We start from the raw sequence: 72,089 nt of genomic DNA, 5'->3' as shown, positions 1-72,089 counted from the left end.
TGTCCTCTTGCCTACTCTAACTGTTCTTATTCCATTCAAATTCCCATTTCCTGAAACTAAGGCCATTTTTCTAGTCATGTCAGTTCTCTCCAATTTTAATATCCTATATGATAAAAGGAACTTACAGGAAGAAAATTAAATAGAACTGTATTTTCAGAGAAAATTTTTCAGTTCCATCCAAAGAGGAAATTCTGAAACCCTTCTAATCATCCATTGCATTCAATTTTTCTCTTGAACTTGGGAATTTTCAGGAGCTCCCAATCCATTTATTTTCAAACCAATTCTAAAAGGCAGAAACTCAGACTCAGTGGAGCATTTTACTTTGTTTACTCATTTATTTTAATATGTATTTGTTTATTTGAAAGGCACAGTTAAAAAGAAAAGGGGGGAGAGAGAGAATGAGAGAGAGAGAGAGAGAGAATGAGAGAGAGAGAGAGAGAGAGAGAAAGAAAGAAAGTGTCTTCCATCTGCTGATTTACTACCCAAATGACGGCAATGGCCAGGGCTGGACAAAGCTGAAGCCAGGAGCCAGGAACTCCAACTGGGTCTCCCTTGTGTGTGTCAGGGGCCAAAGCACTTTTGCCTTCTTCTGCTGCTTTCCCAGGCCCATTAGCAGGGAGATGGATTGAAAGTGGAGCAACAGGCACCCTTATGAGAAGATAGCATCATAGGTAGTGGCTTAATCTATTGCGCCACAATGCCAGCCCCTCAGTGGAATATTTAAGTTAAATTGATGCATTAGACAAAAAATTGATATTGGAAGTTTCTCTTAACTTTTTCTATCTATTTAATAAATCTATCTTCTTAACCTCATATTCATAAATATATGAACCTAAATCAAGTAGGACCATTATATCTGCAGGTTCCACACCCATGGATTTAACCAACTGTAGATTAAAAAAATTGAAAGTAAATTACATTCATACTGAATAGGTACAAGTTTTTTTGTTGCCCTTATTTCTTAAATAATACAGTATAGCAATCATTTCTGTAATATATATAATATGTAATATATATTATACATAATATATCTTCAGTGGCCTGAACTACAAGTCTATAGTCACAGGCATGTTCTGTAGTAGTTTTTCTAAGGTAGACAATGCCCATGAGGAAAATTATATTCTCACTTTAAAACTTTCTTTCCCTTTCGTCTGAAAGGGAGGTTTTTTCTACTTACTGTATACTTCGCTGATGGACCAGTGAATCTAGCTATGAGATTATAATTTAAGCTCTTATTTTGGCTATGCTACAATTTTAATAATAGCTTTTAAAATCTTTAACTCTTTTTGTAGATTGCCAATTGATTTGAATTGCTTTTTGTTTTTAGTAACCTCAGTTAACCATACTTTCTCTCAGTTGGTACTGTTAATACATTATTGGCTTCATCTGTTTACAGAGCCATCCCAAAGTACTGAATACAATAGAAGTGGCTGGAAAAAGTCCATAGGAACCTATAGGAGGACAGCTAAACACAGAACCAACAACGCATTAGTTTTATGAGCAGCAAATCATATATAACTGTGGATGACAAAAGACTTTAAGTTGCCATGTTTAAAATTATAAACTCATCGGCCGGCACCGCGGCTCACTAGGCTAATCCTCCGCCTTGCGGCGCCGGCACACCGGGTTCTAGTCCCGGTCGGGGCACCGATCCTGTCCCGGTTGCCCCTCTTCCAGGCCAGCTCTCTGCTGTGGCCAGGGAGTGCAGTGGAGGATGGCCCAAGTGCTTGGGTCCTGCACCCCATGGGAGACCAGGAGAAGCACCTGGCTCCTGCCATTGATCAGCGTGGTGCGCTGGCCGCAGCGCGCATACCGCGGCGGCCATTGGAGGGTGAACCAACGGCAAAAGGAAGACCTTTCTCTCTGTCTCTCTCTCTCACTGTCCACTCTGCCTGTCAAAAAAAAAAAATTATAAACTCATCAACCAACAAGAGGCACTTGCTTACTTCACAGTATTTTTGAAAGCACCTGTAGGATTTTACAATTATTTAACCCTTTAGGCCTCTGGGGCTTTCTCATTATGATAACTATCATGTCTAGTAACACAAGATCATTAGAATTTTAATTCTCAAACATTTGTATTAATAGCATTTTCCATTATAGAAACTTAAAGTTTGGTACCACATCACATCTTGACAGTACTTCTAATATAATCCAAATAGCCTGATTGGTTGGTGTCTCTATAAGATGAGAGACATAGGTCCTTCGATTTTTTTTCAGCTGGGCCCAAACTGGAAAAACCAAAGCCCAAGATTTACTGGAAATTTTAGAGACCAGATTGTTTGAAACTTTGATTTTTTGAATGCCTGTCAAGAATGCCAAGAAGGCTCAAAATCCAAAATATCTGGTTGAAATAAGATTCCTTAAAATCATGACATAACATAGACCAAATATGATCATTGTTACAAGGTGATTATTCAAATCTTTGAAAATAAGCACATATTTAAATAACCCATAGCTCTTAATAAAAATTCAGCTGTTTTTGAACAATTAGAATTTAACAGACATCAAGAGAACATAATAGATTACTTTAACACATTGCTTTAACAGAGCATCAGAGTTTAATTCTATGTCAAAGAGAAATTGAGCTTCCTGTGATCTTTTGCTGTGAGGTTTCCTTCCTTTACCTTCTTTCATATTGGTGACCATGTTTCTGTGTTTCTGTGTGTAAGACATCTTGAAGCATCTTTTGCAGGGCAGGATGAGTGGCAACAAATTCTTTCAATTTCTGTTTGCTATGAAAGGTCTTAATTTCACCTTCATTCACAAATGAGAGCTTTGCAGGATATAATATTCTGGGCTGGCAGTTTTTCTCTCTTAGTACCTGGGCTATGTCTCGCCATTCCCTTCTAGCTTGTAGGGTTTCTGATGAGAAGTCTGCTGTGAGTCTAATTGGAGATCCTCTAAGAGTGATCTGACGTTTCTCTCTTGCACATTTTAGGATATTTTGTTTATGTTTCACTGTGGTGAGTTTGATTACGATGTGTCGTGGTGAGGATCTCTTTTGGTCATGTTTATTAGGGGTTCTATAAGTTTCCTGTACTAAGATGCCTCTGTCCTTCTCCAAACCTGGGAAATTTTCTGCTAGTATCTCACTGAAAATGCCTTCTAATCCTTTCTCCCTCTCCATGCCTTCAGGAACTCCTAGAACCCGAATGTTGGTTTTTTTAATAGTATCCTGTAGATTCCCGACAATATTTTTTAGATTTCTAATTTCTTCTTCTTTTCTTTGGTTTGCCTGTTTCCTTTCCTGTTCTCTGTCTTCTAAGTCTGATATTCTCTCTTCTGCTTCATCCATTCTGTTTTTAAGGCTCTCTAATGTGTTTGTCATTTGATCTATTGAATTCTTCATTTCATTATGATTTCTCATCACTATCACAGTTTCTTGTTCTACTAGTTGTTTCATTTCATTTTGATTCCTCCTTAATATTTCATTTTCACGAGAGAGATTTTCTATCTTGTCCATGAAGGATTTCTGTAGTTCAAGAATTTGTTTTTGAGAACTTCTTAATGTTCTTATCAATTTTTTGAGATCTGCTTCTTGCATTTCTTCTATCTCATCATCTTCGTAATCTTGAATTGGGGTGTCTTTTTCATTTGGGGGCGTCATAGTTTCTTCCTTGTTCTTGTTAGCTTGGTTTTTGCGTTTGTTGTTTGGCATGTTGGAGATATTTGGTCTCTTCACTGTGGTGTTTTTTCTTGTTATACTATGGCTCTATATTAAGTGGACTATCTGCTTTCAGTGGAGCCTTAGAGGCTTGAGATGAGTGTGGACTGAGAGCTGTGTTTGGTTCCTCAGGGTTGAGGGTGTGTCAAAGATGACACTCCCAGGTTAGGTGTGGTAAATCTCTCTTTCTTTCTTTTTTTGATTCAAAAGGGAAGTAATTCCGCACAGCTGAATGTAATTGGAGGTAGTTAGCAGGCAAATGATATACCCACAGGAGCCAGAGATCGGAAGCTCTTTCCCAAGGACCACACAGGGAATCTGTGCTGCCCTCAGTGTGGGCTCCAATTCTCCTGCAGTCTCCCACTGGGTTGCCAAGTTAGATGCTAATCTCTTGTTATTTCACTCCTCCCCCAAGAGTCAGGTTTTTCTGCTAGGCTCAGGGCCGGTGCAGACCTGAAGTCGCCCTGCTTATGACGTATGTCCAAAATGGCGCCTGCTCTTTGTCTTGCTCGCCTTTGAGAGGTGAGCGGAGAGAGAGAAACTCGTGTCCGTATCGGTCACTTTTTTTTTCTCTCTCTCTCTCTTCTAGTTAGCCTGGTGAACTTTTCCCCACGGAGTTTCAAGCCTCGTTCCTTCTAGTCTCCTCTTTCCGCTTGCCCGCTGGTGTCTTGGGCTATTGAGGTTCGGCTCACCTCGCGTTCCAGCGCTGGTGTGTTGAGTCTGCCGCTGGTGTCCCGAACTTGGGCTCCCACGCTCTCCACGCAGGTCCACTGTGAATCACTAGTTTCAGAAGAGTTTCCTCTGCTGTTTCTTCCCCTACTCTTCCTTGACCCTGCAGTATCTCCACTTTTATTAACCTATCTCTCCCCTGGTATAGTGTGGTCCCTTCCTATTCCGCCATCTTGCCGCTCTCCTCCCTATCCCATTTATATAAGGAAATTGAGTATCCATGGCTGTTCTGGGGGCTAGAGAGTCTTCTGTACCTAATCCGCCACAGACACTGTTGGACAACTAGATACCTATAGATGATTTTTTTTATATTTAGTGCCAATTTATTATTACATAAGATGATACATATTTTTTTAAATGCAAACATTATGAGATCACATAGGGGATAAATTCCTGCTCAGCCACTCACCAGCTCAGCAATATTTAGGATATTTAATTTCTGTGATCATCAGCTTGTTCATATCTAAAATGGTTATGAAAATCATCTCATAGTGTTATTGTTAAGAAATAAATGAGTGAGCCATAAGAAATCCTGGCATAAATTCCTGGATATTGTCATAAAATATGAGTTTGCTTTTTCATTATCTTCCCCTTGAAAACACAATAATCATAAACACTTGATCTATAGACTCCCCCTTCAGTATTCTTCATTCTTTTAAAAATCATATGCTTTAAATCATCTTGTATGTCTATAAGCAACAATTCAGGTGGTGAAAATTTACTTCTGAACGAAATCTATACCTACAATTATGATCTAGTTGAATTCCAAAGAAAATTACCCCTTAGTAATGAATAAAATCATTACCTTACTCAATAAATATTTAATGAACACCCATTAGCTGTTAGGATATAATAGTGAATAAAACATAAATGTTTTTTTTTTATCTTCATGGATCCTAATGGAAATACAGGAGAAAAAGAAAGTCTGTATTCCAAATTATGGAAATTATTCGGAAAGGAATGAACAGACTCTTACTGGGGAGAATAATGGAGGTGAAAGCAGAATGAAGCATCTCTGAAGAAGTCTGTTTAAGCTAAGACATAGATGGTAACCAGGCCAAGTGGGAGGAAGAATTTTCCAAGTAAATACAGGTTGAGTATCCCTTATCTGAAATGCCTCGAGTCTGAAATATTTTGGATTTCAAGGTGTTTTTTAAAACAGTATCTATACATATGAGTGCATACTGAGATATCTTGAGGATGAGACCTAAGTCTAAATAAGGAATTCATTTATGTATCACATATTCCTTATATACATAGCCAGAAGGTAATTTTATATGATATGTTTAGTGTACTTGTGTATTGACTGTGACTCATCACATTAGGTCAAGCATATGGGGTAATACAAGTTCTCAAAAAGTTTTAGATTTTGGAAGAGTTTGGATTTCAGAATTTTGGATTAGGGATTCTCAATGTGTAGTGAATGAAACAATTCTGAGGGATAAAGGTCAATTTACTAATGCAAATGAATAGATAGTGCGTGCTAAAATGAATTAGCAGGGTGGATGGAGGAATTAAGTAGGAAGCCATGGATGTAAGCTGACAGAGGGGGAAAGGAAAGACAGGGAGCAGGAAGGAGGATGTGGAGGGAGAATGAATGGTAAAGAAACAGTACACTGACCATTCAACTCAATGGACATACAGCTAGCAAGGAAGGAGAACAAGATGTGACACAAGACCCTATTATTCCTGGGGTTGGTATGATTCCCCTGTGCCCCTCTTGAATAGGTGTTTATCTTGTTGATCTCTGTGATTTTAACATTTGAAGATTAAGGTATGTTTTAAAAGACATAGCTCCTAAAAATGAATCAATAGTTCATCCATTGTTCAAGTCAAGAAAAGATATTCTTTTCAACGCTTGAGGTCAATTGATCTCTTTGGTACTTTCTGAGACACAGCACATATATTCAGTTGTGGAGGACTTAGGGGAATTCACTTGTCATTGGGGTCACGCATAGTTGTGTTTTTTAAATGTATTGTTTAGAATGCCCATGCATGATGCCACTGAAATTTGGGCTTTAAGGAGCACTCTGGGTTGGAGACAACCTTTTAAGTTATTTAAGTCTGAATGAAATATCTTAGGATGAGAATATAAAGTAAGATGACAAAATGGCCCAGGACCAAGCCCTCAGAAAAGCAATATTTGAAGTGTAAATGAAAGAAGAGTTACCAGGGAAATTGAGGAAGAATACTCAAAATGTGAGGAAATAGATTGATAAAAAGACGTCATACGAGGACTGTCAAGAAAAGAGAGAAGTTTAAGGAATATTAACCATGGGCCGGTGCTATGGTGCAGTGGGTTAAAGCCCTGGCCTGAACTGCTGGCATCCCATATGGGCACCAGTTCGAAACTCGGCTGCTCCACTTCCCATCCAGCTCTCTGCTATGACCTGGGAAAGCAGTAGAGGATGGCCCAGTTCTTTGGGCCCCTGCACCCACATGGGAGACCCTGAAGAAGCTCCTGGCTCCTGGCTTCGGATCGGCCTAGCTCCAGCCGTTGCGGCCATCTGGGGAGTGAACCAGTGGATGGAAGACCTCTCTCTGTCCCTGCCTCTCTTTGTAATTCTGTCTTTCAAATAAATAAATAAATGAATATTAATCCATAAAGCTAAAATTTATGAAGAATCAGTTAAGATGAGGACAACGAACTTTGAATTTGTCATTTCCATTGCTAGTGACCTTCATACATTGTGGTGATGTGATGGAGCAGAATAGTGAATGGAAAAAGATGGAAGTAAAGAGAAGTGATTTTGAGGGTTTGAGGATGATGGAGAAGACAGGAAGCAATAGCTGGGAGAGAACACAGGTAGACATGTTGCAGAACATAGTAAAGTTACCGTGCACTGAGGAGGGCCTATTGAAGGCAGCCGATTCTGAAGAAACACAGAAGAAATGGTCTTGCTGCCTTGGCTGTGCATTTTGACCTTCTGATTGTACTTGTATCCCATTGGCACCATTACCACAGCCCCTGCCTGCAGGCAGCCTGTGTCCCTCTCTGGCCTCAGAGGTTTCGAATGTCTCTTATTGGAGACTACTGTGCCTCTCCTTGTAGGAAACCGCAGGGTAACTGGGATTTACACACCCCAAACTTCTCTTCCAGCACCTTCTGCCCCTTTAAGCCCCATCATATTGTTTTTGTGTTGTAATCAATCACCACAAATTTAATGGTTTAAAATAATGCACAAGCCAGTCCCAAAGAGACAAATATCATTTGTTTTCCCTGATCGGTGACAACTGAGCACCAAAGAGGAAACCTGTGGAAGTGAAATGGACACTATAAGAAACAATGACCTGATCAGCTCTTGTCCTGACTCTAGATGTACAATGTAATACTTTATCCTTTTTATTATTTGTTGTTGTTGTTGTTCTAGTACTATTGGTTGAACTCTGTAATTAACACACAATTATTCTTAGGTGTTTAAATTTTAACTGAAAAGTGATCCCTGTTAAATTTAAGAGTGGGAATAAGAGAGGGAGGAGATGTACAATTTGGGACATGCTCAATCGGACTTGCCCCAAATGGGGGAGTTAGGAATGTGCCAGGGGATTCCAATACAATCCCATCAAGGTGGCATGTACCAATGCCATCTCACTAGTCCAAGTGATCAATTTCATTTCACAATTGATGGCTCTGATAGGTCTAAGAGTCAAAGGGATCACACAAACAAGACAAGTGTCTGCTAATACTAACTGATAGAATCAAAAAGGGAGAGAAGGATCCAACATGGGAAGCGGGCTACACAGCAGACTCATAGAATGGCAGATGCCCTAAACAGCACTCTGGCCTCAGAATCAGCCCTTAAGGCATTTGGATCTGGCTGAAGAGCCCATGAGAGTATTGTAGGCATGGAAAGCCAAGATACCACGGAAAAGAAAAAAAAAGAAGAAGACCTAAATGAAAGATCTCTGTGAGTGAGATCCCAGTGGAAAGAACGGGGCCATCAAAGAAGGAGGTACCTTTCTCTGAAGGGAGGAGAGAACTTCCACTTTGACTATGACCCTATCGGAATAAGACCAAAGCCAGCGAACTCTAAAGGCTTCCATAGCCCTGGCAACTCATGACTAGAGTCTAGGGAGATTACTGACGCCATGAACAGGAGTGTCAAATTGTTAAGTCAACAACAGGAGTCACTGTGTACTTACATCCCATGTGGGATCTGTCCTTAATGTGTTGTCTAATGTGCAGTGATGCTATAACTAGTACCGAAACAGTATTTTTACACTTTGTGTTTCTGTGTGGGTACAAACTGATGAGATCTTTACTAATTATATACAGAATCGATCTTCTGTATATAAAGAGAATTGGAAATGAAAAAAAAAAACCTGGTGTTAAATTGGAAATGGCATAGAAAATTAATTAATTTTTTAAAAAAATATTATGTAGGATCTCTGTCTTTAATGTGCTGTACACTGTTATTTAATGCTATAACTAGTACTCCAATAGCATTTTTTTCATTTTGTGTTGCTATATGGGGGCAAACTGTTGAAATCTTTACCTAATATATACTAAACTGATCTTCTGTATATAAAGAGAATTGAAAATGAATCTTGATGTGAATGGAAGGGGAGAGGGAGCGGGAAAGGGGAGGGTTGTGGGTGGGAGGGAAGTTATGGGAGGGGGGAAGCCATTGTAACCCATAAGCTGTACTTTGGAAATTTGTATTCATTAAATAAAAGTTTAATAAATGAAAAAAAATAATGCACAACTATGATCTTGTAATTTTGGAGGTAAAGTCCAGAGTGACTCTTGCTCAGGGAGCCAGGGTTACATTCCTTTCAGAGGCACACGTGGAGTCCATTATCTTACTTTTCCAGCGTGTGGAGACTGCCTGTGTTCCTTAACTCATGACTCCTTTTCATCTTTAAAGTCAGCAATGACCCATGGGATTTTTTTCTTTATTTTTACCAATTAAATGCTGACTCCTCTATTTCCTCTCTCCTTTTAGGGAAGCACCCAGAATCCACCTAGATAATCAAGGTTACTTTTTGCCTTAAAATCCACTCATTAGGAGTCTTAATTCCATTTGCAATCTTAACTGCCTTTGGTTACATAAGATAATTCATCTTCTCCATTCATGCATTCCAGGGATATCAGTACGGACATCTTTGGAGAGGGGAGAGTGGACATTTTCCTTTCATGTTTGTGTACATTCCATGAACAGAGTTGCAGGTACCTTTCCTCAGAACCTGGATTCCTAGAGCAAGCTGCGTTATCAGTGGATTTGGTCTAGATAGGAGGGCTGCCTATGTCAGATATTGTGTGGCTGGGGGTTGGTGGGAAGGAGATTCAAGTATACAGGTTGACACATCTACATGCATGCACTGCAGGCCCAACATGTCTCATACACTGGGATCCCAAGGTAAAGGAAATATTGACTGCTATCACTAAAGAAGTACCCCCCTCCTTTACTCCATCTTACCCAATAGATATTGGGAAAACCCATTTCAAGTTACCTCTCCAAATGAAACCAGTTTTGAGGGTTCCTCTCTGTAACTTACAACTGGAAAATTTTGGAACATTTTAGGAAATTTTGTTTTTAGGACCAAGAAATATAGTCACTATAAGCTCTGATAAGGGAGAGATAACAACATGTAATGGGATTCTTGTATTCTATTTGGATTGCAGTGATTATTATTTAAAAAAAAAAGAGGAAGAAGAGGATAAACATCAAATTGGAATGACTGTATTCTAGATCAGGATGAACAAGAAGAGAGATGGAGTGGTGTGAAAAGAGGAAGAGAAAATATAAAACCATAAAGTTGAGGAATTTTAATCCAGAAGTCCATATAGCCAAATTCTAGTTTTTTTCCAAGTAATTGTGACAACTTTACTATTTAGAGACAGCAATGAGTGCCTTAGTGGTCAAAGCAACAGTCACTGATCTAAAGGACTCACTACTGTTAAATATAATTGATCTGAATTGCTCCTCCCCGTCTCCCCTCCCCACACCCCACCAGCCAAAACATTACTATTCTGTAAATGCAAGTTGATCAAAGGATGATCAGATTGGTCTGAACATGGCTGAATATGTCCCATAAAATTAGCAGCTTGATCCCCAGTATGGTGGTATTGAAGTGGTAGAATTTTTAAGAAGTGGTCTAGTGCAAAATAATCAAGTCATAGTGACATCACCACTGGAAGGGATTAACATGCATTTTGCAGGTTGAGTGAGTTTCTCAGGAGAACAAATTGTTAAAAAGCTATAGATCTAAGACACCCCATCCTCTTGGGCCCTTCTGCATGTGCCCAATTCCCTGTTTTTGCTTCCTCATTGTATGTGTGTGTATGTGTGTGTGTGTTTTAAGATTTATTTTATTTATTTGAAAGGCAGAGTTATAGAAAGGCAGAGGAGGAGAGAGGGAGAGAGGGAGAGAGACAGAGAGGGAGAGAGGGAGAGAGGGAGAGAGAGAGGTCTTCTATCCACTGGTTCACATCCCAAATGGCCACAACGACCAGGATGGGCCGATTCGAAGTCGGTAGCCAGGAGCTTCTTCTGGCAGGGGCCCAAGCATTTGGGCCATCCTCCACTGCTTTCCCAGCTGCATTAGCAGGGAGCTGGATTGGAAATGGAGCACCTGGGACACAAACCATTTCCCATATGAGATGCAGGCGCTTCAGGCTGGGGCTTTAACCCACTGTGCCACAGGGCCATCCCGCACCTCTGCCCCACCCCTCCTCATCATGTTTTGACACAGCCAAAGGAAATTCTCATTAGAGGCCAAATGGATGATACTGTTTCATCTTGGACTTTCAGCCTCCAAAACTGTGAATAAATCAACTTGATTTATAAGGTACCCAGCCTCAGGCTTTTTGTTACAGCAACACAAAATAAGCTTAAGACAATGATCTAGTTGAAATCTTCTTCTTCCATGTATGTACGTGTCTACATACATAAAAGAACACATGTGAATCATGTGTAATGTATGAATGGCTTTTAAATATACATGAATATATATTATTATATACCTCTATGGGATGATGCAAAAAGAACTGAATTAAGAATCAAGAGACATGGGATTTTTGCTTTAGTTCTGCCACCAATTCCCTAGGAGACATGGATCACACATGTGTTTGCTTATTTATGAAACAAAATGTTTCAAACTAGATGATCCTTTTAATTCTCTTCCATACTAAAACCCTTAATAGCATAGGGCAGATGGTCTGGTGCAGCAGGTGAAGCTACCTTTTGAAACACTGGCAAGCCATACTGGAGAAAATGGGTTGCTCCACTTTTGATTCAGCTCCTGTTACTGTGCCTGGGAGGGCAGTGGAATATGGCCTAAGCTCCCTGCCATCTTTAAGGGAGACATAGCTGGAATTCTTGGTTCCAGTCTTGCTTCTGGCTTCAGCCTGGTCCAGCCTTGGTGGTTGTGGCCATTTGAGAAGTAAATCAGTGCCTGGAAGATTTCTCTCTCTCTCTCTCTCTCTCTCTCTCTCTCTCTCTCTCTCTCTCTCTCTCCTGCTTTTCAAATAAATTAATAAGTAAATTCTTAAAAAATAAAACTCTACCATATATCTGAGGGAAGACAGGTATGCATACTCTCCTACCAGATCTCTGCAATAGCTCTCCTTAACAGCAGTTATCCTGGTTTATTAATGAGCCAACCAAGGCTGAGATCTGTGACAAGCTACTTTCTGTATCTGTATATTCTTCTAGATTTTAATTCTTGGCAGAATTTATATCTTTACTGCCACATTTCCTTTTATATACACACAATATTGCTATAAAGGAATACATTTTAAAAAGGATATTGCCTTGCAGGAGGATTTTGCTGAATACCCCCAGGCTTTGCTGTCCATGCCTTTTAGTAATCAAGAACTACATCTTTGTCATACAATAAATATTTTTGCAACATGGTAGAGGCAATATGAGTCAGATGGAAGGTACAACAGTTGGGGGAACAGGCATGTTGAATCTACTCCCGGCTTTTTTTCTCATTCAAGAAATATTTACTGAACATCTTCCAAATGTTAGATATAGGGTAAATGAGATATGGGTTACCACTGCAACAATCAAATACAGGGGACAGATATTGAACACATATTTTGTAATTGAACAAAAATTATTAGCTACAGACACATTTAGACGTTGCAAGAAAATATTGGAAGTATGCAGTGTTTTCAATAGAGGATGTGCTGGAGAAAGGCTATTGTCACAAGTTAACTTTGTGGCCTAATTCAGTCACTTTATGCTCTAGGGATCAGAATTTCTCACACCACCAGGACCTCGTCCTTTTAATTTATAATACAAATAGTGGGGGCTGGTACTGTGGAGTAGCAGGTAAAGCCACTGCCTGCAATGCCGGCATCCCTTATGGGCGCCGGTTCAAGTCCTGGTTGCTCCACTTCTGATCCAGCTCTCTACTGTGGCCTGGGAAAGCAGTGGAGGATGGCCCAAGTGCTTGGGCCCCTGCACTCATGTGGGAGACTTAGAGGAAGCTCCTTGCTCCTGGTTTCAGATCAGCGCAGCTCTGACGCTCTGACGGTAGTGGCCAACTGGGGAGTGAACAAGCAGATGGAAGATCGATCTCTCTCTCTCTCTCTCTCTGCCTCTCCTTCTCTCTCTGTGTAAGTCTGACTTTCAAGTAAATAAATAAATCTTAAAAACAAAATAGAAATCCTGGAACAGAGATTGTTAGTGTGATAACAGCAGTGTCCACAGAACTGCTGGGAACAAGTGCATTGAAGTGAGCTTCATCAGAAGTTTTAGGAATGATTCCTTGAAGAACGAGAAAGAAGTTAGCAAGTGAACAGTGACCGTGGTGCAGGTGCCTTGCACATCTGTAAACATCCACAGCAACAGGAAACCACGGCTCCTTCCTAGAATGGGAGACCATTCAGATGGCCATATAAACACTGGTAGTAGACAGTGACATGGGCAGAGTCAAGATTTGAAGGTTAAAGAATTTGGACTACAGGGAGTTATTGTGACTTTCTTAAAACAGAGACAAAACATCATTATTCTATTGAATTTGCAGTGCAGTGCCTGAGTCAATAAACAACAGGAGTGTAATTATGAAGAATGTATCAGATGAGGGTTCAACTTGGAGCTTGAAATCATTGAGGAGCCTTTTGCAGGACTGCCGATGACAGATGCTTCATGAACTACAGATTATAGCAAAGGAGGAATGGTGATGAGGGGAGAACCAGTAGAAATGTAAAAGGGATCTACTGAACTCCAAGAGCAAATGTGAGGACTTCAAGGACTTCAAGCAGAATAAAGATGAGTCAGAGAATTCCTACGTGTCCAACTGTGCAGCTGGTAGATGGGAGTGTATCTGAGGTGGGGATTAAGAGGAAGAGCTGGGGGCCTGCACTGTGGCATAAAAGGTAAAGCCGCTGCCTGTGGGCCCACATCCCATAAGGGAGCTGGTTCAGGTCCTGGCTGCTCCACTTCCGACCCAGCTCTCTATGACGGCCTGGGAAAACAAGAGAAGATGGCTTAAGTCCTCGGCCCCCTGCATCTACGTGGGAGACCTGGAAGAAGATTCTGGCTCCTGACTTCACATCGGCCCATATCTGAGATGGAAGATTCTCTCTCTCTCTCTCTGTCTCTCTGTCTCTTTCTCCCTGCTTATGTAACTCCACATTCAAATAAATAAATAAATCTTAAAAAAAAAAAAAAGAAGAGCTGTTTCAAGTTGTGGGAGGATTAGTGTTAGTGTGACTTCAGTCCCTAGTGAACACCTTTCTGGGGTCAGCTAGAAGAAGCTGAATAGGTGAGCCTAAATCATAGGAAAGTAGTCTGACCCTAGGATGCCAATTTGAGGAAAAGGCAGTAATAAATATTTAAATGAGGCTAGCGCTGTGGTATAAAGGTAAAGCTACCACCTGTGGCACTGGCATCACCTATGGGTGCCAGTTTGAGTCCAAGCTATTCCACTTCTGATCCAGCTCCTTACTAATGTACCTGGAAAAGCAATGGAGGATGCTCCACATCCTTGGGCCTCTGCATCCACATGGGAAACTCAGAAAAAGCTCCTGGTTCCTGGCTTGGGATCAACCCAGCTTCAGTCATTGCATCCAACTGGGGAGTGAACCAGCAGATGGAAGCTCTCTCTCTCTCTCTTGCTCTCGCTCCCTCTCTCCTCCCCCCCCCCCACTCTGCCTTTCATATAAAATTAAATTAAAAAACACAGCCTCCTTACAAAAATATTTAGTTATTTTTATGTTTCTTACTTACAGGAACACTCACAAGAAAGGGCACAATTTAAAGTTCAAGCTGTGTAAATTCCTAATAAACATTTTGTAAATATGTGATAGATAAAAATGAGTAAGTCGATAGAAACTGTTATGGTTTATGTTGGTTGTTACAGCAAAAAATTCCTATGCAACTATTATATTTTGTTTGAATATAGGTGTGAATGTATGTACATGTTTTTGTGTATATGGTTATATAAATATTGACAATACACTAGAAATGTACATGTCTGATAGGGTTAAAAGTCCAAGAAATTCTAGGTCCATAGTCTTTCCTCTGTAATATGATGTCTTTCTCTACTCTTATAGGGATACGGGTCTTATTGGACTAGGATCTCAAATTTAAGCCCTCATTTGAACTTAATTATCTCTTTTAAAGGCCCCATCTCCAAATACAGTTATTCAGTCCTTAGAGCTTCAGCATATGAGATGGGATGAGGGGCACAATGTAGTCCATGGCATCAGTACATTTGACCTCCAAACTGCCTTTTCCTCTGAAAACGAAAGATTGTCTTGAGTCATTAAAGACGGTGCTTCTATATGAGCAGAGATAGGTGTGTTTCAAGAGCTAGAGTTTTCTCATTTGTAAGAGAGTCCTTTTCTACTGGCTAAACGGGAATAGAATTATATTCCTACACACATTCCCCTTTTCCACTTGGGAGAAGGTTATAAGCCATTTGAAAAATTAAGCAACTTCTCTTTATATAGTAGCTGAATGGACTGGATCAAGTATTTTCTTTTGCTCTATGGAAACGAAGCGACACAAGCCAGAAGCGGTGGACTTCCCACACGAATGCCATGCCGTGAAGGTGTAAATTTCCAGGAGCGATTGCCTGTAGGAAACCGTGCTGCATTCTTGGCATGTGCACACTTGCAATCACGTTCGCTTTCACTTAGGGTTATTTTTAACGTAGGAGCTAACCTTAGTTTATTTTATGCCTGCTCTGTTCAACCTCTTGGTAGGAGTACATTCGGCCTTCGTTTGGCCCCAGTCTCTCAGCTGGTGCTCCCTGCGAAAAGCTCCTGGGAATTGGGGAGCCCTGGGCCTGGCGGCCAGGTGACGGAGACACCGGGTGGGAACCCGTCGAGCCTCCTGCATACCATTCCCCTCCCAGGCCGGGAGGCGGAGAGGGCAGCAAACTTCGCTCCAATCCGCATCCAGCCCTCGCCGGGGTCCCCCTGCTGGGCGACCCGCGGGCCGCCGACCGACTTGGAAGAACTTTGCGAAGCGGAGCCTGGGGAGCCCGCGCTCCCCCCTTTCTCCCTGGCTCACCCCCTCTACCCCGCCCCGCCTCACCCTGCCCCCGCCTTCCCGGCCCTCGCCCAGCCCGCAGCGCGGGTGATAGGACGAGCCCCGGGCGTGCATTGTGTACATGCAAACCAGCGGCCCGGCTCCCCAGAGCTGCCCGACGCTGGCCGGGGCTGCGGCTGGCGTTGCTGTCCTCGCCGGAGCCGGGCGCTGTCATGCTCCTGCCGCGCGGCGGCCGGCTGCGCCCCGGGGCTGCTAGATAGGCGCGGGCAAGAGGGCACCCGGAGGGGCTGAAGATGAAGGTGCCCGCGCATGGGCCCCCGCTGATTGCCAACCCCTCCCGAGCCCGCGGCCGGCGCGGAGCCGAAGGCCTCCGAGGACCCGCCTTCGCCGCAGTAGCAGCTGGAGCAGCGACAGAGGCGGCAGCTGCGGCGGTGGCGGCGGCGCCCCTCGCGCCAGCGCGTAAAGCGGCGGCGGCAGCTCGGGGGCCGCCGCTGCCCCGGCTGCCATGAGTTGTGCGGAGGTGATGTATCACCCCCAGCCTTATGGAGCGCCCCAGTATCTGCCCAACCCTGTGGCAGCTGCAACCTGCCCAACAGCCTACTATCATCCGGCGCCCCAACCTGGCCAGCAGGTGAGTCAGCGGCCGGGCAGCCTGCCGGGGGCGGGGGCGAGGGGCACCCGGAGTATCGGTGTGGGGCTCCGGCGACCGCCCCGCTGGGAAGGGTGGCGCACAGGATGCTCCAGCGCTGGGACTTGCGGGAGTGCCGGCGAGCGGACAAGCCGGGCTCCGGGGGTAAGGGTCGAAGGGCCAGGTGGCCCGTGGCGATTCGGTGATGTGAGCCCATGCCTGGCTGGGGGGGCTTCACTGAGCTGCGGTCACACGGAGCTCAGAGGCTGCTCCCCACAGCCACCCTAGCTCCTGGGACGCAGTTCACTGAAGTTCTCCGAGGGCGTCTGTCTTAGGACCTATGTGAGTCAACTTCCCTCTGAAGCGACGGTTTTGTTTCTTCCTAAAGGTAGAGTGTTTTAGGATGTTCTCCGTGGCTCAGGGAGCTCACGGAGCTCCTGAAATAATCCTCCTTTCTGGGCGTTTATGGTGGCGCATTAGCGTAGCGTTTCTCGATGCTACTAAAACTTCCCCCGTAGTCACTCGCTCTATGATGTGACTGTGACTTGGAAAGCCAGGATCCAGTCCAAGGTTCTTCATTCATTTTGTAACCCCCTTAAAGCCCAGAGCTTGTTGTACAGTAAGCGCGTGGTCTGTTGACAGCATGTACTCGGTCAACAGATAACCTTGGATCTCTGGATACCGGGTCTGCACCCCGCCAACAGCCACTGAAAATTCAGGGGCCGGGAAGTGGGAACATGATCTGGTTACTTTTGAAGGGAGATTGGGCCGTGGGGTGGGAAGGGAGTGGATTTGGCTCTAGGTGCCCGTGAACATTGCTGTCTGAACACAACAGTGAGTGGGTCAAGGTTTCAAAACATGTTGATATGTGGCAAGGGGCTCTAGCAAGGTAAGGTCCTCATCAGGCTCTAGGGGGTAGGGTTGGTTGATTTGGTGACACTTTAAAAATTTGCAAATAGAAAATGATCATCCTCTGACTTAATTAATTAGCCTGTCTCTTGACACTCATAGGTTCTATTGTGGCTGTAAGGGTTTGGCTCTTTAATGCATCTGGCCTTTTGCTCTCTACATTTCTTCTACTTTTGGCCCTTTGCTAGATTTACAGCGCTACTCTTTGGGAAGAAATGACAACTTTCTGTTTAGAATTTAGGGACTGTACAAGGCAGCCTGTTCTGGAAGAGTGCATGCCACAGAATCATCTTCTAAAAAGCACTAGCATGCCCAGGAGCAATGAGGGCAAAAGAGTAGAAGCATTACTTACTTGCTATCATTCCTTTTTTAAAAAAGAAAAAAAAATCCAGCTTTTCAAGGAAAAAACTTACTTTGGCGGAAGGGATGAGAAAGTCTTTTGAAAGTTATGGTCAAAGGTGACAGTTTATGCTGTTTGTTTTTCCTTGACTTCGCATCTAACAAAATATACAGGATGGAAAGAATACACAGGCTCCAGTCAGGCGAGGGAGGCAAAGAGCCCTGGGTATTGGGAATCCTTGGTCATGGAGGAAGCCCCCTTCCCTCCACCTTCAGTTGTCATCTGGAATCGCACAAGCTCCAGACTCAAACTGTACTGACTATTTAGGAAGAAAGTTTTCCCCATGGGTAAAAATAAAAATAAAACCAAAAGCCAGCAAACTAGTAGAAATTGTGATAAAAGCTTTTTTTTTCAGAATTGTGAAATTAATTCCATTAAAATATGAACTTATTGGTGGAAGTCAAGAATGCGGTGTTTTTGTTTTGAGCTAGAAAACAAAACTTAATATCATAAAAATCAACAATTTCCAATCATGCTAGTGTTCAATAAGATTTTGTCTCCAAAAACTTTAACATTTATAATAGCCCTGAGACGCAATTTCCCAGATCCTTTTGCTTAAACTATCAGCAAAGAATGAACTTTCTTACAAAAAGTTAAATTGTTTCCACTGGTGAGTTAGTTGCACAATGATCAACTTCTACTGTATCTTGGACTTCTCTAGACATTGCTTAAATGAATGTCTGGCTGTGTCTACCATAAGAATTTAATTGAGAGGTATTCTGGGAAATTTTCATGTTGTTTTTACAAAAGTAGCAACCAGTTTAAGATTTCTCCTTTTGATAAGCAAAGGGACCAGTTAACTGTAACAGGCTAGCAAAATAAAAAGTGACTTGAGAGTGTGACTACTGTTCTTTTCCTGTCAGGAGTTTATTTTGATGACCTATATTTTCTATTAGAAAAAGAAGTAAATCAGGAAATTCTTATCAGGCTGACAGCATTTTTAGGCTATGTAGTGCGTGGGTGAAGTGGGACTAATATTGACTTGGCTGTAATGCAGTCATCCGAGAATACATATTTTGGTTGTTTTTGCATTCCATAAGGTTTTATCATTATTATCCATGAAGATTGTTTTCTCCGTACATGGGAAGTGACCCCTAATAGCATCTTGCCTGGGAGACATAAGGAAGGGCTACAATTTCTGATGCAATTGAAAAATTGATTTGTTCAGGACAAAAAAGGAAAAAGAGCAGAAAAAGTGACAGAGTGATCAGGAAAGTTTCGTGGTCATTTATAAAATGCTAGAAAAGAGGGCTTTGAAGCTTTGTTTTACTTCTGTGTTCACTTGCAGTAGTGTACCTTTGAGCTGATTTTTTTCTTTTCTAACCTGTATTGCTCTGGAATCCTAGTAAATTAGGATCTTATAATGGTTAATGGTACATTAGGATGGATTTTAAAGACAGCCGTACCCTCCATCTTCAACTGTGATCGTATAATTTTGCAATTCTTTAGGAAGTAACAGAAGTTCATTCTCCAGGCATGTGTGCTCTGAGCTTTTCTTCTAAAAGCACGATTGTCACACTTCAAATTTTAAGTTAGGTTTTTATTGAACATACATGCTTTAGGTAGGTGTTAGTAGATGTTGTAAAATCATAGTCATAGGATTAGCACTTTGGCATAGTGGGTAAAGCCACTGCCTGTGACACTGGCATCCTATATGGGTGCTGCTTCAAGTCCCAGCTGTTCCACTTCCAATTCAGCTCCCTGCTGATGTGCCTGGGAAAGCAGTGGAAGATGACCTAAGTGCTTGGGCCCCTAAACCTATGTGGTAGACTCAGAAGAAGGTCTTGGTTCCTGGATTTGATATGGCCAAGCCTTGGCCATAGCAGCCTCTTGGGGGTTGAACCAGAAGATGGGAGGTTTCTTTCTCTGTGTGTCCTTCCCTTTCTCTCTGTTACTCTTTCAAATAAAAATAAATAAATCTTACACACACACACACACACACTGTAAGACATAGTTACCTGAATGTAGATCAGTCTGCGCTTCAGTCTGCTGTGTGGGCATATGGTAGGCTAAATGAGTCAGAGAAGTCTGTGGATATGTCTAAAGAGTGCATTTTATAGTCCCTGACTTTAATCATTAGAAATTGCTTGGCAGTGCATAAATTTTAGAGCATGCATTTCTGAGGGCTGCTAAGTAGCCCATTCACTTTCTCTTCTTAGCCCTGATACATTAGTGTCTAAAATCTCAGGAGAACCTTGGACACAGTCTCTCAGCACATGCTCTGAAGGCTGATGGCACTGCCGGACGTGTACCGAAAGGAATGTACTTGTCTGCCTGTAGTGACAGTAAGAACCAACAGAAAATTTCAAAATATGTGTCAGGCACAATTGACGGCAATAATATGAAATCATAGATTCTCCTCATACTCAGTGGATTTCTCATCTTCTGTGCAGACAGTCTGCTGTCTCAGTCGTCCTCCCTATTTATAAAGTTAATGTTAGGAAGATACTCAGAACACAGCTTGCAGAGTTGTGTAGTTACAATAAGGCAGTGAAAGAGGAGAAGAGTGATTCACTTCTCAGTAGTGCACAGGGGTCTGTAACAATCAGACGTTGTGCTTCCTATAAGATAGAGCATATGTTCTGCGTCCTTTTCCAGGGTAACAGCTGGGTGAATCTCCCAGTTGAAAGAATTAAGAGGCATAATTAGTTATAAGTTTCACAGAGTTGTTACGAACTCTTTCTCTGGATCCTGCCACCTTGGTTAAGTCATGAAACTGCTCAGAGATTCTTTTTGTAATGGAAAAACTCTGGAAAAAACATACTTCAGCTCCTCCTTTTATAAACAGGAAAATGGATATTCATAGGACTGAAATGCCTGGCTGAAGATTTCAAAGCTAATTGGTGACAAAATAGGACCACCAAATCTCCCTCTGCCCAATGTAGCATCTTTCCACATGCCTTGTAGTCTAACAAGCTATTTCTTTCTCTTTTTTTTCCCTACTATTGCACAATAGACTTATTTTTGTCTTTAGTGCCTTAATCAACTTTTTTTTGATAAAGAAGATTAATATGCAGTAGATTCTTTGGCCTTAGAATTTGAAATTCTTTCCAAGTCCTTCATAGTACACTTTTTAAGTTTAGGCATTCCAGAGGCCTTTTGCAGGCATTTGTATTATGCTAATGACTTTTGCTATCTATGTTGCATCCTTTGTTGATGAGGCAGGATATCCACTTAGCAAATGAACACTTATTTATTTAAAATAAAATAAAGGAAGTGATAGTAACAGTCTGTTTTAAGTGCTCTATCATTGGTATTCCAATGTAAGTTTAGATTCATTAAGAGGAAAGGATACAATTATAACCTAAATAGTTTCAATATACAGCCAACTTATGGAGGGCAGCGGATCTAATTTTCTTGCATCTGTAAGCAAGGATTTAAGTGGATTTATGAAAGAATTCATGCAGGACTTCTTTGAAAAAGGACAGCCTCAATTATTCCACACTACATAAAATTAATGTGACTACAGAAATGAAGAAGCTTCAACTGCCCCACAGCTTCATGCACCCAATACCTTTGGTGCTGCAACATACAAGGTTAGAGGAAACATTAAACTTTTAATTGAACTGTTGTCTCCTGCAGTCAGCCAGAAGAGAGGGTGCAGCACTGATGGTGAGGGCAAGATGGAATTGCTTAAAATCATGCAATGTGAGCGTGTGTTTTCCAAGAAAATCCCCAAAATGACACTTGGGCAATGTAAATGAAGTATATTTATGTTAAATGCAAGGGAGTCCTATTTCACTTAGCACCTATATAGCAAAATCTTACATCTCACAAAGTTTGAGAACCAGGAACACAACCAGAACCTAGGGAAATGGATGCTGAGACGTGAGAGCCTTGTTCTTTTGTGTATCTCTTTGGGCTGCTGCAGAAGACATGTTGAGTTGACCTCCTAGAGCAGTAGGTATACTTCTGGTTTTTATCTACCTGCAAAGGGAATTTTCAATGATAATAAAGTTACTTATATTCCTGATGCCTAGAGAAAATTTGTCATTTGCTTATTTTTTATTTATTTTTTATTTATTTTTTTGACAGGCAGAGTTAGACAGTGAGAGAGAGAGAGAGACAGAGAGAAAGGTCTTCCTTTCCGTTGGTTCACCCCCCAAATGGCCGCTACGGCTGGTGTGCTGCGCTGATCAGAAGCCAGGAGCCAGGTGCTTCTCCTGGTCTCCCATGCGGGTGCAGGGTCCAAGCACTTGGGCCATCCTCCACTGCACTCCCAGGCCACAGCAGAGAGCTGGACTGGAAGAGGAGCGACCAGGACAGAATCTGGTGCCCCTACTGGGACTAGAACCCGGAGTGCCGGTGCCACAGGCGGAGGATTAGCCTAGTGAGCCTCGGCGCCAGCCTGTCATTTGGTTTTCATTCTAAAACTTGGGTGCTTAACTTGCATCTCATTCCCTAAGCCTTGTTTTTAAGCTAACTGAAAATAAAAAAAATCTGAAAACTAGCACCCTCATTGATAGATAATAATATAAGGTACTGTCTCCAGAAAAAAACATTTTTGTTCAAGAAACAAAGGCTGTCTAATAAGCAAATTTCAGATCCTGGGCAATGATTTTGAACAGAGCTCTGCCCTGTCTTTTAAAGTGCACCTATCTAAGCAACTTTTTTTTTTTTGTTTGTTTGTTTGTTTGTTTTTTGTTTTTTGTTTTTAGCTTTGATTATGCATTTAGGAAGACCCTAAGAATGCCTTGAACCATTAGACCAAACAGCTATTGTTAGAAAAAGTCCTAAATGCCATATTTATAGATATTTCAGTGAATACAAGATTTATGCCAGTAATTTATAAGTATAGTCTGAACTTGAGTAACAACTATTTTCAACTTGTTTCTTGTGTTTGTAAAGGGGAAAAAAGACCTAAACTAAACAAGTGTCTTTTCCTCTTAAAACCATGTCTTTTTTAGTGCGTGCAAACACTTGTCCTTTAGTGGATGGAGTAGGGAGACTCTCAGGATGTATTCTTGCTTGCTATTACAAAAATACAACAGTTTTTTTTAAAGATTTGTTTATTTATTTCAGAGGCAGAATTACAGACAGAGAGTGGGGTCTTCCATCAGCCATTTCGGTACCCAAATGGCCATAATGGCCAGAGCTGGGCTGACCCAAAGCCAGGACTCAGGAGCTTCTTCCAGGTCACCCACATGGGTGCAGGGGCCCAAGCACTTGGGCTATCTTTCATTGCTTTCCCAGGTCATTAGCAGGGAACTAGGATGGGAAATGCAGCAGCTGGGACTTGAACCAGGATGACAGCACCGCAGGCAGCTGCTTAGCCCACTTCCCCACAGCATGGAGCCCCAGTACAATGGTATTTTAAAAGGAATACAAGGATGCTTTAAAATGTTGGTGGAAAAATGGTCAAGTTTATTTTTGTGCAAAAAATGAGACACATGTAGTGTTTTATAATATGCATTTTCTGGGAATATTTTCTTTACATTTTTATGTATTTATTTGAAAGGTAGACAGACTCAGATCAAGGAAGGTAGACAGTGGGAACTCCCATCTGGTAGTTTGCTGTCTAAATGCCTACAGTGGTCAGGGAAGTTGGTGGGAGGCCAAAGCCGGGAGCAAGGAACTCCATTCACATCTCCCATAGGAGTGGCAGGAAGCAAATTATTTGAGCCACTGCTGTCTCTCAGTCTGCATTAACTGGAAGCTGGAGTCAGGAGCCAAGTATCAAACTGAAGTATACTCCCATGTGGGACACAGGCATCTTAACCACTAGGCCAAACTCCCACCCCTCTGTGAACTTTCTGAAGTATCTTTATAGATAAAGGAAGGACCATAGCTAATTCCTTAAAATTCAGCTAGATGACCCATGTCTGCAAATGAATTAGTCTTCAATGGTTTTTGAGGGTTTGTTTTGGCCTAGTGTCCTGAAAAACCAGAATAAGTGGTCAAAGTAAGAAACAAAATTAAGTGTGAATTTGTCTAGAGCTCCAGGATGTTGCTTATTAGGATATAGAGTTGGATAAGACCTCCTAAATAATCAAGTCAAAATTCCTCATATTCAGAAGAGTAAACTAAGAGCCAGGAGGTTCAGTGACTTGATCAGACTCAGGGAATTAGTTCTGCTTAAAATCTTCTTTCTCATTTCAGTTCTCTTCATATTGAATTCTTTGCCCTTCTGGGCTCCCAAAATAATTCATTATTTATCTAATGTTATCTTCTTACTTATATTTTCATTTGGGGATATTAGCTACTTGGAAAAATAACGTAGTTCACCAAATGGATAAACCATGAAGCTCTCTTTCTTTGCTGTTGACCTTAAATTGCTCTTCCAAGTAACTAGGAGCAGTTTGAGTTTAGGGACAGGCTATGGTTTTCATCTTTGTATCTCCAAGTCTCTGAACAAGTACTAATACAAGAAAGGAATGAATTGACAAGTAGATGAGTGAATAAATAATAGACAATTTGAGAAATGAAATCATAACCTAAATCTAGTAATAGGATTATGCAAACATACAAGAAATTTATACATCGGAAACTGTTGTTTCATTGAAAGTAGTTGGTTTGAGAGAGAACACATACTCTAATGATGTGATCATTGCTCAAAACATCTTGGGAATGCAAATTCTGAAATTGCCTCTAAGCCTGTGGCACATTTTTTTTGAACATGCTCAAAACTGGAAAGTGTTCATCTTTGGAGGGGGTAGGTTTAATTTTTGATAATGACTAGAATCATTTAGTGGCAATGTGCTCAAAATTAGCTCATCATGTTAAGTCATATTATTTTTGCTTTCCTCTTCTCTACTGTTAAGAAAAATAAAAAAAAAAAAAACAAAGACAGACAGATTCTTGAGGTGTGACTGTGTTTCACAAGTTAACTCTGCTCCATTTCTAAAATAGCATTTCCAGAAAAATTGCTGGCAATTGTGTTATGTATCTGATTTGCCAAGGAGACGATACATTTTTTGATAGAGAAGTTCATTTTCATCTAGGTACATTATTTTTTTTACTGTATTACTTAATAGCCATAACTCAAATATATGTTTGCAGCTCTATTTTTTTAATGGCAATAAAGATCTTTAGACTATGTTAGACTGCAGTGCCATGGGCTTTGTTTGTTTACTCAGTTAAAATAAATACCATGGAGAGATACTCATTTACTTTAGTCTACTTTCTTGGCACAGGGTTTATGGTCAGACAGAAGTAGGTTCTGACTACATCTCTGCCACTTCCTAGGTAGATGACCCCGGTCAAGTAAGTCAGTTTTTATACAATCAAACTGAGAATTTTTATTTTGACAAAAAGTTTGTGTGAGAAAGTCAAGATAAACAAAATATGTAAAAGCCAGTAGCATATCTTCCTTAACATGGCCTAACATTGTACAGATTAGTCCATGCTTCTCTAAATAGGCTAAGAATGACAACTTCAAGTCTTTCCATGAGATGTTTAAGGAAATCTATTATATAAGTTAAGTGAGAAAAACATGATGAAAATGGAATGTGCTGGCTTTTATGGACTTAACGATTTTGAAAGTTTAACTGTGGGCCAGTTTTTCCTTAAGGCCCCAACCATGCTTCTGAACATAAAAGAATCATTGTATTTAAAGAAGATAACCAGTGAAATTTTAAAAACCAAACAAACAAACAAAAAAGACGATAAAGAAAGAAACAACAAAAAACGTGCTATTTCTAAATATCCAATGATTCATTAAAATACTTTTGTTTCCTTAGGAAAAAAGTTTCCACATATGCACAGTAATCACTTGGCATTTTGCAGGCTTAAGCCTTGGGGAGTTAGTGGTATTTGGCTCCTGACATGGAAGTCTTTCTCTTGTCAGACAAATCCTTTCCCTTGCACATTCCTGCTGAAGTTTGTTTCTGTTGTGCCTAATGGCAGGCTTTGAGGTGGTTGGGTATGGTTCACACTGCCTAGGCCAGCGCTCTCCACTCTCCTGTTCCAGTTCCCTCCATGTGTGCTTTAACTTTGTGCTGTTAACTTGTTCATTGTTTCACCTAACTCAACAGTCCTTTATCTGGGGAAAGACTGCCATTGCTGTGCAGTGTCCATGAGGACTAAATGTGCATTAAATAAATTCCCTTGTAATTTTTTAAGTCCCTTTTGATGGCTTCTTTATTTTCTTCAAGGTCTTTTAAGAGAAGCATGACTATTTCTGTGAGACTTGGATATTTTTAAGAAGTGATTGTGTATTTTGAGAAAAATGCAAACTAGTTTACATTTTGGCCTTGACTGAAGAAATCTAGATTATGATGATATGAGATTTAATCTCAATGTTTAGAATTTCATATACTATTTCTAAGAAGGAATGTCACTTTAGGGAAGTTCCATTCCAAGCAATAAGCATCAGTTGTGTGCAGAATATGGCAAAAGTGCACATGAATCACATGCTCAGTTTAAGAAAAGGCAGATATTGAATGTACAATCACCAGAGCACAGATATCAGAAAGTAGTTAAGTCTGGGCCAGCATTGTGGCGCAGTAGGTTAAGCCACTACCTGCTTAACCAGATGGGTGCTTTTTCGATTCCTGGCTGCTCCACTTCCAATTCAGCTCCTTGCTAATGCACCTGGGAAAACAGAGAAAGATGGCCCAAGTCTCTGGGCCCTTGCCACCCATATGGGAGACCTGGAAGAAGCTCCTAGCCACTGACTTCGTCCTGACCTAACCCTGGTTATTGTGGCCATTTGGGAAGTGAACCAGCTGACAGGAGATTTCTCTCTCTCTCTCTCTACTTCCCTCCCTGTATCTTGACTTTTAAATACAAAATAACTATTAAAAAATAAAGGAAAGTAGTTAAGGCTCAAGAGTCTATGAAGAAGAAAATTAGGACTGTGGAAGTGTCAGCCCATGAATCAATTCCTATCTAAAATTTCTATTTCCTTTTTCTTCATACATATACTTAGTGTTTAAAAAAGCATATGCAAATTCAGGTTTAGTATTGTGGGTAGGTATCAGGTCATTCAGATGCTTGGAATATTTACTTTAACCAGTGAAGTTGATGGTGAGGCTCTAAATGCATTTGTGCTATATGTGTAAAATTTATGTTGGTTCACTATAATCTGTGAAAATTAGCCCAGCTTCATGTGAAAATGGTGCAAATAGGGTAACAGATATTCTGATGTATTGCCAATAGGTAGATGTGTCAGAGACATCTTTTTTTGTAAAGTCACAGGTGTCTGCAAAATTCAAAATAAATATTTCAGTGTACACAATTAATTTAAATTGAGAAATACTACAAATAGATGAAATATAAGAAATATAAAGAAAGCATAAATTGACAGAAAGTTTATTTTTAAAGAATAGACTAATGACATACATTTTGAGGCATTTGCTTTTCTTTTTCCCATTGCATATTGAAAATTGTGTAATTTTATAGCTTATTTGTGTTCAATCATTCCACAATTGGTAGCAAAGAGTTTACAAATTGCAAAGCACCTAGAAAAATGCATAGTCGTAAGTAGTTTAAAAATCTATAGCTTAAATTGGACTACCTTCAATTAAAAAATTAAGGTATTCTGTGATTGTTACTATCATCCATAATGCTATTTCACATATTTGTAAGTATTTAGCTTTCAAATTTTTACATATATATAAAAATATATATTTTTTTAATTTTATTTAATTTGAGAATTAATTGCCATTAATTGTGAGTAAAATAAAACCTTGTCTTTATTTGGGTAACTAATACAGCCAAGGTTCTTTCATTTCAAGAACAAATGTTAAAATTAAGCAAATGAAGCAATTACATGCAAAGCCCGACTCTCACAAGTTGACACTGAGCTGGACAGTAACAGGAAAATGAAATCACAGATAATAAAAGAAAACTTCTGGACAGTGAGGCCTCTCTGTTTTATTTCCCTTCCATATAAATTAGTGCTTCTTTATAATATACAAGAATATTTTGCATATTTGTGCATGTGTATGCTTAAAACAGTGAATATACATGCTCAGAGACAAGACAGAACTGTGACTTGACTAGCAAATGTTAATGTCTATTGAAGTTTATGACGGCATTTGAAGCTAGGTGTAATTTTTGAGGCTATTTAGCTCAATCCACTTATTTTATACTTATGGTGTTTTTACTATTGAAGTTAAATATAAACATGTTCAAATCTGCACAAAAGCAGATTATAAGAAATGTAACCCCTCAGACATTACAATCACCTATTGATAAGCATGGCAGATTCACTCACATGGAAAGAATTATCTATTACCAACAAATGATAATCACATTGACGTAAATGCAAACATTTATAAATAACAGTCCGGAAATAATAACTCATATTATTTCTGAACATTTCAAGATCCTCTTCACACAAAAACAACATATTCATTCATTGCTGGAGGAAATTTCAATTTATTGAATGATGTCTTTATAATTTGGAACTATAGATTTTAAAGCTAATAATTACAGTAGACGCAGAGTCTGGGTTGTATGTTGTGATGATATTTGTAAAACTACTGAGTATTCTAGAATCATTTTTCTTTACTTACACTCATTTCAGTGTGTATTTTTTCTGAAACATGAATAAATAGGATGACAAAAGATCCAGTGTTGCAGATAGAGATACGATATAGAAAGGTGATTCAGTCACTAAACTAATGTGTTTTATAAGTTTTTGCAGTTGCTGATGATACAAATTATATGTGCCTATTAGAAATTGTTTGGAAATAATGAAAAATGAGAATAAGAGAATGCCATTAATTGCAAATTTATCAGTCAGGAAAACAGTACAAATGCAATCTTTTGGCAAGTTTGTTTTATATTCACACTAGATATCTGTCCCAGCTGTCTCCCAGTACATACATGCACATGCATATGTAATCACAGTTGCATGTTTTATTGTGCATTCTGGATCTATCACTTACATGCCCTGTGAACTTGAGCAAGTTACTTAACTTCTCTGTACTTTAGTTTCGTTGTCTTTAAAATGATGATAACCATGTTATAGAATTATAGGGATTCAATGAGGTAATGAACAGCAAGCTTTAGAAGACTGTCTGCATAGTATATGTTCATTATTGTTGTTATGATCACATGTTTCAAAAATATTTTAAATTGTCAATGTCTTCTCATTTTTACTTGAAAGGTTAATCATTGCTGGTATCTTGTATTATTTTCAGTAAGTCATAATAAAATCTTTTTTTCCCCTGTATGATAATGGTGGTAAATGGAACATCTGAAAAATATGTTCCATGCAAAATGGATCTTCACACAGACTTATTTTGTCATTTTAGTTTGATTTTTGAGAAATGAGTTCAGTGCAACTGCCAAATCCTTTTATAATATGCTGCATTCCTGTTTTTATTTTAGTTTATTTCATTTATAAAAACCTCTTTTCTCCACCCTACCCCCAGACAGTTACCTCTCCTATCCCCAGTTCCTCCCTGTCTTAAACTATAATTCTAGCTGTACATTAAATCTTTAAAAGTAAGTCCAAAATGGGAGGAGAATCTGGACAGAATCTGTCACAATTTTTTTTTAAAGCCATTCTTTCCTTTTTGTTTAGCTGGATTTAAAAAAAATGCAAAAAAACAAACAAAAAAAACAAAACCAGAATTCTACCTTACACACTCGAAAAAATACTAATTGATAGTGAACATTTGTGTTTGCCAAAATTGGAATAACAGCCTTTTCCTTTTTTCAATGTGGGAAGGAGACAACTGGCTTGGGGAGGGAAAAGATGGAGTTAAGCAGATGAAGAAGAAGAATCGAGTTTGCAAACATATGTTAATATTTAGATTCTTTTTTGAAAAGTGAAAAGTTAACTAGTTAATGCTTTTTTTTTTTACAAACTTTGATCCTGTGTTTTGTTTATTCCATCCCAGAAGAAGTTAGCGGTATACAGCAAGATGCAGGATTCTCTGGAAGTCACCCTTCCCAGCAAACAAGAGGAGGAGGAGGAGGAGGATGAGGAGGAGGAGGAGGAGAAAGACCAGCCTGCCGAGATGGAGTACCTTAACTCTCGCTGTGTCCTTTTCACTTATTTCCAGGGAGACATTGGGTCAGTAGTGGATGAACACTTCTCAAGAGCTTTGGGCCAAGCCAGCACCCTCCATCCAGAATCTGCCATTTCAAAAAGCAAGATGGGGCTAACCCCCCTATGGCGAGGTAAGAATTCAAAAGCAGATGCTCTCCAGGGCACTGTGTCTGTTTCGCAACCGCCCGTACCAGGTTCCAGCTGGAGACTTGCCCCTGGAGGACGGATATCCACTTGCTTTTTAATTTTTAAGGACAGCAAGGAATTTCTTTCAGACAAACAGCTGGATCAGTTTTGTCACATGTGGAATGCGGGGTTGGAAAGGATGCAGTCACACCCCTTAAATTCCTCATGGAAAGTAGTGATACAACCGGCCTGAGTTTCTAGTGGCCAAATTGAGCAGCAAAGCACCATTCCGAAAACCCTGATGGCCCACTTTGGATCCCTGAAAAACAGGCGTGCCTGAATCAGCTTCTAACGCATTAGCTCTTGCTCATTCCACTAGGTGTAATGTGGTAACATAGCAGGAATCTGAGTCTGACCTAGGAAGACAGACTTTGGAAGCCTCGTCTGTTCTCTTGAAAACCTTCTCTAATCTCCCTTGTTGTGGTGTTAACTCTTGGCAGTGTACAATCTCAACATCACCGGCTGCATGTATGCTTTAAATTACTGTGTTTACTTCAATAAAGAACAAACTGAAGATTGAGCATCCTCTTCTTTATTTCCTTCTGTGTGAAGGTCACAGATACGTGTTTGAATCTGATTTCTGCCTCACAGAAGATCATTGGGTGACATGTTAATCAGGGGTAATTACAATGCTATAGAGTAAATAATCCCTCATTCCAATGACAGTTTCAGAATAAGGCATCACAGATGTTTCTTCCCTTCCCTTTGCTATAAGCAATAACCAGTAAAATGGTTCTCAATGTGTGTTTTCCTTCTCAGGAACATCAGCATCACATGGGAGCTTGTAGAAATGCGAGTTCTTGGGCTTCTCTCTGGACCTTCCAAATTAGAAATTGTAGAGTGGGATAATCTGTGTTTTACTAGCTCTCCCAGTGGTTCAGATGCAGACTCAAGTTCAATAACCATTGATTAGTGCTGTTAAAAATATATTCAAGGTCTCCTTACCTCAAATGTATTGAACAGGATTCTGCAGAGGAAGGGTGAGGGAATCTTCCCTTAACAAGTGCCTGCGGTGAATCCTATGCTGGGGACAGGTTGGTCACCTGCAGCAAGGGCAGTTGAGTCATGATTAACTGTCTCCTCCCAACAGGAGAGGAGTGGTTCTGCTCCATTGTAGGAGGGGTCCTGGGCATACGGAATTGTTGAGCCTATTCTATAGACACAGTTCTTCCTTCCCTCTCTCCTTTCTTCTTTCTTTTGCTTGCTCTCAGCTTCTGTCCCTCATCTCCCTCCCACTTCCTTCCTTTCTCTCCCTCTCTTCCTCTACTCTTTCTGTTCCTTCTTTCTTTTCTTTCTATTAAATAACAGCACTAAGGTGACTATACAAGGGAATGTGGGATACAAACTGAAATGACTAAAGCCTTGATGGAAGTGAATAGGCAAACATGGTGCTTATTAGATTAATGAAGATTATGAACCGAGACTTAGTTCTTGGAAGCTTAAGATGTGTACACAACCAATTTCCTATTTCATTCACGGTTTGTGGAAAATAAAATTGGAAAGCTTCAGTGAGTTACATTGTTTTAATAAGCAATTTGATATATTAATAATAAGCCCTTTCAGGATAATCAGTCTCAGGAGAGTAATATTGCAGGGTCTACTTCTTGTAACCTATTGGCACATGCAATCTCGTGGTCATTTAAGCTGTAATACGGAAACTAGAGCCAGGAATTATACTTTGGAGTGAGACTTGTTACCTACCCTGGTACCATAACCCTCTAGAGAAATTTTAAGTGTACTCTACAAATCGGGATTATTTCTTAGAAATATTAAAAAAGACCTTTGAATGTATGTTGAATTTCAGTATGGAAAGAATCAATGATGGTTATTATTTGGTAATTGTAGTTAGAACTTTCTTGATATCATCTTAACTTTGGTTTGAGATTTATCTCCTGTTTCATTCATTGGCTTATACAGCAAATATTATTTGAGCTCTAGTGACTGGGACAACCCAAAACTTTATAGTCATGGAGCTAATGCTTTAGTATTAGAGGTAAGGTGTACCCAAGATATAATGATAAACAAAGTGTTATTTTACTTATGGTGATAGTAAAATCCCTCTCTGAGACTGTTACATTTAAACAGAATCCTGAAGGAGATTAGCACACTCATCATGGCGAACGTCTAGGGAAACATAATTCTTCAGAGAGAGAACAGCCAGTGCAAAGTCTCTGAAAATGGATGGAGCTTAGTGCTCATTCAGAAGCAGAATGTTGGTGTGAGTAGAGTGAAATGGAAAGTGATAGGTGCAGAACAGATGTTTTAGAGATTTTTATGTCAGTTTGTCAGAGTATCCTAACAGAACACAGCAGGCTCTTCAATTTCCGTGTTTTCCTCCTTCATTAAGTCTACGAACATCATCTCTAGTTATTTCACATGATTTTCCGTTATGCTCAAGATAACACATTTCTTTATGGACAATTGAAAATCAATATAAATTGAATAATTAAGTGACCAAATTAAATTACCAAGTTTATACCATGTACCTGGAATTAGAAAGCATAAAAATATCTAATAGAGAATTTCTTATTAATAAATCATATGAAATCTTTAGGTACAAGTTTCTTATTGATAAAATAAGAGGCTGAATGAAGCAGTTGTTGAAATCTTCTTTGAAATTTTGTGCTTTCAAAGTACTATTTACTTTCCATTTGCAAAAATAAACTTGCCATAGTTGTTTCTAGTAGTCAATTAGTTTTAAATTAAAAATTCAAAATTTGGATAGGTTTCAGAGGGAGCCACAAAATGTAATAAAAGCATTAAAACGTCTCAATAAAGTATAATAAAATGAGATTCACATGTCTCATAAAGAAAATTGGTGAGAATTTAATATTAATTGTCAAAGCTACACAACATTGGAAAACGCAGTTTTTGGAGTCCTTTCATTTTGGATTCAAGTCTGATACTTACTATTTTCTTGTTGCAACCAATTTCTCTATGATCAACTTTCTTAACTGTAATATCTGTTTATTGATACCCATGTGCTAGAGTTATTGTAAAGTTTTTTTGATAATGTACATGAATAATTCAGCCCAGGGTTTGAATCAAGGCGCTATATGAAAGTCAGATGCCTTTTCTCTTCCACAGGTAAATTTCCACTCATTTGGCACATAGAAAATCAGCTTGAATCTCTATCCAAAACTCTGTATTTTTGGCACAAAACCATAGTCTTGTATGTAAAAGTGCTAAAGGTTATTGATAACACTAATGGTAGTGGCAGTGATACTTTATAAAGAAGCTGCTGGCTAGCTGTATTAGTGAATCTGGTTTATACTGTGAAATTATCACAGTGTTGCAGGAAAAGCTACAGTGTTACAAACAAATTTAAAATGAAATTATGCTTCATTGCAGAATGTATTTATATATAAATCTTCAGACAGAAGTGTCTCACCTAATAATGAAAAAATGATCATATTTTGAATGAGTGTCTTCTTGATGGAGCCAGAAAAGTTCTCAGGTGTTTTTTTTTTTTTTTCTTTTCCCAGCTGTTAGGTGAACAATTAATGACAGGAAATAGTTTGTACTTTATTTGGTATGAGATCTCTTCAGTTACCACTAATCCTGCTGTGTATTCTAACAGGAATTTAATAGAGTTAAGAAAACCTAACAAATCTGATCATCAACTTATTCCTATCCAAATAGAAACATCAGCTGCAAATGTGTCTGTACATTGATTTTTATAGAAAGTGTCAGTGTGTGGATATCCTGGAAAGAATAGTAGCACAGTTAAGCCACAGTGATATAGATAAATGACATTTTTAAAAACTGTGTTAAATGGCAGACTTACAGATATATTTTTTCTTGTGTTTGCAAAGCAAGCTATCTGTTGAAAGATTGCTCTACAAAGGATCTGCTTTGGACAATTCATTCTCATAGGAGATGCCTCTAAAAATCAACAGTGAACTTAGCACCGAGGAGGAATGGGAAGGAGGGCCTATCCAATGAGCTCACTGAGAGTAGGAACAAGGGAGATGGGCAGTCTCTCCAGGAGGTGCTGGAGGTTATCACTTTTGGGAAGTTTAGGACAAACACGTGGGTGGACAGTGAGGCTTGACTTATGTCATCCTACTGCCTCCAAGGAGTATGGGCCTCTGACATCACCCTTTGAAAGTCTCCGTGTAGAATCATGAGGCTCATTTTGAGCAACTCTGGAACAAAATAACTAGAGGGCAATCTTTGTATGTAATGGTAACGCATAATTCCTAAATGACAGAAAATGCTGGAACAAGCATCAGTTTATCTCTGAACTCAACAATTTCTTTTCATGGGAAGCAGAACAACAGAATGGGATTTAAAATACAGCAGGAACCTTTAAGTTAAGAATGGAGTGGACCTTTTGTTTTTGTTAAAAATGGGATTAATAAACAGGTAAATGTTATCTCTTAACACTGATGTTTTAGTCGGTAATCCAAGAATGTGTTTCCTGGAGATTTTTAAGGTGAATTAGTATAGGAGTCTGACAATATTTCATTGTCTCATTTTTGCTTTTAATAAAGCATCCATATTTTCAAAATTGTGATAAAATCTTTCTTTAAATTTTGACTTTTTATTCCTTAAACTGCTTTCCATTTTTTTCAAAGAAAGTTAGTGTAGAAAATATTTCAGCTATTACAAAATGGAAAGAAATCCTTCTCCATGTTAAACTTTTCCATGTTTCTAAGACACATTTTTGCTTTGAATGAGATAGTGAGATTACTGGGTGAGTTTTGGGTAGGTTGGGTTGAACAAAATAAAAATTTTGTCATTTTCTTCTTTGTTTAGAAGAAAACACATGTGTGCACAATATTTTTAGTCCCAAATGTAAACTGAACCACATTATATTTAGGCTACTTGCATGTGTTAGATTATCAATATTAACATCATGCAAATATTGGTTAACGTCATCCAAATATCGAGAAATATTAAATCCAAAGTCACTATGGACTGTTAATACCTTACACTGCTGCATTTCTTACACTAACTTTAAAAGTAATATTGCATAGAAATAGCTCATGCAGTTTTTCATTTGTTTTTTCATCCAACAAATGTGGCTGTGATTAAGTGCTCGTAAGCAAAGAGTCATGTAATGAAAAAAATTTACATACATATGAAATAAGCACACTGATTCTCAGGCATGAAATAGAGCATATCATCTGTTTCTGAGTATCAAGTTTTTTTTTTTCTTTACACAACCAAGATACCAACAGTGATTCTGAAGTATAGATTTCTTCATAAACATATTTTCTATTCAATATTGCTTCATTTACTTGTAAAGTACAACGATATTTTTGAAAAGAAATGTATAGATCCCTGTAAACTTTATATTAATCTCAAGAGACATATCAACTGCAGAAATATTAACTTGCTTCTAATTTTGTTTTTCCCTGGGGCATTTTTAGGCTTTGTTCAGTTTTTATGGAGTGCATTTTAAAAAAATAGATTTCTACTTTCAATGGTAATGTGTTCACTAATCACAATATCATACTTCGTAAATAGGATATGTTTGGTAAGGAATGTGTTCATTATTCACATTTGCCTGTGCATCTCCAAAATGCTTAAAATCTATAAAGTAAGATTGTTTCCATGTACATATAAATGAGAAGGAAGGAAAGCATCAGGAGAACTGGTATATAATCTCTGTACTTTTGACATGGGAGAGGATTTTAAAAAGGGGAATGTTATATCTCTGGCATATACTTGTGTGTTGGGGTTCAACAGTTTTCATTATGGGATTCTGACCCCAGAGGCGAGGGAAGTTAAGCAAACTGAAGGATTTCACTCCAGTGATGGGAGCTGTGAGAGCAAAGTGGTAGACTGGTGGTGGCAGAGCTGCTCTGTGTAATTTAAGGAGCCTTTATAAACTCATTGTGTGGGTTTTAAGCTTTAAACATTGACAGCTTTCATTGTGAATGTGACAGGAATATTCTACAAATGACCATTACTTAAAGCAAATTGGATTTTGTTCTCACAATTTATACAATTTTCCTTCTTCTTGTTAGCAGCATTTTTCATGTGTCAAATGGAGACAATTGTTAAATAAAATGTATTTACCTCAGTGCCAGTGAGTTTGATTCCAAGCACTATTTATTTTTTTGATAAATTGTGATTGTGACAAAACAGTCATTTACTGAGAAGTTTGCTGGAAATGTTTGAAGACTTGAAGAGTGTGTACTTCCATCCTTTGCCTATTGAAGGACAGCAAATCGTTGGCTTCCCCAAAGGGTTTTGAGACCCATGGAGACAATGTAAGGGAGAGACTTTGAAACTGTGAATAGCTGTTTGTCCCTAGGATGGGTGGGGTGACTGAAGAGAGCTCTGGCGTCAGTCAGGCTGAAGGCGAGAGGAAGGAAAAGCTTCACTGCTAGTGGCACCACCTTCAGGGAAGCTAGAGAGAAAGAGGTTTGAACAGCACAGTGAGAACCTAAAATTGTGTTACCCGATGATATATGTGCTGCTTGATCCGAATCATTTAAGCTTTCCTTGAAGCAAGAAAGGATGTCTTGGAAATTTGTGTAGTAAGAGCATAGACATGAGGTGTTTGGATACTTCTAATTCACAGTAGTTTATGTCTTTCATTGAACAGAGGGCTTACAAGATTTTTTTAGGTGGAACCCAGTGTGAAAATAGTCTTACTACATGTATGACTAATGTCTTTAAGCCACCTATCTTTATCTATAGATAGAAATAAACCATAGGACACTTAACAGGATGATAGTATATTGAGCCAGAAGATAATTTGAATTAATCCAAAAGCCTCATCTTTTTTAGTGAAAAAAAAAAAAGCCACAAAAATATCAGTGAGTCCATTTGAGGTCATAAAGTGAGATAGGATAAGAGGCAGTATCAATGCTGAGCCCCTAGATGTGCAATCCACTGCTTGTTCAGGTACATGACACCGTAGGCAACAATCTTTAGGTGGATACACTGATGTTTGTAAACACAGATCTGCTCTTTCTACATACAAAATGAAGCCTCTCAAAGCGGGACCCCTTCCAGATAGAGCCTGCAATCACTTTCATGGCCAGCAAATCCATACCCATCTGGGTCCTTATTATTTCGATAGTCTTATTTATTTATTTTTCCACCTTCTACCTAATGAACCCCTTTTTTCTCAAATGCTTCTACTGCTGTGTATCTATGTCTCTGTGTGTGTGCATGCCATTTACACATGCTGTTCCCTTTGCTTGCAACTGTCTTCCCTACCTTTCCACAGGGTTAGCTCAGCCTTTCAGCTTCTATATAGTTATCACTGTCTTAGGTTGGTTTAGTGCTGTCTGCGTGCTCCCTCTTGTGAAAACACCTTCAGCGTGAGATTGCAGATGTCTGTTTACTTATCTGTCCCCCTGCAGACCATGACATCTCTGTGGCTATCCCTGGTGCTTCCATATTTGGTAGTCAATCATCTGTAAGCATGCTATGATGATTGATTAGAGAAATTGAATTGATTCCGAGTGACTGAAGAGTTCTCCCTCTTCAAACTTTTTTTTATCACAAAGTGCTATTCTTTGGTATTTTCTTCTTCCCTAACCACCTCCTCAAACCCATTACTTCTACTTGAACCTACTCCGTTCCTGCCTTGCACAGAATCATCATCAAATTCCAGATGTTCAGGTTACCCTTGCAATTGTGCCCCCTTGTGGCATGCTATGAAGAGTACCAGCCACAGGTGTTCAGGCAGACTACCTGGCTTCAAAGCCTGGTGTCACACTTGTAAATGTTAGTCTTAGACATTTTCTCTGCCTTCATTTGTTCATCTCTAAAATGGGGATAACTATGTCTTCAGGCTGGAGAGCAGATCCTGGGAAGTCATCCATGGAAAACCCTTGGCCTAGTGTTGGGCATTTGATTATTGTCATGAAATGTGAACCATTTATTATTTTCAGGCACACACTCTTATATCTCTACAAAAGAGCTCAGAATGTATTGTTCTTAATGAAAAATGAGTGTTTGTGAGCATAATTAAGGGTGATCCTATACTTCTAGTTGTTACTCCTGGCGTTAACTTTTTTTTGTCTACATGGAAATTTATTTTATTTAAAAGAAGTTGATTAAAAAATCACTTCAAACCTCCATAAGTTTCCTCTATGGTATGAGCTTTCTTTCCTAGAGGAGTGCATAGGTACGACCGACCTCTACTTGCACTTACTGGCAACAACTCACCAGGAAAGGAAGCTTTTCCATCCTTACACTGCAAACCTCAACACCAACTGGTACAGCATAAACTAAGCAAACATTGTGAATTCTGTGCACTGACTCGGCCTGGGAGCTGAGAGGCTAACCTGCTATCAGTTCATCACTGTGTGGGGAGAAAGAGCGCATGCTAATTCATTTGCTTGTAAAATATTACTGGACAAGTAAAGGCAAGTCTATTCCAGAATGGAATCTTATGTAAATAATGTGTTCTTTTTGTGTCTTCTCAGACAGCTCAGCTCTCTCTAGCCAACGGAGTAGTTTCCCAACTTCTTTTTGGACCAGCTCTTACCAGCCCCCACCTGCACCCTGTTTGGGGGGAGTTCATCCTGACTTCCAGGTCACTGCACCCCCTGGCACCTTTACGGCAGCAGACCCCAGCCCCTGGTCAGGACACGGGCTGCATCAGACTGGCCCAGCCCCTCCCCCTCCCGTGTCTGAGTCCTGGCACTATCCTTTGGCATCTCAGGTGAGCCCATCCTACAGCCACATGCATGATGTGTACATGCGGCACCACCACCCCCATGCCCACATGCACCACCGCCACCACCATCACCACCACCACCACCCTGCTGCTGGCTCTGCCCTGGATCCGTCGTATGGGCCCCTGCTGATGCCATCAGTGCGTGCAGCCAGGATTCCTGCTCCCCAGTGTGACATCACAAAGACAGATCCGACTACAGTCACCACTGCTACCTCAGCGTGGGCCGGAGCCTTTCATGGAACGGTGGACATAGTGCCAAGTGTGGGGTTTGATACAGGTGAGCTAGCAGTTTCCTCTTTCCTTAAAAAGAAGAAAAGTGAAGCAATATTTTTAAACAATGGTTGCTTACTGTTTGAAATATTTCTTTTTGGCTATGTTAAGTTTAGCTTTGTCAGTATGTCTGTGGAACCGGACCATTTTGCAATATTTCCTGCATTCCTGTAGAACTGTTATGACTAACTCATGAAGCATAGCCATGATTTAGGCTGGTCATCTGCTTTGAGCCTGAATTTATGGTACTTCATGTTTACAAACAATTGAGCATATTCTTTAAATTTTTCCTCTGTCTGTACTCCATATCACATGCAATACCTACCAGAATTCAAATATAGTAGGCTAACCTTTTGTTTTAGGCCTTGTTTATGATTTATACAACTGCTTTTTGGAATACAATCTATAGTCCTGTCATTTGAAAAATATAGAACTTTTATTATTATCATTTTTATTTTTATTATTTATTTGAAAGCCAGAGTTACCAGAGAGAGGAAGAGAGAGAGAGAAAGAGAGAGAGAGAAAGAGAGAGAGAGAAAGAGAGAGAGGCAGAGAGAGAAACTTCCATCCACTGGTTCACTCTCCAGAAGGCTGCAATGGAGAGGACTAGGCCAGACCAAAGCCAGGAGCCAGGGGTTTTATCCGGGTCTTCCACTTGAGAGGCAGGGACCCAAATGCCCAGGCCATCCTCTGCTGCTTTCCCAAGTCAGGGAGCTGGATTGGAAATGGAGCAGCCAGGATATGAACCGGCACCCATATGGGATGCCAGCTTCACAACATGAAGTTGCCACTACACCGGCCCCAGGACATATTTTTAAACAACGGAGGTCCCTTCTCTTGCCTTCCTTTCCCTTCTTTTGTCCTCCTTTCTTATTCTTCTTCTCCTTTCTGTCCTCCTCCTCCTTCTCCTTTCTCTCTCTCTCTCTCTTTAACTACTTCTCTCTCTCTGGCTCCTTTCTCTCTGATTTAACTAACACAAGACTTAAAACACTACTATAAAAATCTATATTCAACAAATTTAGAAAAAAAAAAGAGTAAAAAAAGTATTGTTTTTCCCCTTGACCTTCATCTCCTTTCTGGAATTGACTAATTCTGGAGCTTATCCTGCTAAAGATTTGAACTTGGTTTCTGAATCAGTCCAGTTCCACCTATTGAATTAATTGCTATGAATTCATGAAATCACAGGCATCAGAGGCTGGAAAGATAAGTCAGTGATTACATTTTAAGGTCAGTCATATCTACCTCCAAATCCAAGTTCTTTGCTGAAACATTCTGTGCCACACTAGTACTTCTTTCCAAAAATATAAGGCCATTCTTTCCTTCATTAATGTTTCTGTAGTGTAGAGGACCTTTAATATGATTGTGGGTTTTTAGCAGAGAACTCCTCTGAGTAATAAATGATCAGTGTCGCATTGTTTCTAGGTTAATTGTTCTCTACTCACATTGCCTCTAGGCTAATTGCCTGGTCCCATCTGTTTCAGCTCCCTATTGAGTCTCTAGATTCAAGTTGCTCTTCTTTTACTTTTTTTTTTTTAATATTTACTTATTTATTTGAAAGGCAGGGTTATAGAGACACAGGAAAAGAGAGACAGAGAGAAAGATCTTCCATCTACTGGTTCACCCCCCAAAAGGCCACAATGGCCAAAGCAGGACCAGTCAGAAGCCAGTAGTGGGGAACTCCAACTAGGTCTCCCACATGGCTGGCAGGGATCCAACCACTTGGGCCATCTTCTGCTGCTTTCCCAGGTACATTAACAGGAAGCTGGATGGGAAGTGAAGCATCTGGGACTGAAACTGGCGCTCAAATAGGATAGAAGCCTTGCAGGTGGTGGCTTAACTTCTGAGACACTGACCCAAGTTGACTTTCTACACAAAGTATTGTGGGCCTTGGTTTACCCTCCCTAGGAAAAGAGTGAGTGATGGGGCTAGCCACCACAGGCGTCTCTTCTTCCTTTACCATATGTTGACTGAATGCAGGCAACTCTTGAGTTGTTTGACACCATGTCTTATTGGAGTCCCAGTTTAGTAGCTGCTTTCACAGATAGCCAGTCTCTGGGTATTCCACTTTAACTCACGTCTGCCATACCTGCGTGGCCAAAGTACCAATGCTGTTACCATACAAAAGGCATGATCTCTGTGTTCATCTTATCAACAAAGCAGGAAAGGGGCATGATTTCTTGTTTCTATTTTCTAATTCTCTATAACTTTTTGCTTACTTTTATATTGTTAGCTTTGGTGTGAGTCAAATTCAGTGATTTATTGTTCAAAATTTGGGGTTGAAATAGTCTAATCAAGATGAAGTGTTACCTTCCAACCTTTTGCAAGTGAATGAGTAAGGTTTTTCTTTCTTTAAAAAGTCTTGAGAGGACCATTCAGATATATCATTTAAAAACTCTTGATAATTAATGAGTTACAGAAGGTTTATTGAGCACTCACTCTGTAAACCATTAGCCAAGGTATGTCATATAAAGACACTTCAGGGCTAGTGTTGTGGTGCAGCAGGTTAAGCCTCTGCCTATGACACTGCAGCCCATTTCTGAGTGCTGGTTCAGATTCTGGGTGGTCCGCTTCCAATCCAACTTACTGATAATACACCTTGGAAAGAAGTATATGATGGTCAAAGTACTTGGGTCCCTGCTGTCCATATGGGAAACCTGGATGGAATTCCCGACTGCTGGCTTCAAACTGATCCAGACCAGACTGTAGGGTACCTTTGAGGGGTAAACCTGTGAATAAGATTCTCTCTCTCTCTCTTTCTCTCTCTCTCTCTCTCTCATTTATATTTCTCTCCCCTTTATTTCCCTCTCTGTCACCCTGCCTTCAAAATAAATAAATAAGTAAGAAAATCTTTTAAAAAACAAAGATACTTCAAAAAGTTTGTAGAGAAATAGAAACAAAAGATAATTTATTTTGGTGCAAAACTTTTTGAAGTCCATGCAGAAGTTATTTTCCTAACATGCCTTTTCTGTGAATTTTTAAAGATGCCCTCAGACACATATGTACCTATATTATTTATCTTTATTTTTTAAAGTATTTTTAAAGTAAATATGAAATTGGCCTTTTTAGATTTATTTATCAGGCCGGCACCGTGGCTAAACAGGCTAATCCTCCGCCTTGCGGCGCCGGCACACCGGGTTCTAGTCCCAGTCGGGGTGCCGGATTCTGTCCCGGTTGCCCCTCTTCCAGGCCAGCTCTCTCCTGTGGCCTGGGAGTGCAGTGGAGGATGGCCCAAGTCCTTGGGCCCTGCACCCCATGGGAGACCAGGAGAAGCACCTGGCTCCTGCCATCGAATCAGCGCAGTGCACCGGCCGCGGCGGCCATTGGAGGGTGAACCAACGGCAAAGGAAGACCTTTCTCTCTGTCTCTCTCTCACTGTCCACTCTGCCTGTCAAAAATAAAATTTAAAAAAAATATTTATTTATCAATAAGGAGACAGAGACTCAGGACACCTGCTTGCCTACCTAGCAATATTGTGTCCAAGCTGAGGTTTGAACTAGGACTTGTCACTCTCTATGAGGTTACACAGGTAGCATCTTCATGTACATATAGATGAGTTAAATTGGTGAATGATTTACTAATGAAGACTTCCCTATTGGAGATACAGTACTCCTTGTCAGTGTGAACTTAGGACAATGATCACAATTCATGCCATCAAACAGATAAAGATAAAATGATCACTATAATTATTGATCACCATAATTACTGGGGAATTTAGATTAAGTTTATTGTCACAATTTAATGCCCTGGTGTTCTGCTAATTTGGTTTCTGGGAGATCCAATTTCAGGGAAAAGCTGGCCTTTAGAGAAGATTCCTATGGACATCTTTCTTCTCTCACAGTTTAGAGTCTCCATACTGGGGAAAGAGATTGATGCTGGCTTCAGATTCCTCTGAGATGAGTAATACGAAGCCATTTTGGTAGATTTACCCCCACAAAGGCCAGAAGCAGGAAAGGCATGCTCCTTGTTGCATGTGGACTGCCCAAAACTAGAGTGGAAGGAACTGAGGTGTATGTGGTCATTTCTCCTAAACTTAGGCACAATATCAACTATTACATCTCTCTCCCTTTATGAGGAATAAGCATTTTATATTCTTTCATTCGTTGATGAACATTTGGTTCACTTCTGTTTTCTGAGCAATAGGACTAAAACTTTTGTGATCACTCATGTGCAAGTTCTGTTAGGTATATATGTAGGAGTAGAATTAGGGCATTAAAAGAGTCTCATTTCTTATTTTATAAGACTCTGTTCCTGAAACATTTTCAACAAACAATTTACTATATCCATCATTATTTTAATTCTAAATAATTTAATTACAATTTTTTTCATTTATTAAACTTTTATTTAATGAATATAAATTTCCAAAGTACAGCTTATAGGTTACAATGGCTTCCCCCCTCCCATAACTTCCCTCCCACCCACAACCCTCCCCTTTCCCGCTCCCTCTCCCCTTCCATTCACATCAAGATTCATTTTCAATTCTCTTTATATACAGAAGATCAGATCACTATATATTAGGTAAAGATTTCAACAGTTTGCCCCCATATAGCAACACAAAGTGAAAAAAATACTGTTGGAGTACTAGTTATAGCATTAAATAACAGTGTACAGCACATTAAAGACAGAGATCCTACATAATATTTTTTAAAAAAATTAATTAATTTTCTATGCCATTTCCAATTAACACCAGGTTTTTTTTTATTTCCAATTCTCTTTATATACAGAAGATCGATTAATTACAATTTTTAAGTGCTTCAAATTTATAAAATTACCACCTATCATTATTTTTCTATGTGAATGTAGTGAGATCATCCATCTTTTCTGAAGGGCTGAGCTTCAGTAAGGACAGTGAGTTCAACAGGCATAATGTAAAAGGGGTCCTCATTGTAAGCAGTGTGCAGGTGCATTCCCTCTTAGGTTTTGGCACCCAGGTTGTGTATGCCCTTTATCTTGACCTGCTGATACGTATCTCTCATGCCTGGCTTACTCACTTATGGCTCCCTGTGTTGATCAAGAATTACATACACACAAGTGCCTTGGAATGATCAATGGGTTGATATTATCATAAGTCATGTGCAACTCCTCTTCATATCAAAATGCTCATCCTTACCGGGAAGCTGGTATCACAAATCTTTTTTTTAAAGACTTTATTTAGTGAATGCATATTTCACAGGTACAACTTTAAGAATACAGATCTCATATTAGTATTTTCCCCTTTTCTTTTGTAATCTGAGGTATGAGGTTTTGTGGGTTCAACAGAAACAGTAATTCTAAAATGTGATAATAGGGACTTAACTGAAGTAAATAAAGATCTATGGGCAAATAAGCTTGTTGACATTGCTGCTACATATTTCTGTTAGAGATCACGATTCACTTTAGCATATACAAGGCTTTTATACACTCTTCAATAAAAAAAGACTAAATATCTTTACAAGACTTTTCCATTCTGATTTTCTTATGAAAGCATTTTACTTTTAGCATACTTTCTAACTTTTCATGGAATGTTCTTTGGCTCACTTAAGACAAGATTTTTCCCCATAATAAAATATCTGGTTTTCAGTTATTCATAAATAACTTTCACCCTGCATTCAGTTGCTTTGAAGAGGCACAAATAAAGAAGGGTGGGTGGAGTCTGGAAGAATCACTAGAACGGAAGGATGAAGAAGGGGAGGAAGAGCACAGGAGGCAGAGAAGTAGCTTCAGCAACCTCAGAGTATTATTTTGGGCCCCTTTGCATGTCAAGAAGAGGACAGTTAGGTACAAAAAAGTTTGTTATGTATAGAATAAATAACAGACATGCATATGTAAATGCAAGAGTATACCTCTTCTTTCTCATTTCTGAAGGATGAAATTATCTAAATTTGACTCTGATATTCACCTTATGATTATCATAACCATTGAGTGCATCTCACTAAAATGTTATCATTCTTCTTTCCTGTTACTGCCTTTACTTTAAATAATGTAAGACATACAGTCTTGCACATCTCAATCATATTGAATTAATTTTTCAAGTACAGACTTGTTAATATGATCCTTTTATTGAATTACAAAGTTGTCTTTATTTGTAACTTCCACATCACCCACTGTATCTAAATCTATCGAAAGTAAAAAAGAGTCATGATTTGTCATGTCATTTATTCTCTATAAACACAAGCTGTTCATGGCTTGAGATTGTTTTTATCTGTAGATCCACAGATTTATTTTTCCTAGAATCCCTCATGTTATTTTAGCTACAATTTGTTACAAAGTTTTTTTTTTTACTTTGAGAAATGTCACAATAGTGCAATACAAAACACACATAAACAGCTTAGACTGAGTTGAGATACACATATTCTTTTTTAAAGATAATTCCAAAATGAGAACACACAAAAGACAAAGCTAATTTTGTACTATATCACAGGTTTATGAAATCTATAGCAACAAAGCAATAAAATCATGCTGATATTATTCTGACTTCTCAAAAAACTATGAGTGTTAGCTAGAAATTCGCATATTTAGCTTCTTCATAATGAATTTGATGAGTGAATCATTATATGAGCCTGTACCTAACCATGATTGCAGTATTAAACCTTATAGGATTCACTTCTCAGTAACCAAGATTTCTTCAGATACCAAGTGAAATCTAGATTGTATTCATATAAAGGACATTAGTTTTGACAAAAAAAAATAAAGCTGCAATATTTATTAGAGTCACAAATTACTTCTGACATGCAAACTGTAAAATTTTCCAGAAATACAGTAAGTTATGAGAGAAGTATGTTGAAACAAACGAGGCCGGTGCCGTGGCTTAACAGGCTAATCCTCCGCCTTGCGGCGCCGGCACACCGGGTTCTAGTCCCGGTCGGGGTGCCGGATTCTGTCCCGGTTGCCTCTCTTCCAGGCCAGCTCTCTCCTGTGGCCCGGGAGTGCAGTGGAGGATGGCCCAAGTGCTTGGGCCCTGCACCTGCATGGGAGACCAGGAGAAGCACCTGGCTCCTGGCTTCGGATCAGCGAGATGCGCCGGCCGCGGCGGCCATTGGAGGGTGAACCAACGGCAAAAAGGAAAACCTTTCTCTCTGTCTCTCTCTCTCTCACTATCCACTCTGCCTGTCAAAGCTTCTATAACCTGTGAATGGAATCATTCTTTTAAGAAATCTCAGAAAATTGAGACGTTAAATTTTGGCATTCAATAGGAAGCACTGAATACCACTTGGGGAGTTAGGAAGAGACAAATGTCCTTATTACCTACTGTTTTTTTCTCTATGAATACATTGTATCCAGTAATATACTACAAGTAGAATCATATTAGGTTATTTCCTGAAATAATGCCAGTAAACTACATTTGAAAACAAAATTCTGATTTAATCTGAATGTTTTGTGATAAGGACCTCATCACAAATGACAAAAATAGTATTTTAGTAGGATTAAAAAAGTGATTATTATTTCTGAACCTTGTATTTTCTGTGCAATAGGATAATTAAATTACCTCACTGGTTAAGAGCATGGTGCTCGGTACTATAAGGATGCTTTACAATGAAGTGTACATAAGTATCTGTTTTATTAAGGATAGGAAACAAAAAGATGAAAAATCACTAATGCACTATAGCAACAGTTAGAAAGATGCATTCTCTCTATGAAAGACAGATAAGCATCTTTTCTGTCTAAACTGTGAGTTTATCATCTCCCAATCATATTTCAAGATTCATACTTTCTTGTACATAGTCTGTGCTAACCTTACCAAGCTATTTTAATAAAAATAAAAATTTTACTGAGTTTTAAATTGCATTGGGGTATTAGTAAGATTAACATTATGGAACTTTATATCCAGCAACCTCCTAATGATAATTTCTCTTTCTAACCATCATACTTACAAGAAAAAAAAAAAAAGAAGAGGACCAAAAGTTACCATTACTTGATCTCAGAATGTGCAAATAATAGGCTTTGCAGTACAGAAGGATATCATAAATTCAAGGAAGACTCATTGGATCATAAGAATATTGAGCGTAGTTATTTGTGTGAAAATATCAAGGCACCATAATGTTTTTCATTCTAGAGAAAAGAAGGCATCACAGTAACATCCATTGTAGATGCTCAACTACAGACTGTTACCCCCTTTCTACCTCATTCTTCTCATGGAACGTGTGCTAGCTATCTGCATTCTGAAAGACTGGCGATTCATTGAAGACTTTCTTGATTGTATTAGTACTTTTTATAAATGGTTAGGAAATTAAGACATTTTTAATAGTATTAAAATAAAAGATGTAGACAGTTGCTTCTAATCACTTGATTACATCAGATGGAACAGTTTAATGACATTTCTGTATGGAATCCAGCCCTAGAATTCTTGGATTTCTCAATAACAATAATACTATCTATGAAATTTGTAGATTTGTATTACCTTTGTTAAGGGCAATATTTCAGTTAAAACAGAACATCAAAAGTCAATAGCTGTAGATTTAAAAAATATATTAGAATGTTTATGAACCAATAGAAATACTCGCTATTGTTGAGTTTACTAGGACATGGTAACAAAAAAGATTCTAGTCATTCTAATAAGCAACAATTGATTGCGTCACACTTTCTGTAGTTTTTATTTTTTCTTTTAGGCATATGTCATGAGCCTATTTTCCACTGAAGGAAAAAATCCATAAAAGATCTGTTAAAATATCTACACACTTTCAAATGGTGTTAGTTGTTGAGGGCACATGTCCAGAATAACAATTTTGTGATGAGAAGGGTAATGAAAACCATCTTTGAGATGTGCGCAAATCATCAGGAGAGCCCAGTTATATACTGACTGGATGGTGCATCAGAGGGAAGCAATGCATTCCAAAGCACTGCAGTTGCTGTCAAGTGGCCATGGCTGGACTCTGCAGGAACTGAAGGAAGCTCTCCTGGTCTCCCCAGTCCTGTAGACCTTATGCCCTTGTTCTCCTCTGAGCCTTTCTCCTTAGAGTGGTGTTGGGTGTCACAGTGCCTGAAGCCTGGCACTTTACCTCCTGGATCCTCCCCATATCATAGGACAAGGACAGGAACCTTCTGCAGCTATGAATATTTTGGGGTACATTTACATAGGATACAAATAACTGGGTGCATGTAAATTTGAATCCTTGAAAAAGACACCATGATTAAGTGATAGATAAGGCTATTTTTCTCACACTGGTAGGAAATTAAAGAGTTAAACCTTTCAACAAAGTAAATTGGAAAGTGTATTAACATCAAAAGTACTCATTAACTTTGGCCCAGCATTCTAATCCTCAGGAGTCTGCCTTACATAGCTGTAATCTACACCAGGTCTGAATATATACACAAAAATAGTTATTGTGGCAAAATTTGTAATAAAGAAGACTGAAACTGAGTGACTGCCATCAAGAGGGGGGTTCTGAGTGAATTATCTTACATGTGTATTTGTGACTTAAAAAAAGAATAAGACACAGAAAAGCATATATCTCCTCATTTAAAAAAAATTGTGTGTATGTGTGACTGTGTGATATATGCATGCACATGTTATTTAAGGAAGTCAGAGAAAATTAGTTTGTCAAATTGTGTTTCCTTTGAGGAATATGTGTATTGGGAACACTAATAGGAGCTTGAGGAGGAGAAGGAGAAGAAATTTAGAAGTGTAAAAACATACATAATATACATTTATATATAAATGTGTGTGAAAGAGAGAGAGGGGAAGGAAGAAAAGAAGGAAAGGAAGGAGGGTAGGAAGGGGGAGGGAGGGACAAAGGGAATGACAGAATGATACTTTTATTAGTAATTTATATCCCTTATATTACTTAAGAACTCATACGAAATGATTATAATCTAGGGACCTTTAATATGTGGAGAGATGTGAAAATGTGTGCCCAGAGATGTGTATAGGAAGACAGATGACTAAAAAGCTATGGGGCCAATCTATTAACTAGTATGTTGATCCAGTCTTGCAGCACCTTGGCTTCTTCCTTTTACTTGGATACAGAATAGAGGTGACACTTGCTGCCCTGACACAGCTGCACTTCCACAGTGCACATGGTTGTGTTTCCTAGATGATGACACATGTTATGGAATAAACACTCTCATGATTCTTAGTAAATGTGGTTCATTCCCAACAGTTAAATTCACACTGAAGATGTCAGGCCTCATGAATGACTTGAGAAGTCAGCATTGAAATCCTCTGTCACCTTTTGACTGAGTCTAACTTAATTTGTTTCTGTTCTTAAAGATTAGCTGTGCTATTTGTTGGCGCTGAATTTCTCAGTAGATGCTTGCTGGTATTGGTCACGCAATGTATACTGGATACTAGCGTATTGGTTAGGCAGAGATTGGGAGAGGTGGGCTAAAGATAAAGAAGAAAAGTCAAGGGGTGATCAGGGTTTATCAGGTTTCTTCAAGGCATTTTTAAATAGTTTTCACTGTTGGGAATACTCTGATACATGGAATAATGAGAGGGATTGTACTGTTGAGATATTCATCCTTTGTCACTTGCAAAGATCAAAACAAGGAATAAGAAATTTGGACTACAAATCAGACTCATCAACTACACTGATACATGCTAGTATTTAAAAGCTGTGAAACAAAAATGATTCATTACCTATTTTGGTATTAACTATACTCGTATAAATTAGATAGCATCTCTTGCTTTCTTAAAAGTTTTCTTAAAGATGTGCAAGAGAGATTAGGCAATGCCATCATTGTTCAACTGATTTCTTAAATGAGTTAGTATCAAGCAGCTGTGGTTGGGAGTTGGATTCTTTTTAGAAATGACACCATGTCTCGCTGAAAGGAACTGCTGTGCTCACAAAAGAAGGGAAGCCTGTTCAGGGGTCAAGCTCTTTTTGCAGGGCAAATAATTTTTCAGTAATGCTTTGCCATTTCTCATATCACATATATGGGTCTGAAAGAGCAACTTAAATGATGAAATATATTTCAGAATTTGTTCCTGGAAAATTTTACATCAGCTGTCAAATAGGCTACAAAGATTATACAAAAATTCTATATGGCCTAAGGAATTTACATATACTTTTCATTCCCCTATGGGCTAACTTTTCTCTTATTCTATTTATCAACAATATAGGATTTCACAAACTGTTGTCTGCGGCCAACATGTTCTGAATTCCTTGGCAAAAAGATGATAAAAAAAAAAAACTCTTTCAAAAGATTTTTGAAAGGCAAAATATGCCATTTATCTTTTGGCTACAGCCTGATACAGTGGAGACTTAACTGTATTTTTTTTTTTTTTGCCACAAGCATATGTTCTAATACTTATTTTCATGCCTTCTTTGCTTGAACTATACCAGGTGATAGTTAGCATCTTCATAATCATTGAGGCCCTGTTTATGCATGCTTGGATTGAACAAACTCATCTGGAAAATGTCAGAGAACAAGCTTGCGTTCATGTCATGTAGGAATGAGATGAAAAGTCACTGATTGATACAGAGGCAACGTGTCTCATTCTTATTGAACATTTCTCTGTATATTTTGTTTGAAAGAAGAGAAACCAGTTAAACCATATAAATAGTCATTAAAATATAGATTTGTATTTCAGCAGTCATGAAATAGTTTTAAAAGTTTGGAAGTCTTTAAAGAATTCTTCTTTCCAGGTATCATGCTTCCTGTGTAGGTGTTTCTCTAATTATGTTTCTCTAATTATGTTTGTGGGTGAGCAATAGATTCAGGTTAGCTCTTACTCTGCTTGCATTATCTGTTTTCTGAATCATAAAGCTGTCACTGCATAACCTAGAAACCTCTTTAAAGATGCATGTTTGGCTGTATTTGTTATCCAACAGATGTCTGGAGAGTTAGAATCCCTTGAGAGTAGTATTACTTGTGGTTTCAGTTACAATAAGTGATCCAAACATTTTTTTGGGCTTGCTCTTCTCAGTTCTGGGAGAAAGTCTGCAGAAGAAATTACAGACAGTATTCCATTTCACTCTTCCCCACGTCCTTCTTCCTTTATTCTTTTTCTCTGCCTTCAAAGTTCCTTTATATCTGCTTTTGAAATTGAGGCCACTGAATTGGTAAACAGTGTCTAAATTTCAAATTGTGCCGCACCCCAGCTCTTAGCACTGGAGAAGTTATCAATCATGCTGATGGTCAAATTTTGTGTCTCATAAATTGTCACTCTCATCAAAAACTATGTGGCCCTCTGATTTACATTTTGTACTTTTCCACAAGTTCCCTATTAAAATAACTGGTTCAGATTTTTAAGTCCATCTCCTGATGACTTAAGTACTTGCCGATTTACTTTCCACCTGGACATTTTACCATGCCCAAGCCTGAGGAAGCGGATGTGACCGAAGCAGAGGCTGCAGATCATGAACCCTGGAGAGTCTGTGGTTTAAGAGGCAGGGAGGTTTGCAGAGCGCAGAGTCATGACAGTGGGCTACTGTCTGCGCCTGGGAAAACATTAGCCATGGGAAACACCTGCGTGAGGAACTGCTTGTCACCTGTGATGGTTGCCTCAGGTGCGCAGGTGCTGTGCTTCTTAGAATAACGTCATAAATTATGGTCTACTAATGTCAGATTCAGCAAGTTTTACATTTCTACCCCTCTTCTGAATCTGAGCTTCATGACATTTTGACAAGTTCAGACAGTTTTTCTCATATTGTTTCTGACAGTACTACTTTGTTGAGATGCTAAGTGAATTCTAATGTTTCCTAAGAAACACCTCTGTACACAGAGAAATCTCCCTCTCTCAGTAGATTATTGTGTTGCTATTACCAGTCATCTTTGATCATTTCAGTGTGAGTTGTTATTATAAAAAATAATATAATTACAAGTGTCATAATAAATACACCTCATCTTTGGTCTAATTCAAGAAGAATACATTTTATTTCTGATGACTACAAAAAGAATTTTATTCCAGCATTTACCTATCAAATATGAAGGTAATTCATCTAACAGGCCAAATATTTTTAATGCTTGAGAAAAATGCTGATATACCTACTCTGCAAAAAGCACTTTGAAATAAATGAAAAAGATGAAACACACAGGAAGAAAGATCATGACCATGCAGTGTTCAGTTTCACTAATAATGAAAGAAATGCAAATTAAAACAAGTAACTTCAAGCTACAATAATAATCATAAATAGTATAATAATTGGGAATTTTGATGAAAAGTTCTTAAGCACAGTTAGCCACCACACTTAAATATTAAATGTAAGTATCCATATGCTTACATTCTGCAATACACAAATATATTTTCCTTAATTTATCCTCCACTACTAAAAATAATAACAAGTAAAAAGTGTATATGTGCATATCTGTGTGCTTATGTGTATATTCAAATAATGTACAATTATAGAGAAGTAGGTAATGGCATACACTAGATAAATATTACACAACCCTCCAAAAGATAGGATTGAGCTATATATATGGACATAAATGTATTGGTGTTTTCTAAGATATAATGGTGATGAAATAATTTGAGCACATTATAAACAGTGGTGAGTGTAGATCCTGAGTGCTCATGTACTCAGCAATTTGTCTGATGCTAGATGATATTATATAGAAGTTTTATTTACTGATTAACTTGGTTTTTAAACAAGAATTCTATGATGCTTTTAAACTCAAAAACACTGTTTTTAAAACAGTGAAAGAAGGTGGTTATGTATAACTTATCTCAGTATTCACCCAAATGAAATAAAAGTTCCCAAATTGGATATCTCTCATTCTTATTTGTTTGCCCATTAATTAATATTATGATGCTACATGCACATAGAAAGGTTATTTACACATTCTTAACTAGTATTTAAACTGATCATTCAGGGCTCAACCAAACAAATACAGTTGTATAATCATTAATGATAACTTCATAAAGTAATATAAAATAGCATGTTGCATCTCTTGGTTTGTGATCATTTGTCAGTGTAGCAATATTAGCAGTCAAGTTGTTGATGAAGGTTGGATACATTTACAGTGTGCTTTATGTATTTAAGCTTATCATATGAGTATGACTTATCTTTATTAAAGCATGAGTAAAGTACAATATTTATTTTTTTTAAAATATCAGAATAAGCTACATAGTCTTAGAGCGAACTATCTGATCCCAAAAGCTTCTAGACTCTTGATATCTATGAAGTAAAGAGTTTGTATTTGTTTGTGTGTTTTCTTATTAGATCATAAATATTTTTCACATACATCCAAGTTTCATGTTCCTATTTTTTTTATTATCAGCATGTTTTCATTGTATGGTGACCAGCAGTAAAATTAATTGGAAGCATATTCAAGTTAACAGAAAAAGCTGTGTGTCAAAGGATTATGCTTCCTCATTGGACATCCATTCCTAGTGAGATGCAGAATTGTTAGTTTTTCAGTGATCTACATTATTATTATTTTACATAATGGCAGAAAATTTAACATCATAAATTGTGGTAATTTTTGGTCCAACCCAATGACCTAACTCCATTGCTCTCAGTCTAAAATAAAATGCCAGAGTTGAAAATTCTCAGATTCTTCCCTCATCCTCTTCCTGAGGTTGCCTTTTTGTTCTTACAGAGTTACTTACATCACAAAAACAATCATTCACATCACTTAACAATCGATCAGTAAGTTGCTATCTGCTTCTTCACCTTGCTATTTCATTCTTTTGCTGGCCTTTATTTACAAATATTCACTCTTCTCCCATTCTGTTTCTTTATACATTCTATTCAGTGTACCCCCAATAAAGACCTTTTAAACTTGGCTGATTTCATCTTCCTGGTGTTGGTGATCCTTCCAAGGTTCTCATCTGAAGTAGCCAATGCCAATTCTTCTACCCTGGGAGCCCATATCCTAACTATGGGAAAAATGGCAGGCTTACCAGAATTCTCTTGGAGCTGACTTTTGTACCATTTCCTGCAAGAGGAGAGGATGGCAATTTTGAGAATTTTTTTTCACAATACATCCGGAAGTTTAGGAATGCTAGAGAGAGGGAAGTCTTCAGGTCTTTTATGTTTAAACACCATTTGTTGTTACTCTCTTTCCTTATTCCCACAGCTTTTTGCAACAGGTGAATCTATGGAGCTGCTGCTTCCCCAAATATCAGCTATGAATTCATTTTCCTGTGACTGGAAAATATTCCAGTCATGATACCTATAAAGTTAGTTCTGTTATATGAAAGTTTGATGTCCTCCAATATCCATATGTGAGAATACTGGTGTTACCAATTCTGGTATTAGGAAGTGGTTCTGGAACATGATTAGGTCATGGGGGCAGAGTCCTAAGGAATGGGATCTACGTGAAATAAGCCAGTCCCAAAGGGACAAATACCATATGTTCTCCCTGACCTGTGATAACTGACAGAGCACCTAAAACAAAATCTGTAGAGTGAAATTGATACTTCGAGAAACAATGACTTAGAACAGTCCTTATCCTAACTATTGAGGAACAGGTTTTTTTCTTCATATTATTTGTTGAACTCTTTACTTAACATAGAGTTAATCAAATTTGTATAAAGTTAATTGAAAATAGATATTAGGAAAAAAAATAAGAGTGGGAATAAGAGAGGGAGGAAGAAGGGAGTGGGAGTATGGGTGGGAGGACAGGTATAGTGGGAAGAATCACCATGTTCCTAAAGCTGTAATTATGGAATGTGTAAAGCTCGTAACTGTTAAGCTGTATAGTTCTGCATGCATTCCTATGGACTTACTTCTGAGGATACAGTTTAAAAACTTGTCATGGGATGCCAAATCCCCATAAGCATTTTAAGTGTTGAAGTGATCATATGGATGGGGTTAGGTATTAATGTGATCATACAAATAGGATTAAGTGTTTGGCAATAATAATAGATAGAATTAAAAAGGCATGAACACCCCAACTTAGGAAGCAGTCCATGCAGCAGATTCATAGAAAGACAAAAAAAATCACTTAAATTAGCACTCTGACCTCAGAATCAGCCCTTTAGGCATGCTGGTATGGCTGAAAAGCCCACAAGAACATTTCAGGCATGGAAAGCCAAGACACTGTGGCAAAAACTGTTCTACATGAAGAACCCCTGTGGGTGACACCCCAGTGGAAAGAAGTGATCATCAAAGAAGGATGTACTTTTCTCTGAAGGGAGGAGAGAACAACTACTTTGCTTGTGGCCTTGTTGAAATATTGAAGGAGTTTGTAGATTCAAAAGGCTCCCGATAGCCTAGGCAGCTCATGTCAAGAGCCTTGTGTGATCTCTAATGTCATAGATAAGAGTGTTAATTGTTAAATTAACAACAGGAGTCACTGTGCACTAACTTCCCAAGCAGGACCTCTGTCCTCAAAGAGTTGTATTATGAGAGTTTAGTAGTAAAACTTGTTCTCAAAGATTTACTTCATTTTAGTGTATTAAGTGGAGGGTATTTTTATGTCTTATAACTTTTAGATATGCCTAAGTGCCCAGCTCCATTTCCTATTTTCTTAGATGCTTTTTCAATTAAAGATAAAACTTGTTCTCAAAAAAAAGTATATTATCACAAAAATAAAAATAAGATAGGAAGCAGGAGAAAGGATGAGAGTGGGGGGGATGGGGTAGAAAATGTTATTGTATACTTAAAGCTATATGTATGAGATACATGAAATTAGTTCTATTTATATAAATAAAAAATTTAAATAAAAAAAGATACCTAAGAAAATCCTAGCCCTTCCTACCATGGGAGCATACAATAAGATAGTATCTCTATGAACCAGAAGGTAGGCCTCATCAGACTCGGAGTCTGCTGGCACATAGATCTTAGATTTTCCAGCCTATAGAACTATTACAAATGCATTATTATTATTTATCAGCCACACAAATTGTTGTTTTCATGCTGAAGCATCCTGAATGTGCTAAGACTATATAATTCTTCAAATGTTAAAGGAAAATCATATGCTGATCCTTCTTTCTTGCCTCTAATTTTTCTTTTTTCTTTTTTAATTGACAAAAATCATATATATTCATGTGGTCTTGAGTTTCTTTTCTTCTTAAAATTTTTATTTCTTGTAAAGGCATATAGGCAGACACAACTTCCACAAAAGGGTTTATTCCCCAAATGTCAGGGTTAGCCTGGGATGAAGTCAGGGACTGGAACTCAATACAATTTCTCAAATTGGTGGAAGGCACCCAAGTACTTAGTCCTTCACCTGCTGCCTCTCAGGGTGTACATTAGCAATAAGCTTGATCTGAGGCAGAGCTGGGACTTGAACTCGGGCACTCCAATACATGATGTAGACCTTCCAAGCAGTGTCTTAACCACTGTGGTAAACATTTGCCTCACTTTTTAAAATATATATGTATATATGTTTATTTGAGAGAGGGACAGGGAAGCTCCTATCCATCAGCTCCTTCTCCAAGTATCTACAACAGCTACTGCTGGGCCAGGCAGAAGCCAGGAGCCAGAACTCAATCTAAGTTCCTCAAATGAATTGTAGGTATCTCAAATGAAGGTAGTACTTGAGCCATAACCTGCTACCTCCCATCGTGTGCATTAGTAGGATGGTGTACTAAAAACTGCAGCCAGGTCTCAAATTTCAGCATCACATAGAGGATGCAGGATGCAGGTATTCCAACTTATGTTTTAATATCTAGACTGAAGTTCTCCCACCTCCCCATCTCTCAGTCCCACCAAGTTTCTTTTTCTATATCCATAATTCCTGTGCTCTGTTCTTGGATCTGGATTTCTTTTTTCTCCTTTCTCTTGGTTATCTGGTGGCAGAGATTTTGGAACTGAAAAGAGAAAATGGGTCTATGGGCTTTCATTTCCTTTCAGACCAGAGCCACAGGCCTACTACACCACAACACCAGCCCTGTCACTGTATATTTTAAATGGTCATACTGGGGAAGTCTAGAGGGGAGTATTATGGTTACCCTAAATATATTTATAGAGATGTAGTTGATATTCTATTATATCATATTTTTCTATTGAAGTGTGTTGCTGTGGATTTGTTCTGGGAGGAGAAGCATGGTGGAGATAAGAAGTGTGGAGTCATCACACAGACACCAGGAGTAGGATGAAAGCAGGCTAGAGGCAAGCAGCTTGCAGGCTAGAGGCGAGCAGCTTGCAGACTCATTTATTTCAGTTGGTACAGTAGCTTATATAGCTGAGGCAGCCAATCCTGTCAAGGGGCGATTTATGCCCTAACCAATCATTGCCTGTTGCCAGGCAGGCTCCTTTGCCATGTGGGTTCTGAGGCCATTCCTGAGTAACTGATGCTCACTTGCCAGTGGCCATCTTGGCACCGCCTTCTCATTCCACCACAGAGGTGTTCTTTATCTGAAGTATAAAAAACCATTGTGTAGCCATTTATTACATGTTACATTAAACATTGCAACAATATAGTTTCTTTAAAAATATCATAGATAGTTTATTTTCTAAATCTTTATGTCAGTTCTGTTTAATTCAGGGTGTTTCTAAATAGTGCAAATAAAGGGATATAAAAACGGAGTCTATTAATGCTTCCTTTAGTTGCTTTTATGATATGATTTTGATGGAGGGCATTGGGAAAGTCCAGCCAGTGCCACAGACAGTAGTCTATAGAGCCTATGTAAGGTGAGAGTATATGTTGTGGGAAAGACTTCTGACTCTGAGCAGCACACTTACTTTAAATCCTAGCTCCATCACTTAGCTGTTGCATAAATTCTCCTTCTGTTTTCTCCTTTCCAAAAGGGATCTTATTATAGCATGATTGGGTACAATCAACAAGATATTTTGTGTAAAGTACTTAGCACAGTACCTAGCATATTCAGGCCTTAACAACATCATTTTGGTTTTGATGTTTATGTTCCTTTCTACTGAACATCTCACAGACTAAACAATAAAACCGAAACTGAAATACCAATATAAAGAAAATAAACATGGGTGATTTCAGATGGTGAGTAGGGAAGTCTCAGGATACGCTGTGAGCTAGACTTCAAGTTGGGGAAGTAAGAAGGCAAAACAACAACCATGAAACCTAAAAGAAGCAAGACTGGTAACAGAGTGGATTCAGTTGTGGTAAGAAAAATTTGGGAAATTACAAACATAAGTGGACTACATAAGGATCACCGATTAACAATTCTGCTTCCCTCAACTCTGGCTGGGGAAAACTGAATGTACTGCCTGACTCAAGTATTCTGATCCACTCATACCAATTGTCTTAACCAGATAAAGTATAGTCGTACTTTTCTCTTACAGCTTTTTGATGGGATTTTTCATTTGTGGTTGCTCATTTTTTTGTGCTTTGTTTATTCCTATTGTGAAATGCATGGTTTGATTTATGTCACATCACCAAGAAGAAGAAACTATAGCACAAGGATCCATTAGATATTTAATACATTTCAGGCCATAGATGAATTGATTTATTTAAGGTTTGCAATGCAGAAATGCAGGGACGTGGAACTAAACTAAGAGGCAAATTTATAGAGAGGGTGACCCCCGTTACTCCTGCTGGAGAGTTTGGGACTATGTTAAGTAATGTGATACTTGTTCACAGAAAAAGACTAACGTGACTTTGAAGGAGTCCTAAGTCTTTGCAGAGCAAACTGCGGATTGCCTTTATTTCAAAGGGAGAAAAAAGACACTCAAACCACTTGATGATTATAACAATATTCATGACTTGCAGTGCTGACATTCTATAGATTGATGCAGTCCTCAAGTGTGGAAATACTGAGTCATAGAGAAGATGAGACATTTTAATAATGAAAAAAATATTTATGTAGTCAGCAGATTGTCAGTAAAGGTGGTTTGGATTATAAGAGTCACAGAGCAGAGACTGTCAGGTTGCAAATTATTCTAACCACAAAATCATTTGAAAATGAGTAAAGCAAACTCAAAGTGACTTGATATACCCCAGATCCTTTTATTTCTTCTCCCTTCCTCCTTCCCCCATCTTCTTCCACTGTTTCTTCTTTTGAAATGTGAAAGGAAAATTATCGATAGAATCAATACTTATTAAATATAATACCAGCACAATTGAGAAAAATGTAAAGATGGGAGCAATACACAAAAGCTATATGAAACTGTGTGTTTTGTGATCTTCTTGTGTTTCTTTTCTTCCTCTCTTAAATAGTCTGCTTTGTGGGTTGTCATTAAATATCCATTCAAGAAATACTTTTTTCTATTTTTGTTATTACATCCATTATTTTATAAAATTCTCTGCAAATTGAGGGACAAGAAGTGTTGCTTTAGTAACGATAAAAATTTAAAATCATTTATTCAGAGCTATAAGTTCAGACTTATAGCAGTTTTAGATCAAAAAGAGAGCCTGAGATCCTTGCAACTATACAACAGCAGTCATGTCTCATTTCAACTCATTTATTAAAAAGTCTTCAAGGGGCCCAGCATTGTGGTAAAGAAGGTTAAGCCGCTGCCTGCAACGCTGGCATGCACCAGTTCGAGTCCTGGATGCTCCACTTCTGATCTGGCTCCCTGCTAATATGCTTGCGAAAGCAGAGGAAGATAGCCCCAGTGTTTGTGTCCCTGCCACTGAAGTGAGAGACTTGGATGAAGCTCCTGGCTTCCACCTGGGCCAGCCCTGGCCTTTGTGGCCATTTGGAGAGTGAGCCAGCAGATGGAAAATTCCCTTCCCCCTCACCCACCTCTCTCTAGCTCTGCCTTTCAAGCAAATTCTAAAACAAAAACAAAAAACTAGAGGTCTTCACTAAATGCTTTGGTATCTGATTGGAAACAACTTAAGAGCAACTATCTGTCTCAGACTTCACGCTTTCAAACAATTATGCCTTGGGTATAAAAAAGTGATGAATGTGTTAACTAAAATGGTAGTGTTAATCATTTCACAATATGTACATACATCAAGGGATCTCATTAAACATCTTAAAGGTATAAAATTTCATTTGTCGGTAAAAATGAAAAGAAAAAACAGTGAAAGTAACTTCAACTGGGTAGAAATTGAAGGTTCTATGTTAATTGCCCATATCAGAAGTTAGCCAATGAACTGTACTGGATCAGAGTCTATTTTTTATGGCTTCTCTTTTCTGAACTTCTTCCCAACTATAGTTGTGAGTTGGAATTAACATATATTGAATTATCTTCCCTTTTTTTTAAAGTTATATCTAAATTTTGTTTTCTTTCTATGTAGTATGAATTTGCATATGTCACTTAAACTTTCTGGAGGAACAGGATATTCAAATATGTAAATTGATAAATAGAATGGAGATTTAATAGAATGATATTAGTTATGAATCAATAAAATAGATAACACTACATTTATTTTAACCATTTCTAATTATTCACCATAATTTATAACAATTCAAAACAACAAAATATGTTCATCATATTTGTCCAAAAGTATCTTCTCTATGATTTCCAAAAGTATTAATTGAAGTAAAACCTATAAGATTGGCTATGTCCATTTTGCTTCTAATATAAGTTCCTTTTGAAATAACAAAATATTTCATTTAGTATATTTATTATTGACTTACACTCCAAGGAAATAAGAACTGTAGAAAAGAATTTGTACTGTATAAATGGAATGTTATGAATACTGATAGGCATGGAAGTTGATGAGATACCAGATTATCCTTAAGTCATACTTTTCTAGTATCTGGATTCTCTATTTGGTTTCTTTCTTTTCTTTTCTTTTTTTGACATTCACTTTCTTTTTTTTTATTTTATTTAATGAACATAAATGTCCAAAGTACTGCTTATGGATTACAATAGCTTCCCCCCCATAACTTCCCTCCCACCCACAACATTCCCCTCTCCCACCCCATCTCCTCTTCCATTCACATCAAAATTAATTTTCAATTATCTTTATATGCAGATCAATTTAGCATATATTAAGTAAAGATTTCAACAGTTTGCACCCACACAGAAACACAAAGTGTAAAATACTATTTGAGTACTAGTTATAGCATTAATTAAACACCTAAGAATAATTGTGTATTAATTACAGAGTTCAACCAATAGTTTTAAGTAGAACATAAAAAATACTAAAAGGGTAAAGTATTAAGTTCTTTTTTTTCTTTTTTTGTTTGTTATATAGTTATTTTTTTTTATTTAAGAAATGTGAATTTACAAAGTGCAACTTTTGTATTGTTGTGGCTTCCCCCCTAACCTCCCTCCCTTCCGTGGCCCTCCCCTCTTCCACTCCCTCTCCCATCCTGCCCTTCATCGAGTTTCATTTTCAATTACCTTCATATACTGAAGATCAACTTAGTATATACTAAGCAAGGATTTCAACAGGCTGCACTCACACAACCGCACAAGGTATAGGGTATTGTTTGGCTAGTAGTGTTTTTAAGTTTCATAGTAAAACACATTAAGGACAGATATCCTACGTGGGGAGCATGTACCCAGTGACTCCCGTTGTTGATTTAACAGTTGGCACTCTTATTTATGACGTCACCAATCACCTGAGACTCTTGCTATGGGCTGTCTAGGCTGTGGAAGCCCCTTGAGTTCACCGACTCTGAACTTGTGTAGTCAAGGCTATGTCACAGTGGAGGTTCCTTCCTCCCTTCAGAGAAAGGCGCCTCTCTCCTTGATGGCCTGTTCCTTCTGCTGGGGTCTTGTTCACCAGGATCTTTCATTTAGATTGTTTTTTGCCACCGTGTCATGGCTTTCCATGCCTGTGAGACTCTCATGGACCTTTTAGCCAGATCTGAATGCCCCAAGGGTTGATTCTGAGGCAGGAGTGCTGTTTTGGGCGTTTGCCATTCTATGAGTCTGCTGTGTGTCCTGCTTCCCCTGCAGGATCATTCTCTCCCTTTTAATTCTATCCTTCATTATTTGCTTACACTGGTCTTATTTGTGAAATCTCTTCGACACATACCCTATCTTTTTGATCAGTTGTATATTTATACTTATCACTTTACCAAGTGCACTGGCATTGGTACCTGCCTCCTTGGTAAGATTGAGTTGAAATCCCCTGGCACATTTCTAGTTCCACCATTGGAGGTAAGTCCGAGTGAGCATGTGCCAACCTATATATCTATTTGGTTTCTATAGCCAGTACAATTCAGGTTATACCTATTGTTGAGTGCTAGTTTTATTAATAATCTTCATTTTTCCCATTGTTGTCTTTTCTAGGTCTGCAGCAGCAAGACAAGAACAAGGAATCACCATGGTACTGAAACAGTGTTAGTAAGTCACCACGTTGCAGCATGAATTCAAGGGCCCACTGGAAGAAGATGCCGTCAGGATCCCTCATTCTGCAGGAGGACAAGAGAGATGTGAAAGGAGAAGAGCAAGTGTCAGGCAGTTGACTTTGGTTTTGAGACTTTTCAGAGAGCAGAGTGGGTCCTAGACAATGAAGAAAATCATTCTTGTTTGTTTCCCTCTCATCTGAGCCTTTCCCAACTGAGTAACTCTTTCTTTTTATGTTTTCTTGCTTTCATCAATACACCAGTTAATTTTTGTTTTATTTTGATTTTTTTATCTTTATGAATCAATCACCTTGTCAGGAAAAGATGAACCACAAATGAAAATGGTCATTCTTTCAGGAACACAATTTTGTAGCTCTACGTGCATCTATTTTTGTAGATATACAGAAAGTTTGGTTTAGCCTTGATGGGGTATTTTTGACGGACATATTTTTTTTAATATTGTAAAAATTGTTGAGTTCTGTTTAAAGAACTTGCTCTCAGAGAAGCACTGGCAAATGTTTAAGATGCTTGCCTTTAAGAGGCTGTGATATGCTCTGTCTGTGCTTTCTAGGTTACCTCAAGTGTTTGATATTTTCTCCTTCCTACAAAAGTAGCTAAACTATCATCAAACCAGTGCAGTATTGTTTTATCATGAATCTCAGTGAAAACAATTCCATGCTAGAGTTGTATATATAGCTTGAAAAACAAGTTTTTCTAAATGACCACATTGAAGACAAGCTATTTCATTACTATGGTTTCTCTCAAAGAGTTCTGGAAAGCCGTTTAGGAAAGAAGTTTGATAAACCTTCAAATCCGAAGGAGACTTTACTTAGAGCATCATAATTCTTTTTCTAGTTCATCCAACCTTGATAAATGGAACCAGAGTTTATATACAACCACTTGTTGGGGGTGGGAATGCATTTACCAATGGCGCCTGTGAGTACCAGTGTCTTTTTTTTTTTTTTTCTTGTTTCTGCCTATTCATTCATTGCAATTTAAAAAGTCTTATTTTAATTCCATCTTTTCCCCCTGAGAAGCTTTTGAATAAGTGGTATCTGGGAATGTACTAGACACATCAAAAAGCTTTAGCTATTTCTGCTAATGTCACCCATCCTTGTCAACATCAACTGAACACTAATATATTCTATCTGTAATAACTTTAAACACAGGATTTTGCAACTCTTCTTTTTTGTGGTTTAAGTCTCTCTTTGCTTGACTTGCTTTGTTTTTAAGAAAAAAAATTTAGGGCAAAGTAAAATTTATATTGATATTTAAATTTATGTCACAATTATTGATATTGCACTAAAATTGATAAGTTGGGAATTCAACTTGATATGACCTTCAGTTTCTAAAAAATGAAGTGAGAATTATATTAAGACATTATTCAGTAAAGACTTGGAAAGTAGCACTGATTAATAAATCAAGGACTTTACAGGCAAAGTCCATTTCTTTTTTCAATTGCTTTCAGAGAAGGTCATATACAAAAGTTAGTGTAATATAGAAGAAGTTACAGTTTGATGAAGAAATTTTCTCAAGTTTCTCCCACTTTTCACCACTCACATGAAAAATAATATTTAATGAAATGCCAATTTCCATCCTTAATTATACACATTTTTTGTGTGTGGATGTTTTAGACACGAATAACACAATATGTTTATGTAGGCAGAGTTCTCATAAAGAATTTTAAAATATTTCCCATATTTCCTTTGGCTACATGTAATGTATTAGGTGTCTTAGTTTTCCTGGTGCATCCTGTGCGTTTTAAATCTAAACAGATTCTCATTGCTCCATACTTTGCTCGTTTTTTACCTGAACTCTTTAACACAATATGCACATTTTTACCAATATGAGATCCAAATTTAAGGTATGTTTTTCTCACTAGTGAAAGGAATTTAAAGTTCTAAGAAGTGATCAGATTAAATTATGTGCATTTTGCTCTATGTTTTGATCTGGTATCATTGTTTCGGTTGTAATTTGCTCAAATATGTAAAGCGCAGAGTTGAATGAGCCTATAAAACTCATGTTGTCTTGTATTCTCTTGAGTTTTCAAAGACAAGTATTCATATGTTCCCATGGAATGACTCACTGAGGATTATTTACCTGCCCCTTTTTCCGTGGGAACCTATTAACTTCCTTTGCTATTTCTCTTACAACAGTGTTTCACTCGAACTCTTTCAGATCATTCAATTGGATTTTCACAATTGAGAAGGAAAATATTGAGTCCTTGCTCCTTTCCTTATTCCCCATCAAATTGAATTGAATTATTGAGAACAATTATATGGTTTTAACCAGAATTTAGACTTTGTTCTATCTCTCTGAATGACTATTGTATAAAACATTTTTTGACTATCAGAGCCTGAGAAAAGTTGGGAACCTGAATTCTGCTGTACTCAGGAAGGATATGTAGGTGATCTCTTTGAGAACAGGCCCAGGTGTGGTTTGCCCAATGTAGTTAATGAACCTCTAAATAGAGAATGAGTGCTTACCTTTACAATTGCCTGGCACCAGCTTTCTATGGCCATATTACCATTATCATCAGAAGTCATAAAAGAGAATGGGTTGTAATTTAGCACACTATTCTGAAATTAAGTTGAAAATATTATCACCCCCTGGGTCTGATTTTTCTCACATCAAAATGATGATGTTAGAATTAAAGTTGTCACACCTGCTTTATGGAGAGCTATCATCTACCTCCCCATTTTCATTTACAGTCACTCAGACTTTGACCAGTTTACAAATCAGATTGTCTTCAAGCTTTCTGAAAATCTGTGAACAAGACACTAGAATATAATTTCTTAAGTTTTAAATTTAATTGATTCTTCAAGAACTAAAGAGCAGCATATGTTAACAAGTTAGGATCCTAGTAGGTTATTTGATTCCACAGTGTTGATTTGAAAAGAGCTTTTGAGAAATCAATGTGTCTTCTTAAGAAGATTGTCCTCTCTTAACTTTTCCTTCTAACTTATCTCTTTCTCTTAAGATTATTCATACTATTAAACAAAATGTTTAATATTGCTCAAAAGTTTTCAAAATGACAAACTATAGATTCTAAATAATCAGAGTTAATTTCTTTAACTTTATAAAAGTTAAAAAATTCTAGGCATTAGCTTAAAAGATGTCCCTAAACAACTTGTTGTTCATCATACATTTGTCCACTCCTGTTTAAGATTGCAGAATATAAGTGTACCCCAAGAAGTTCATGGAAAATAATTAAAAGTAAGTTTATTTTGGTGCAAAAAGTTTGAAATTAATGCATATGTGGGATCTCAAAAATCTCATAGAATGTTCATGTTATGAAAAGCTATGCAAAGATTTCAAAACTATTTTGCACCAAAATAAGTTTATCTTTAATTTAATTTCCTATTAAGTTTTGAAGATGGCCTTATATGACTGTATCTAGCTTTTGAGTTCACTACCTGGTTTAATGTTGTGTTTGCAATTTAAAGTGATGATTGGAAACTGATAGGAAATTCTGTTCTATTCCTTACTGACAGTCCTTTGAATAGTATTTACTGAGTTAATCTAATAAGGGTTATGGCATTAAGTGATGGGAAAGGAAAGTAGATATGCTTGAGTTATGACAGGGAAATGAATGGAAAAGCAGAATGAATTAATGGACAAGAGCTTTGATTTGAGGACATTCTCTGAATTCTGCTTTTGCCACAATTTGATGTGTGGTTTTGGGGTCTTCATTTGTTTATGTCATGAGTAAAGTGAGATAGTGATATCAAACAGGCAGGCTGTTGAAATTGTTGGCCATTTGACTCACTATAGATGTTTACTATAAATGTCTATCAATTGAGTAAGCAGATCATTAAGCTGACCTCCCAACATCTCTTCTCTTTGCTTGTAATATGCATTTCTTCAGCAACCAAGTCACTATATGATTACTTTTCTGTAGGAAATTATTGCAAAGAGAAGATTTTCTCCTTACTGGATGTGGGAGATAATGTGTATTTCTTAACTAGCTTTGATTTCTTACTTTTTCATTTACAAAGGAAAAATAAGTTCTTGGTGTATGTCCCACCCTGATTTTCCTCACATATCTCAATATTTTTATTCATTCCCCCATGTATTGTGTCTCCAAAATTGATGGGTCAGTGTCATTAATTCACCAGAGTTTATATTGTTCAGTTATCTTTTGGGTTTCCTTGGCACCTGAAGTAAGACATTTCTTTTGAGTTATCCAGTTTTTTTCTTGTCTTGCCTTGGAGGAAATTTGCAAGATATGGTGGAAAAAAATCTTCTACATGAAAAAGGGGGAAAAATACAAGCCTTTAAGATCTCAGTTAGTGGATTTACTCTACTTGAGAAAAAAAGAACAACTTTATTAGAAGCAGATGTTGACACTGTGTCAGTTATTGAAGATGGAAAGAGTTCACTGGAACCATTGCCGTTACAAAGGGGTATTGACGGCACTAAGAATTCCTGTGATTGATCACCTTTGCAGCTGACAGAAGGACAGCAGAAACTCTGGAGGACCAAGAGTGAAACCAGCCTGCCAATGTTAATGTACGGGACCCTAATCGCTCAGTTCTTTCTTTTCTCTTCTGCAGGATCAAATATACATCTTTCAGACAAAGTACGTCTTGTTTGAGAGGGAAATTACAGGTTGTTGTTGTTGTTGTTGTTGTTTTTTTAATAACATTTAAAGGCCAAAGAGCTCTTTAAATCTACTACTAAAGCATTAAATCTACGATTAAAATGGCTTTGGAAAATTTAGGCTAGAGTTTTAGTTCAAAACTGTATGTAGAAGATGAATACATAAAGTATTTAAAAGTGTGTGCGTCTGGCATTTGGGGCAGGAGTGGAGCTGGTAAAGAAACATCAGTTTCAATAGTTTCAAAATGTTAATAACGTTGATGTCTTGCTCATGGAGACTGGTCACAGAAAAGACTTTAGAATTTTTCGTAGGTTTTAAGAACACTTTAATGTTCTCTGGGAATTGCACCCCATATTCTTTTCTAACCTATAATCATTCTTGTTAAAATATCTTAATTTTTTATTCCTTTTATTGTTATTGTGGTGTCTTGTTTGAAAAATATTCTGTAGTTTCAAATTATTGATCAAACAAGTATCCTCTTAAAGTTGTAGCTAGTTTGATCCAACATTTATCTGAATCTCCTATTTAAGTTTTAAGAAATTCTAATAGATTTAAGTGTAATTTACCAATTGTAGTATATAACAAACAAGCACACATTCTACAAAATGGCAAGATATCAATTTCCTTTTTAACAATTTCTGGACAATTATATTTTGACCAAGAACAATTATGTTAGAATATGAGATTGTTTAGATCCTTTTTTTTTTTTGTATAAGATGTGAACTTTTCTTATGATGTTTCTTTATGCTAATGGAGATGTACATTTTTTCTATACTGTGGCTAGAACAAAAGTTAATAATGGTTATTTACACACTTGATTTAATTTCTTAGACTATGTAAATCTTGGATATTATATCTGATTAAAAATATTATTCCATACATTTTTCAAAATATATAATACAGGGAAAGGTTTTCATGTGAATTCTTTGTATAATTTTAAAAGGAAAATATGGGTTCAATTTGTTTTTATCATATAAATCTAGGTAAAGTAAAATGCTTTCATGATGAAAAATACACAGTATAGTGAAGTTTATGTATTTGTCACTTGATTAGGTAAACTTAAAATTATTAATAGTAATATTACTATACAGCTTTTATATACAATGAAATTCCAGATTTGTTAGAGAAATTAACTATTCTTAGTTATGCTGTCATCCTTAATTTACAAAATATATCATTCATAAAACTTTGGACTTTAAAAGATAATTATAAAATCATATTTTTTGCTTATTGCGGGGTTGAAGAAGAGACGTTTTCTTATTTCTCTTCATTGTTCAATTGCAGGTCTTATGACTATGTCTCAGTGATATAAGATGATGAAAATTTTGTGATTAAAACAGATGTCATTATCTTCAATTTGTTCAATAAATAATTTAATGTGAATTTAATGTTTATATTTTAATGTAGCATTTTGCTTTGGTCTGTATTTCTTGAGAATTAACTAAAGCTCTTTTCATTTCCTTTATAGTCAATTAAGCAACTTATAAAATTCTTTGGAAATTACATTTTAGGTTGTCCCAATTATGAGGTTAATTTCTATAGTCAAGAAATTGTATGTTACAATGAGGAGTTAATTATAGAACAAATGTTTGTAATGGAGAACAGGTGAAATGAGTTTATGAATTACTTATTAGTAGGAGTGTTTAAATGTTTTGCTACAGAATGCTTCTGAGTTATTCAGTTAATCCTTTGAAAAAAGAAATATTTTGTTTTGCATTATATTTTAATGCCATAATGTGAGGAAAAAAAAAAAAACCTTCCTATACTTCATTGACATTGAAGAATTCCTGAAGGGGAGACGTTCAAGATCTTATATTTTAAAGGAAGCTAGAGTTTTTTAACGTGAATCCTCTATTTTCTTATTAAATAAATGTTTAATATGAAAGGTCAGAAGTCCAGAAATCAGTATTAAATAGTACTCTCCAGTATTACTAGCGAAATAATTTGGCATAGACTTCTTAATAGTCTACCGTATTTAGACCAGGCCAGAATACAATGGTCTTCTCTTCCCTCTTCAGAGCTAGCAACTGCTGATCAAGTCCTCACCTGGCATCATTCTGACCTGTCTCTTTTGTCTCACCCTTGTGATTACATTGTTTCCACTGTGTAGTTCAGAATTCTGACCACATCTCAAGGTCCTTATCTTAATTATATTTTCAAAGCCCCTTATAATCATTGCTTCTGGTGATTAGGAGGTGGTCATCATTACAGAGCCATTATTCTATCTATCATAATTAGTATTGGATATCAGTGATCATTTTCTTATCAGATTTATTGTAATCAGGGAGGTTCTAATATTTCAATGACACTAGCAAGACATGCTTGCAAGGGTATTTGAGTGGAAGTTCATCTTCTCTATCTTACATAATTGCATACGAAGAAAACTGCTGTCATTATTGAAAGCATTTCATGTCATTATGAAGCCACAGAATCCAAAGGCTTATGCAGTATTTTTGTAAGACAGACACTTGGTTGGGGTAGAGAGCAGATTCTTCCTAGCTGAAGTATGTTTTTTTCTGGGGACAACCAATCACCATTTGATTGTCTTGCTTCCTTTTTTGGGAACATATGGCCATTCAATGATGCTCTCACTCTCCAAGCATCTCATTGTTTACCTGTATGCATTTACCTAAGCAACTATTTAGGACCACACGGAGATAGTAAATTTTTAGCACTTTTCTCTAGATTGATCACTGCATCTGCTTCTAGTTAAGCAGTGGAAAGAATGTTACAGAAAAGCAAACATGTTTTGAAAGATGTAATGCATAGAGTAAGAATCCATAATTTGGGTGGCTACTGATCAATAAGTGAGCGGCAAGACATTGTTAGGAAAAACACTCAAACACAACTGCTTTATTTTCCATACCAAGTTTGGCTGTGGCTGAATGAAGAACACCAGCATTGATCTTTGCTTTGCATTTGTACAAGAGACTATTTGCAAGAGCCAAATACAGCAACAGAGGATGTAATATCTTGCCAAAAAATACAAAATCTGTTCCTCTTTAAGCATCACACTCTATCCTTTTCTTGCAGATCTTGCAAAAAGGAAAATATAGCTTTAAACTACCCCATTCCTTTGGTTGAAAGTTTGCTAATCTTTTTCAAATGAGATATATATGGTTTGTGGTGCCTTTTTTTTCCAAAAGAAAATGACTACATGAGAATCTGCCCAATATTATTATAATTTTCTTACAAAAACAATAAAAACTCTGATAATGGATATTTTAATTAATTTCATTGTGGTAATAATCATCATACCATATATATCAAATCATCATGCTTTACAACTTGAATAGAAACAATTTTTATTTGTCAATGATACCTCAATAAATCTCATGGAAGATACTTCTAAATTAAAGATTAGAGTCAACAACGATTAAGAAAATTACATTTTGGTAGCTATAGGACTAAGTAAGTCTCACTGGGCTGGTCCTGACTTTCAGCTTCCTGTTCTGTACTTCATTTTGTATTTAAAGAATTGGCTTTGACAAATGGAGTACTTTCTTTGTCTTCAAACATAGGTGCTTGGTTCTGAGTGCTGTCTGATGAAGAGATGGACTCTTCCAGATTTCTCTACAATGTGGTTAATGACACTGACTCTGCTGCCCAACTTGGAGTGGATACACAGAATTTTGAAAACAATTTTCCAAATGGATATTTTGATATTTCAAAATGATGTTTCAAGAAAATATCACTCTACAGTGACCATTTTACCAGACATCTCCACGGGGCATTTTAAAACAAACACAGGGTTGTTTGGAAATCCTTGGTATATGTAAATATGCAAAATATGCTGAACAGTGCTAACAGCTGTGGGGTGTACTCCCTCATCCCTGAGCTGAATATTTTGGTGGCAGGGTGGTTTATTTTTTTCCATCTTTGCTTTTCAAGCCCCATCCCCCATCGTATTTCCACCCACTTACCCCTCCACAATTTCCTCTGAGAGTACGAATTTAATATCTTCTCCTCTACTTCCATGATGCTTCCAGACAATCATTTCACTGGATTCCCACTGGAAAAGGTGGGTGGTGGTTCGAAGGAATGTTTCTGAATTGCATGATGTTGTACAGGCAGCACTTCAGGGAACTTGCTTGGACCTGCTCTGACACCAGCTCCACACACAGCCCAGACGCTCTGCAGGCTGGATTCCATTAAGGCTGGTCATTGCCAGGAGAATGCAGGTCCTGTTGTGAGTGGCCTTCCAGCCAAGAGAATCCCTGAGATCACAGAACAATCATTTGTTAAGTGTGTTATCAGGTTCTGTAAGATCAAGGCACTGATGTATGAAAATAAGCATATGGTTTCCTGAGCCAAGAAAGGAAAGGAGGACCTAGGAGATGTTAAAAACAAAAGTCTCTTATTGCTGGATTTTGACAGGTTGAAGGATTAGAGAGGAAAAGTGTAAATGTGTTCAAAGTGGTATTTACTCTAAGAAGATCTGAATAATCTATTAGCCAACTGGACTAAAAAAAAGAGGGGAGGAGGCCTGGACCTAGAACCAGTTCCACTGGGAATTTGCTGGTATCATGTAATCCCTTTATTTCCTCACTTTGTTTCTATTTATTTGAAAAGTAGAGAAAGGGATGGAGGGAAGAAGGGAGGGAGGGAGAGAGAGAGAGAGAGAGAGAGAGAGAGAGAGAATCTTTTATTTACTGATTCACTCCCCAGTGCCTGCAATAGCCGGGGTTGGATCAGGTTCAGTCCAGGAGCCAGGAACACAGTTTGAGTTTTCCACGTGAGTGTCAGGAATCTAAGTACTGAAGACATGATCTGTTGTCTCTCAGGGTTCACAATAACAGAAAGCTGGATCAGAAGCAATGTAGGACTTGGACTAGGCCTTTGGTCAGATATGGAATGCATGTGTATCTGCTGCAACACACACCTGCCTCTCCTTAGTTCATCTGTCAAATGAAAAGTTTAGCTGAGAAATCTGAACTGTTTTAGGAAAACTGCAAGTGCTATCCAGATACAAAGCAATGGGAATTAATACTACTGATTCCTCTACTCATATATACCACAAGTATTACATGAATTTGTCTAAGTAATTCTCACAAATACCAATACATAGATAGCATTATTTAGGAAGCTCTTAGCAATATAAAAATTAGAAATTTCATATTTAGCAATGCTACTTAGAAGGTACATGTTCTGGGCCAGCGCCGCAGTACACTGGGCTAATCCTCTACCTGCAGTGCCGGCACCCTGGGTTCTAGTCCCGGTTGGGGTGCCAGATTCTGTCCTGGTTGCTCCTCTTCCAGTCCAGCTCTCTGCTGTGGCCTGGGAGTGCAGTGGAGGATGGCCCAAGTGCTTGGGCCCTGCACCAGCATGGTAGACCAGGAGGAAGCACCTGGATCCTGGCTTCGGATCTCGGTGCAGCGCGCTGGCTGTAGCAGCCACCTAGGGGATGAACCAACGGAAAAAGGAAGACCTTTCTCTCTGTTTCTCTCTCTCTCACTGTCTAACTCTGCCTGTCCAAAAAAAAAAAAAAAAAAGTACATGTTCTTCAACAATTTCCCTAACCTCTTTAAGTCTCAGTGCAGTCATCTGTGAAATATACATATTAAAGCTTTGTTTCTTAGAGTTGGTGATGGTTAGAGTTAGTGATGATGCAATAAGATATATAATATTTATCACCAAAATTATTTATCTTTTAATTAATTTCTCAAACT

General features: G+C 38.1%; 1 protein-coding gene across 3 annotated transcripts; it reads left to right on the top strand.

The window, feature by feature from the left end:
• The first annotated feature begins 16,013 nt into the window (after positions 1–16,013).
• VGLL3 (vestigial like family member 3) lies at positions 16,014–67,033 on the top strand. Of its 3 annotated transcripts, none has more exons than XM_062206688.1 (4): positions 16,014–16,480; positions 29,585–29,864; positions 38,319–38,849; positions 61,762–67,033. In XM_062206688.1, exons 1-4 carry the CDS (start codon positions 16,355–16,357, stop codon positions 61,803–61,805), a joined length of 981 nt encoding a protein of 326 aa, XP_062062672.1. In that variant the 5' UTR covers positions 16,014–16,354; the 3' UTR covers positions 61,806–67,033. The 3 variants fall into 3 exon arrangements, with proteins under 3 accessions (XP_062062672.1, XP_062062673.1, XP_062062671.1); XM_062206689.1 differs by having other exon boundaries at positions 16,015–16,480; positions 29,747–29,864; XM_062206687.1 differs by having other exon boundaries at positions 16,016–16,480; positions 29,582–29,864; positions 61,762–67,032.
• Positions 67,034–72,089: the final 5,056 nt, after the last annotated feature.

Source organism: Lepus europaeus, chromosome 2 (genome assembly GCF_033115175.1).
Source record: "Lepus europaeus isolate LE1 chromosome 2, mLepTim1.pri, whole genome shotgun sequence".
Taxonomy (NCBI): Eukaryota; Metazoa; Chordata; class Mammalia; order Lagomorpha; family Leporidae; genus Lepus; species Lepus europaeus.
Note: the sequence above shows the minus strand (reverse complement) of the source record. Positions and strands in the feature narration are given on the sequence as shown.

What these genes read in the sequence shown, in the direction of transcription:
- VGLL3 (XM_062206687.1), top strand. Translation starts at nt 16,355, where the DNA reads ATGAGTTGTGCGGAGGTGATGTATCACCCCCAGCCTTATGGAGCGCCC. An exon ending in CGCCCCAACCTGGCCAGCAG is followed by an intron (nt 16,481 to 29,581) that starts GTGAGTCAGCGG and finishes ATTCCATCCCAG; the next exon opens with AAGAAGTTAGCGGTATACAG. An exon ending in GCTAACCCCCCTATGGCGAG is followed by an intron (nt 29,865 to 38,318) that starts GTAAGAATTCAA and finishes GTGTCTTCTCAG; the next exon opens with ACAGCTCAGCTCTCTCTAGC.